Source organism: Jaculus jaculus, chromosome X (genome assembly GCF_020740685.1).
Source record: "Jaculus jaculus isolate mJacJac1 chromosome X, mJacJac1.mat.Y.cur, whole genome shotgun sequence".
Classification (NCBI taxonomy): domain Eukaryota; kingdom Metazoa; phylum Chordata; class Mammalia; order Rodentia; family Dipodidae; genus Jaculus; species Jaculus jaculus.
The window spans coordinates 74,949,093-75,021,181 of record NC_059125.1 but is presented as its reverse complement, the minus strand read 5'-3'; the positions used below and the strand labels follow the sequence as shown (position 1 = coordinate 75,021,181).

General features: G+C 35.7%; 2 pseudogenes; both read left to right on the top strand.

The window, feature by feature from the left end:
• The first annotated feature begins 13,566 nt into the window (after positions 1-13,566).
• Positions 13,567-38,513, top strand: LOC101608272 (annotated as a pseudogene).
• An 18,014-nt stretch (positions 38,514-56,527) lies between these two features.
• LOC101607981 lies at positions 56,528-66,470 on the top strand (annotated as a pseudogene).
• The last annotated feature ends 5,619 nt before the right edge of the window (positions 66,471-72,089 follow it).

Sequence of the window (72,089 nt, the reverse complement as noted above, 5' to 3'; positions counted from 1 at the left end):
TCACACCCTTGCACTAAAAAGAAGCAAAAGAAAAGGTATATCAAATACAAACCATTTTTTAACTCAGTACTGACATATAACATCAACAAATTTCATTCAAATAACCATATGTGTAAGGACAGAAAGTACAAAACTTGGATTGAAATATGTACATATATTTCCAACAAACATTTTTTTTTTCCAGAATGAATCAAAAGTGAAGTTTCAAAAGACAAAACTGGGCTTTACTTCTTAGGATCTGTCTTTTCAAAAAAAATGCTTTATTTATTTATTTATGAGAGAGAGAGAGAGAGAGAGATACAGAGATAAAATGGACACGCTAGGGTCTATAGCCACTGCAAAGGAACTCCAGACTCATGTGACACCTTGTGAATGTGGGTTTACGTGGGTACTAGGGAATGGAACCTTGATCCTTCGGCTTTTCAGGCAAGTTCCTTAACCGCTAAGCCATCTCTCCAGTCCAACTTCTAAGAATCTCTTATTCATGGGGTAGGCAAGATATAGACGAATGAGGTAGAATAAAAACACATTCTAAATAATGACTGATTTTAAAATATCACTTCATGGAAATTTCAGAACAGGTATAACAGCCTAAAAGAAAATAATCATCACCTAGATTCCTATCCACAAGGAGACAAGGTAACAAACTAAATATTAATTAATTTATCCTTACATATGTAATAAGCTATTTACTGTGGCTTTATTTCAAAATGCACTTTTTCCATATTGAACTTTTTTAGGTTTGATTTTTTTTGTTGTTGTTCTTTGGAAACAAAATTATTCATGGGAAGTGGCAGAGGGGAATAGCCCACAGAAAAGTGTGATAGTCATGGAAGCAGATCCCTGTCATATGCCTAAGGAGGAAGTAGATCTCCCTTCACATCCTGTTCTGGTGCCAGGCATGCACCTTCAGGGGTAGACTCCTGTGTTAATGTACCTCCAAAGTATCGTTCCTTTTTTTTTCTCTTTTCTTCTTTCTGTCTCTTTCTTTCTTTCTTTCTTTCTTTCTTTCTTTCTTTCTTTCTTTCTTTCTTTCTTTCTTTCTTTCTTCCTGTCTTTCTTTCTTTCTGCAACACAATTTTATGGTACAAGCTAAGCATGCCCATAGGCATTTTTCCCATTTTAATCTTTGATATATATGTACCATATATTTGAACTAAGTATACATAAATATGTGTCAACTGCTTTTTAGAAAAATAATATAACCTCAACTAAGCATGTTTGGAAATGGGATGCCCCATATGAATATGTATATAGGGCACCTAAATAAAATCCCCATGCTTCCTTTTTTTGGTGAGAGCACTTTTTCTTGGAAATGACTCTTGTGCTTCACTTGCCTGCTGTGGGTAGTAACTACTGCTCTGCTCTTATGCCTTGGCAGCATTTATTGTGGCCTTGTACTCCCTATGGTATGAATGAGTTGCATTAGTTACATTCTCTCCACTCCTAAAATGGTTTAGGGAGAGACAGGGACAAGGGAGCTGGTTTCCAGTCTATACTAAGAGCATTTAGGGTTAAGGGCTATGGAGAACTGAAAACAAGACAAAGGAAGTGGGAGAAAGGGGAAAAGGACCATTTTCCAGAAGCCATTGGTTTCGAATTCCAAAATGAATAATAATATTAATTTTTTTAAAAACTAAGCCACAACCAGCATTCATCCATTGTCTTCTACCATGGCTGTAGTAAGAGGAATGAGGAGAGCAAAGTCAACTACTTCACTCTTGGGCAAGAGAGCTAGGTAAGTACAGGGGCTCGCTAACAGTTTCAGAGGGTGAGGAAAAATTAAACATTACATAAATTATATAGGAAAAGTCAAACCAAGGGCTCAGTCAGAGCAGAGGCAGCCTGCAAGAGGAGTCTGTGCTGGGTCACTGAGGGTACCTCCACACTAGGAGTCAGTTATTTCGCCATGACCATAACTGCAATAGCTGCCCTCTTAGTCACAGCAGAGAATGCTATCAACAAGGTCTCTTCTCCATAGTAATACTATTGCTCAGTCTTCTTGCCAAGGTTTCCCTCTGGCCAGATCAAGGTCCTTTCACACTTTTCAACTGTTCTATAGTAATGATAGGTACCCATATTGGAGTTCAGTCATATGTCAGTCATTACTTTTGATGTTGGTAAAATTCCTATTGTGAAGTGATGGGCACATTTCTGCAATATTTCTTGCCAATAAAGATTTCAATACCATTCAGGGGGACCTTGGCATTGCCATGTTTTTTTCACATTTCACTGATTTTACCTGCCCAAGCCTTGGAAAGCTGGCTGAGGCCCTTCTATCTCCTATCTGTCTCACTGTCCAAATTATCTGTCATTTTAAAAGGCCTTAATATCAACTTACTCAATTGAACAGAATTGATGCTATCAAGTCGCAACAAACCCAGTTTGCCTCCAATCAGGCTACAACTTCTGTTGTATGAATTCCCCAACATACAACTTGCTTATGCAAGTACCATTTGACAGCATCACAAGCATTTATTTTGCTACTCTTCACTCCCACCCTGTGCAAACACAGGCCATTCCCACACCCTTAAAATGTATTTTTTGCAGAGATATTTGTATATATATGAATAAAAATTCAGGTTTAATACTATACCTTTTAAATATCTCCAAAATGAAATACAAACATAATATTTATATACTATAGTACACTATAATTGGATTTTATTTTTTTTGTGTGTGTATGCATTCTTCAGGCCTCATTCACCTTTTCTGATTCAAGAGTCAAAGACTCTAACCAGCCTGAAATTTGCCAATTAGACTATATTAGTTGGCCAAAAATTCTATCTTTCTGTTTCCACTTCTACAGTGCAATGATTACAAATATATGCCATACTTGGAAAAAAAATTATATGGGTTCTAGAGTTTAAACTCAGATCCTCCATACTTGAAAAGCAAGCATTTTACCAACTGAGCTATTTCTGGAGCCAGAACTGGATTGGATTTTAACATGTCTGTTAGGAAAATATTGTTGTTGTGGTTTGGATGGGAAATGCGTCCTGTAACCTCATGTGATTGACCACTTTGTCCCTAGCTGATGACTCTGTTTTAGAACATTGTGAAATCTTTAGGATGTGGAACCTTACTGGAGGAAATGAATGGGTCACTAGTTGTATTTATAAAAGAATGAATATCACTACCTTTTAAAAATATCTTGGGCTGGAGAGATGGCTTAGCGGTTAAGCGCTTGCCTGTGAAGCCTAAGGACCCCGGTTCGAGGCTCGGTTCCCCAGGTCCCACGTTAGACAGATGCACAAGGGGGCACACGCATCTGGAGTTCGTTTGCAGAGGCTGGAGGCCCTGGCACACCCATTCTCTCTCTCTCCCTCTATCTGTCTTTCTCTCTGTGTCTGTCACTCTCAAATAAATAAAAAATTAAAAAAAAATATCTTCATTCCAATGTTCATTGCATTGCTACTGAAAAAAGACAAGATATGGGAAAATACTCGTATCCTGTAGTGGAATGGAAAAGTGGAAAAGGGGTGTGTGTGTGTGTGTGTGTGTGTGAGAGAGAGAGAGAGAGAGAGAGAGAGAGAGAGAGAGAGAGAGAGAGAGAGAAAGAGAGAGAGAGAGAGAGAGAGAGAGAGAGAGAGAGAGAGAGAGAGAGAGAGAATACTACTCAGCCTGACAAAAGGAGAAGAAGACCTCAATTGCTAAAGCAGGGATGGATGTGGAAGATACTATACTAAATGAAATAAGCCATATGAGGGTACAGATTACATGATCTCACTTACATGTGGAATTAAAAAGGAGCTCAAATATATACAGAGAGTAAAACAATAGAGTTAATTATCGGTTGAAGGGCATGGGGAAGATGTAAGTCAAAGGATGCTAAAAAGGAAATGTGTAGGATGAACAAGTCAAAATATATAATGCATAACATAATAATTATAGCTAATAATAGTATATTAGCTGGGCATGGTGATACATGCCTTTAATCCCAGCACTTTGGAGGCAGAGGTAGGAGGATCACCGTGAGCTCCAGGCTATCCACAGATGACATAGTGAATTCCAGGTCAGCCTGGGCTAGAGTGAGACCCTACCTCGTAAAGCCAAAATAATAATAATAATAATAGTATATTATATTAAGATTTTTTTCTAAATGGATAATAACTTTTCTTGTCATAATGGAAGAAAAAGAGAGAAATCATTTAATATGATGTATTTGTTAATTTAGTCCATAGCAGTGATAATTTTGCCAGACATGTAACTTTTAGTATCATGTTGTATACAATAAATATGTATAATTGCTTTAATTAGATAAAATATAAAATACATATTAAGAAAAATTCATGTATGTCAAAATATTTGAAACAGTTTTAAAGTAATGATGTATTATTTTAATTTAAAAAGCATATACTTGTCATCTTATTTGTTTAGAAAATGTTAATTAGAGTTGAGAAATGTTCAAAATATAAACCACAGATGTAGTGTTCCTTCTAAGGTGTGGAAAAGATGAGTCCAACTGTACTATACTTCTATATCACTTGAAAAATTTCATAAAAGATATGTATTAATTTTGTTAACTGCTTGTGGTGAATTGAATAAAAAATGTCTTCCATAGCCTTAAGTGTTTGTAATTGAGCCTCCTACTTAATCCTCAACAGATTGAGCCCTTATTAAGTGAAACCTTGCTGAAGGATGTGTGTTACTAGGGGAGGACCTTGAGCAATGCTACAAAACAATGAGTTTGGGGCTGGAGTAATGGCTCAGCAATAAAAGGCGTTTGTGTGTAAAGCCAGTTCTTATGGGTTTAATCCCCCAGTACCCAAGTAAATCCAGACACAAAGTGGCACATGGGTATGGAGTTCAGGCGCAGCTGAAGCAGGTCCTAGTGTGCCCACTCTTATTCTCTCTTAAATAAAAAAAACAAATATGTAAATAATATTTTAAAAATAAGGGGTTAACTGTGATATTTCTAAAAGCATATAACATTAACCTATCATCCTTATTTAGCATACTTATTGTAAATTCATGCTTCTTTTCAAAAGGGTCATTTTATGATTCCATTACTTGACTGGATTGTTTTATCATTGGTGTTCAATTTTGTTGAGTCATTTATATATCTGTATATATTTTGAGTTCTTTTGTAAAAGATATTATTTTTTTGTGGGCATTCCAGGGCCTATTGCCATTACAAATGAACTCCTGATATATGTGAAACTTTTCACACCTTGCTTTCAGTGAGTACTGGAAATCCAATCCAGGTTGGTTGCCTTTGCAAGCAAATGCCTTTAATTGCTGAGCCATTTCCTCAGCCCTAAGATTTTTATTTATTTATTTGAGAGAGAAAGACAGAGAGAGAAAGAGGCAGATAGAGAGCGAAAGAGAGAATGGGCGCGCCAGGGTCTCCAGCCACTGCAAACGAACTCCAGACGCGAGCACCCCTTTGTGCATCTGGCTAATATGGGTCCTGGGGAATCGAGCCTCGAACCGGGGTCCTTAGGCTTCACAGGCAAGTGCTCAACAGCTACGCCATCTCTCCAGCCCATCCTCAGCCCAATTTTGAGTTCCTTATATACACTTACTCCTTTCCTTCTTCCACTGATTGTTTTCCTCTTCCCTACTAGTCTACTTTCATATCTTTTTTTTTCTAGTTTACATAAGAGTTACTTATTTTTTTTTCTGAGCCTGTCTCATTTTACTTAACATGATGATATTCAGTTCCATTTATTTTCATATAAGCATATAATATAAATAAATGAATAAAATTTCATCATGTATTTATACCACATTTTCTTTATTCATCAATCTGTTGGGTAACTAATCTGATTTTATGACCTGGTTATTGTGAACAGTGATTTGATATACAATGGGTGTACATGTATCTATGTTATATGATGATTCACAATTTTTCATGTGTACATCTAGGAGTATTGTAGCTGGATCATATGTTAGTTCTATATTTGATTTTTAGAGAAACCACACTAATTTCCATGGTGATCTAATAATATACATTCATACAGTAAATAAGGAGCCCCATCCATCCTGAAAAACTTTGTTCTTTGTTGTTTTCTTGATGATGGTAATTCTGATTGATGGAAGATGGAATCTCAATGTAAGTGGCTTTCTCTGGTTGCTAAAGATGTTGAATTTTTTCCATGTATTTATACTTTTTTCTTTTGAAAAGGGTTAATTCACTTGATTGGATTACTTGCTCTCTTGATATCTTCTCCCATCTTGAATATTGACTATTAACTCTTTTGATTGTTGCTTTTGCTGTGGTTTGATGTAATCCCATTTGTCAATTTTGTTCCTTTTTTCTGAAGTACAATGTCATTTTAAACTTCAGACTTAAAAACTAGATTATGTGTTTCTTCAAGACAAACTGTAAGTGAGGAAAATGAAATTTGTCTCAAGATTTCTTCCATCTGTCTCCTCTGTAACACTGTCAGATCTAGGTCCCAAGATACCCTATATATTCATGTCATCATTGGAGGTATTGAAAATTGTCCCATTTTCAAAATTTTCTTCACCTTTCAGCACTACATCAAGGTCTTGCAATTCTCAGGACTCATAAATGGTTTGAGTAACCATTAGTAATTCTTGCCTGGATCAAGACTTACATTTTGACAGCTACAATCACACAAAGAAGTAGTTGAAATAAGCATCACTCAGAGAAATAGCTTAGACACAAAAAATTGTTATCTGGAAGTTTCTTGGAAAATCTAACTTTTTAACATTGTTTGTATGCAGATATCAGTCAGATCTGAGCATTGTATATCTTATCTAGAAACTCAGGAGTATTTATAATAATGTTACAAAGTGAATCAGAATAATTTTTATGTGTAAGCTAAATATTTTACATTAAAGTACAGGTGGTAAAATAAGTGTTTTTCAAGCAAACACTTAGCAATCATTCAGATAACTAACATCTAGACGTTGGCTTTTTCTTGTAGGTACTCAGATAGGGCCTGGCCCCAAAAACATAGAGGTTACTCTGCTCTGATGGGACAAGAACTCCAAAGCAGCAGCAGCAGCAGATTCCTATTTGTTACTTTAGTTTTCCTGGGCTTAGAATTCCTCCCCGCTGTGGATAGTAGCCCCTTGCTGAATCAATATTCCTTGCACTTCATTCAATCTTCATCTTTCTTGCATAATTGAACTTGGCAATAAAGCTCATCCTACTTGGTTGTTTAATTTATAAAAGGATTTGATCCACACTTCTAAGTTAGATTGAGATTTTTTCCCAATTTCTTTTCCCCCTTACCAGCTGGGGGGGGGGGTGAATATCTTTTGATTTGGGCTCTTTCTTGTGTTTTTTACTCACTTTACTTTATCTTCAACTTCAAATAAATTTCATAAATTCCTCTTCTCTGAGGCCATGTTTTTTCAATTATTTGATACCTTAGACAAGAACCTGAGGCTTGGGGTTCATAAACCTGGGGTCTCCTGCATCATTATATAAATCTAAGCCCTCCCAGAGATTCAATACCACATGTGTCCTGTTATCCCAAAGCCTTTTCTAATATCCTACTCTAAAACTTTTCAGAATATTTTAGACAAAACTCTTGTCTGCCTCCTGTCTTTTGTCATACTCAAGTTTAGCAATCCGTGACAATATTAATCTCTTGTAAAGCTGCCTACTAGAAAACAAATGTAAAAATCATCTTAATTTTGATCCTCATGAGTTTACCAACTTGAAACAACTGACATAATTCTAATGTTTAAAGAAAACAATTTAGGAACTGGAGACTTGGCTTATCAGTTAAAGAGGCTTGCTGGCAAAGCCTAAGGACCCAGGTTCTATTCCCCAGGACTCTCATAAGCCAGATGCACTCGGTGGCACATTCATCTGGAATTTGTTTGCAGCAGCTGGAGGCCTGAGACACCTATTCTTTCTCTCTGCCTCTCTTTCTCTCTCTCTCTTTCCTTCAAATAAATAAATAAAAATAAAATATTATAAAAAGACAGTTTCATTACTATGGGGAATACATTGTAATATAGAAGGCCAGATAAACAATGATTTATTGAGTAAAACCTCGTTTCATTTGCTGAAATCAATATAGTTGAGGCAATAAATTTTCTCATAAATTTTTTCTTTCAATTTTTGTATTATGATGAAATTATATTGGTAAATATACAGAATATTTCTATAATTTAGGTTAATCAGAACCTCGTTTCATCCTTTTGAAGTACAACATATGGGATGTGTATAGCTCAGAGACAGAATGCTTGACTTCTATATGTGAGGCATGTATTAAATCTATAGTATCACTAAATGACTGACTAAATGAATTAGTGAATGAATGAATAACAAAAAGAAAAAAAATGCAACTTACTATGTAATTTTTCTTTTTAATTATCTGGCATGGGATTCCATAGACATATAGGAATGAGTGTTTACCCAGTTGCTTGCTAGCTTTTTGTAAAACTTCTACAACTCCTAGATCAATATAATGAAAATCAGAAATTAAGAATGATTGGATAAGAAGGTAGAATGTGGTAGCTTGAATGCTTGACCCCCCCCAATTGATTCATATGCTTTATTAAAGCTTATCAATAGCTTCCTGACTGGAAGAGGTATCACTTAGTACAGATCCTGGGGTCCAGCCCTAAGGTGTTACTGGGGGCAGATTTGATTTCTATATCAAAAGTATACAGATAGGTTTATGAGATCTGCCTGGACCCATGCTAATTATTGTTTTTGTTGTGTGCATGCTGCTGGTGGTTGATTTCTCTGTTTGGATCTGTGAAAGGGGGCCAGCCTTTTCTGCCATTAAGGCATTTTCCCTGGATCTGTAAGCACAAAATAAACCCTATTCCTCCCATAAACTGTGCCTGTTTGGAAGTTCATCCCAGCAATGTGAAGCTGACTACAACAGGGAACAATACAGAAATTAAGATGCTATGATGATCATTTCTCCAGACCCATAGCCATTTGAAAAGCGGTTTACATACCAAAGTGTCTTCACAAGAGCAAAGGAAGCCAGCTTAGAAACCACAGAATTTAGCTTTAGTATAATAAGAGAAAAGATGCAGAAGATAAAAGTTGTGCATGTTACCCCTTGCTCATTACAAGCAGCAGAAGAGGGAGATAATTAAGGTCAGGCCTCAGAATCAAAATTCACTACCAGCTTTGCAATGGTAACAATACCCATTAATGGAAAAAGTTCTACAACCCCCACCATAGGTCAGTACTGTCAGTCTGCATACTGAGCTGCTGGAACTTCTTAGAAAGTTGGTACAAAAATGCACTCTAGGGCTGGAGAGATGGATTAGCTGTTAATCACTTGCCTGTAAAGCCTAAGGACTCTGGTTCAAGGCTTGATTCCCCAGGACCCACGTTAGCCAGATGCACAAAGGGGCGTACGTGTCTGGAGTTCGTTTGCAGTGGCTTGAGGCCCTGTTGTGCCCACTCTCCTTTCTCTCTCTCTATGCCTCTTTCTCTCTGTGTCTGTTGCTCTCAAATAAATAAATAAAAACAAAAAAATAAATGCACTCTATTGCCACTCCCCCAAGCTCAGATATCAAAGCAACAAGTCTCCACCCAAGGAGAAGTAGGGAATGAAAACTATTACAGGACTTTGGATTGAATGTCTGTGACAGGTTTGACATAATGAGACCTGGAATGAGAAAAAAAGAAAAGAAAACCTAAGAAGCTATACTGACTCTAGAAGTCATAGATGGAATCTCTAGTTCTTATCAGCTTTAGTACATTGGAAATACAGACTGAAGTTTTGGCCTGTATCTTTGCCAGACTGAAGATGGCTAGAGGCACTTCAACCCTAGGAACATAAATGTCTCAAAAAGTATTAATGTATAGCCCAAATTATTGTTAGTGACCAAGGCACTATCTCGATCACCCATCCATCAACTCTGAATATCCAGGCAAGTGACTGGAGACATAAATCTAAACTTTTTCCAGCACAGGCAGAGAACTGCAACATAGTGGATGGACATATGTTCCACTTTTGTATCATGACCAGCTGTGTTGTGGGTTTGGTGTATTTATAACTGTGCAGTTCTTGAAGTTTTGAGAATCAGGCGTGGCCTAGTGAAGCATAAGTTTTAGTGGATAAGGGATAGACTTCATTAATACTACAACTCCAGCCTGGAACAGCTTTTTGTAAAAGAAGGTTCCATTTCTGGGGGACAGGACCAAGTAGTAAGTATAGAACTTTGCCTTATCAAGCTAGTTAAACCCAATATTGGGCAGATCCTAACGGATTCCAATTCCCACAGATGCCAAGAATAGACCTTGTGGAAGAGCTGTAGTGCCAGAAGACAATATTAATTCTATTTGGTTTGCAGACCATCAAGCATCACCCGTGACTAGTTGCAGAGGTTGTGTGCCATAGGTCTACCTCAGAACATTGTATCATATTGCAGTGTAGGTCTTGGTTCTTTTCAAGTGCAAAGCTGATCTTGGCAAGTCATGGGATCACAATTTGACAAAATTTAGAAACATTAGTAAACATATATATAACATATTAGCCCAAGATTTGTCTCTTCACGATGGCTAGTGACAACAGTTAGGCTGTCTGGGATGATTTAAACTATAGGTAGAAAAACTACCCTTTTTATGTACTCCCACAATCATGCTGAACATTTTAATGTAGTTTTGGGACACACCTGGCTGGGATCTCTCCCTAGTACTAAAACAATGACAATATACCATCACCAGACTCAGAAGAACAACACTTAGGGTACTGGACCAATGGAAGTGAACACAGTCCTAGTGAAAATAAGCAATCATTTTAGAATGTCTTACATGCTAAAGGCCATACCATGAAGTCTACAATTAATACATAAGCTTTCAATGTGCAAAAACATCTCCAATGTCCTGATGATACTAACTGAACTCAAGCCCTGCACATGCTAAGCAAGAATTCCAACATGAGCTGCTTCACCTTTCCTAAGAGATATATCTGTAAAGAAAACAAAGATTTATTTTTCTTTCACATTTATGTCCACCTATCTCATAATGCCGGAAAAAATTCAGAAGTATCTATTGGTAAGAAGCCACACCTATAAATGTAAGTACTGAGTAATGTGGCCAAACACACACTAAACTCTATGAATTAGGTTCTTTAATTTTTCTAGGAACAAACATATATTAAAAGCATGCATATTCTTGAAGGCAGTGAGCATTTCTATTATTTCCTATTTAATATGATGAGAAAGTGCTAAGAAGTCAGGTGTATCTGTTAAAGAGATTAGCATCATTAAAGACAAAAATCTCCTTCTCTTTACTAGGACAGTAAGAAAGGTTCCCTGGTGATAAGGATCTCCTCATTGAAGTTTTATCTTCTGAAAATGCAGTCATTTCAAAGAAGATAACATAAACCTAAAATGCCACGGAGGGACTTATCTGCTTGAAAGCAACCACCTTAGGAAGTATTTTCCTAGTGTTAGCACACAAATGATGATTCAAAGGATCCAGGCTACTTCTATAGTCATCATCAGCATGTGTTAAGATTGTTCACATAGTACTACTTTATGAGGCCTAGATATAGAATCACCTAGGGAAGCATCTTCTGAGCATGTCTGTACAGGAGTTTCTAATTTGGGTTAATTGAGATAGGACGACCTACCCTAAGTGTGAGTAATACCATTTCATGGGCTTGAGTACTGGACTGCATAAAGAAGAGAAAGCAAACTGAGCACCAGCATACATTTGTTTCTGCTTCCTGATTGCAGACACAGTGGGACTAGCTGTCACTATAACTGCCATGCCATATTAGATTATAACCTTGAGTTATGAACCAAAATAAATTTTTCTTTCTTAAGTTGATTTTATAGATATTTTGAAGGTGATCATGAAAAAAAAAATCTTAAGGAGAAATAAAGATAAGGTGTGTGTGTGTGTGTTTGTGTATGTGTGTGTGTGTGAGAGAGAGAGAGAGAGAGAGAGTAGTTCTTGGGCACAACAGTGTAAAAGGAAGAAAATATGTAATAAGTAAAGGATGCTTATTAAAGTATCATAAAAATATTTTTAAATATAATTCCTCACATTTAAGAATAGAGCTGGGCATAGAGACACACATCTTTAACCCTAGCACTTCGGAAGCAGAGGAAGTAGGATCGCCATGAGTTCAAGGCCACCCTGATATTACATAGTGAGTTCCAGGTTAGCCTGTGCTACAGTGAGACCCTACTTTAAAAAACAAAACAAAACCATAGAATGGATATAAATGTTCCATTCACCTATACATGGTTCACCTTTCCATTTGATAAAACACAAATGTAAAGAAATAAATGAAGTATTTTGTGCATTTTAAAATATTTTATTTGGGGCTGCAGAAATAGCTTAGTGGTTACAGAGACTGCCTGCAAAGCAAAGGATCAAGGGTTTGATTCCCAAGACCAACATAAGCCAGATGCACAAGGTGGCACATGTGTCTGGAGTTCATTTGCAATGACTGGAGGCCTTAGTGCTGCCCATTTTCTCTCTGTCTCTCTCTCTCCATCTTTATCTTTCTCAAACAATAAATAAAACTAAATGTTAAAACTATTTTTAATTAATTAAGGCCTCTAGCTACAGCAAATAAATACCAGACACACATGCCACATTTTGCAGCTGCTTTAAGTAGATCTTTAGGCTTCACTCCAAGCATCTTAACCACTAAGCCATCTATCAGGCCCTTACGTGTTTTAAGATATCATCTCAAACAGAAGGTCTCCTCTGAGTTTATAATGGGGAAATATAATAATGACTTATGTAAGATATATATTGTGGATAAATTTCATTTTAAACAATACTGTTGGGTGCTCCTAGTTCTGTATTAAAGTTGAATTCAATTTATATTTAATTAAATCAAATCCTTCAAGTACATTGTTGTGAAGAGGAAACCTGGCAAGTAGTCTATTTTCTCCTTCCCTTTTGTCCTTTAATTTCTTCTATGTTCTCATGATTCACTTCAACATGCACTTTGTAAAATGGGCCTGTAATCAATTTCCACAAAATCTACTACTGTTGTTTTCTTAAATAGACATGTTGTGCCCATCAAACTGCCTTCTAAATATTTATGTCTTTCCACATATATTATTGCTGTTTTAAGCTTCCTTTCTGCAGTGAGTAGCAGTTACTATATAAACACAAGTGGTCAATGCTCTGAGAATAGGTAACAGTTGGGTTCACACCCATAAATGAAACATCTATATCAGTCTCTACAAGGCTCACAGAACATAGTAAAGGAGGAATGGGAAGAATGAAATAGCTGGAGAATTGGGATGAGTATTGTGGAACATTGTCTTCCAGAAATGGCATGGCAGTTAACACTCACGAACTCACAGCAGCTATGGTTAGCTGCACAAGGCCTACACATGATTGAGCATTGCAACATTCCATCATTTAGATGGGAGCATCTCTGGAGGACCCATACCTCCCTGAGAAGCTGCGAGCAAATAATGGTTTCTGGGGGAGAAGGGGCCATTTTCTTCAGTGGTATATCCATTGGTATGTTGTTGATACCCCTATAAATAACCTCATACTCATGTTCATGTAAGCAACTATATTTAACTCAGCAGGCCATGCACAGAAAAATAAATCAAAGTAGAAAAAGGACTAGATAGATGGACAAAAAAAAATGGTTGTTTGATAATAGAAGGGGAATAAGAAAGATGGTGGAAGAAGGTAATGGAAGAAAAATATATTATATTCACAAATAAAATTATCAGTCTCAGTGAAGAATAATATTTGTTTTCTGCTGTGTTATGTTAAATCATGTTAATCTCTTTTTTTGAGGTATAATTTCAATTCAAATTCTGATTTTCTTGAGGCTTCCTAGAGTTCATTCTTGCATTTGTTCAAGTCTTTGTTAAGCTTAATCTACTCGTTGTTGAGGTATTCCATTTCTTGATTTACCTTCAATATATTCATTCTCTTTGGAGGGTTCTAACATTTTCTCCAATCAAGTTAAGCCTATTGTCAAAGACTGAACACTCTAGGAGATGAATCCATTCGATTTCATTGATATGATTGTTGGTTCTTTGATAGTTTGCTTGAAATTCAGCATTTTTTTTTTTTTGAGGTAGGATCTCACTCTAGCCCAGGCTGACCTTGAATTCACTATGTACTTTCAGGGTGGCCTTGAACTCCCAGCTATCCTCCTACTTCTGCCTCCCGAGTGCTGGGATTAAAGGTGTGTGCCTCCATGCCTAGCGAAATTTAGCATTTTTTAAAATCAGGGTCTCATTGGTGTGTGTTCATTTTGGGAATGAATTTCTGTTGATTTCTCTATGATATCATAGGAAGCTTCCATAGTAGAAGTAGAAATCCTTGGTGGAGATCTCTCAGTTTTCTGACTTTCTTTGGCATTTTTTGCATTGTTGTCTACCCATTTTAGGAAGACTCTTTATCATATTGAGGAGGAAGCAATTTGTGTCCTTTGTCTCATTTACCCTCTGACACAGGTGAACAGGAATGTTGGTACTTAGTGTCCAGTCAAGATACCACAGAAAAAGGCCTAATTCCACAGCTCACACAGGGACCAGACCTCCCTGAGCAAGGGAGAGTGGGTCCTACCAGAACCATGGGACTAGGAGAAACAAGGGAACAGAGATCTGGCCTACTTCGTGCTGTGCCCTCAAGGATAAAGACCAGTGCAAGCAACCTAGACTGGGGAGTTGGGAGGATCCCAGATACATGGGTCTGGCCTACTCACTCCAGATGGCCACACCTGCCCCCACACTGACCATGCAAGGAACTCAGACCAGGGCAGTGGGAGGAGTCCAGATATGGGTCCAGCCTACTCACTCCAGACCACTTCACCTGCCCATGCACTGACCAAGCAAGGAACTAGCACCATTCTTCACTGAGACTAAAAAAATTGATCTCAAAATTCATACAGAATGACAGAAGGCCCCAGATATCCAAACATACCCTCAGCAAAGAAATACCTGTGGTGGTATCACCATCAAGGTATATTGCAAAGCCATAGTGACCAAAGCAGCATGGAGTTGGAATAAAAACAGAAACATAGACCAATAGAACCCAATTGACGACCCAGACCCTAGGACAAGCAGCTACAGCTGCTTGATCTTTGACAAAGGTGTATATAATGTTGACTGGAGAAAAGACAGCATCTTCAACAAATGGTGCTGGACAAGTTGGATGACTACATGTAGAAAATGAAATTAGACTCTCTCATGTTGCCAAACACAAAATTCAAGTTCAAATGGATTAAAGACCTCAATATAAGACCTGAAATTCTTCAAATAATGGAAGAAAAAATAGGAAACACTCTCCATGATATAGGACTGGGAAAAGATTTCCTGAACAAAACCCTAGTAGCCAAGGAAATGAAAGAAGCACTAAACCAATGTGATCTCATGAACCAGAATGCTTTTTCACAAACAAACATACCATAAACAGAGCCAATAGATTACCCACTGAATTAAAGAAACTCTTTGCCACTGACAGAAGCCTAATATCTAGAATATACAAAGATATCTGCTGATATCTGGGTAATTGTATATGCTATGCTCATCAAACTGCCCAGTAAGTATTTCTCTTAATGTTAATACCCATATATTAATGCTACTCTTATTTTTCATTAGAGAACTTTCCCTTTCCAGATGGCAGTGGCCTTGGGATGACTCAGAAGGCATCACGGTGCTGAGAAGAAGTAAACAGAGGAGTGCTCAGCACTATAATATCCCTATCACACCTTCCAAGGCCTGGGGTCCATTGCAGAAGAGGTTGCAGAAATAATGTAAGAGCCAAAGGAAAGGTAGGACTCCTTACAATGTGCTTCTCCAGACACAAAATGGCCTAGATATCCATGACCTCACAATACCTAACACTACCTACATATGACCATCATAATAAGAGGAAAAGATGATTACATCAAAATAAAAAAGAGGGTTGGAGAGACGGCTTAGCGGTTAAGCGCTTGCCTGTGAAGCCTAAGGACCCCATTTCGAGGCTCGAGTCCCCAGGACCCATGTTAGCCAGATGCACAAGGGGTGCTCACGTCTGGAGTTCTTTAGCAGTGGCTGGAAGCCCTGGCACGCCCATTCTCCCCCCCCCCTCTGTCTCTTTCTCTCTCTGTCACACTCAAATAAATAAAATTAACAAAAAAAAATTAAAATAAATAAATAAATAAAAGACAGAATTATTGAGAGGGAGAGGGGATATGATGGAGAGTGGAGTTCCAAAGGGGAAAGTTGGGGGAGAGAGGGAATTACCATGGGAGAGTGTTTGCAATCATGGAAGTTGTTAATTATATAAAAGGAAAAAAAAAACTCAAAAAACTAAACAATAAAAATCAAGCATCTCACTCCAAAAGTGGGGCACAGAACTAAATAGGGAATTCTCAGAGAAAGAATGACAAATGGCTAATATACACTTAAGAAAATGTTCAACATCCCTAACCATTAAGGAAATGCAAATTAAAGCAACTGTGAGATTCCACCTTATTCCAGTAAGGGTAGCAAACATTAAAAAATCAAATGAGAACAAATATTGATGAGGCTGTGGAGAAATAGCAACCCTCTTTCACTGTTGGTGGGAATGTAAGCTGGTAAAACCTCAGTAGAAATCAATTTGGAGACTCCTGAAAAGGATGAATATAGAGGTACCAGCAGACCCTGTTATTCCCTTACTGGCGTTTACCCTAAAAGCTCCACATCTCCATTCAGAGATACTTACTCAAACATATTTATAGCTGCTCAATTCATAATAGATAAAAACTGGAATCAACCCAGTTGTCCATCATTGGCTGAATGGATAACAAAGATGTGTTATATCTACATGATAGAATTCAACTCAGCAGTAAGAAAAAAAAATGACATATTGAAATTTGTGCAAATATGGTCGAACAGATCATTCTATGTGAACTCACACAATCACAGAAAGACAACCATTGCATGATCTCCCTTATCTGCATTTCCTAACCTGGATCAGCCCAAGTTGCTAACATAACTGAATAGCATCTTGAGGCTTAGATAATAGTGAAGGTAGGGCTTGGGGGAAGGAAAAAATGAGGGGAGACACAAAATCTGAACCAAAATTGAACTGTACTATAGAATCCTATATCCTGGATATCAGACAAAAATGTGGAACCCTCATGCAAACCTTATAAGAAGCACCTAAATCAAAGGGACATGGAGAGAGTGAGATGAAACCTAACTTCAAATTTCTACTGTTTCTCTTTCTTCTCTGGCTTTTTTTTTTCTTTTCCCTTGGCACTGGCCTGTTATTCCCTGTACCAGGATGTGGTCTACATCCACAATGGCCTGTTGATTAGAGAGTCACACTACATTTCCCAAAACAAACATGATAGACTTCTGTCATAGCACTTGATTACCTACCAGAGGTTAATGGTAAGACCTGACTACTGAAGACACCAAACACTTTTGGCATAGACAATGGAGAGACCTGGTTGGAATACAGAGGAGAGCTAGTCCCCAGATAATTAGCCCATCTAGTGCTGGAAGGCACTACATGAGCTACCAGGGAAATGTGGCCAACATCTGTCCAAGCAACTCAAAGTCTAAGCTACTCAGAAGCAAACAACCTGATGTGATGCTCACACAGGTGAAATAGTGGCACACAACCATGGTGGGTAACCAACTGCTCTTGGATTGGCTAACAAATCTGCTCAGTGGAAAGGAAACCATATCTGGAACTGGGAAACAAGTCAGAATCATATCCAGATAATAATTCTGCTTTCCATTGTTAAGTTCCCACTAACCTTAGACTATAAGGGTGTCTAAACCCTTTTAATTCTCTCTAAATTAATAATGGTTATTCCATTTAACTGGCACTGACTTCACTCTCCACAGGAGAATCTGCTTCTCTTTTTCAGATGGGAACTGGACTTGAGGAGATAAATGACCCTTCACACTCCACGTTGGCCCCTATTGAATCCACAGAGGAATTGGGGAAATGAGCAAAAATGCTGCTCTTTTAGTTAAGGTGATATCAGCACAAAGGTGATGGAGAAAGATACTGAGGATACTCAACGCCTACCAAACCAGAGACGCAGATGCTCCTAATTGCCCATCACTGAAGTAGACTTAAAATGCTCCAAACATGGCTCAGGGAATTTTACAGAACAGGGGATGGAAAGATTGTTAGAGCCACAAGTTGGGACATTTTGCACAGAGACATTGTGTCTCCCCATAACTGACTGCTGCTCCCATAATGCATGACCCACAATCCCCATGGGATTGATCTGCTTCCACAATGAGGAAGGCCTCTTCAAAAAAGGGACAGGGAGGAGGGAGAGGGTGGTACCAACATGTGATGTTTACATACAAAATCTGTCCATATCTAATAATAAATAATTGAAAGAAAAAATATAAAAATTGTCACAAATAAAGTAATTAAATTTAAATGAGCCATGTGTGGTGCGCCTTTATTCCTAGTACTTGGGTGGCAGAGGTAGGAGGACTGCTGTTAAGTTCAAGGCCAGCCTGGGACTACTGTAGGGAGTTCCAGATCAGCCTGGGCTCAGAGACCCTGCCTCGAAAAAAAAAAATTAACACGCGAAACATGTTTTAAAACCTCCAAAAGTGTCTTTATATTCAAAGGTAAACATGAAAACATGATACATAACAGTTTTATACAACAGGGATTTTTCACTTAGGCAAGGAATAAGTCTTACAACCAAATTACTTGTGAAAATCAAAGTGGAAAAGAAAGTAATTTATAAGACACAGTGGTCATTTTTGTACTTTCTCTTATATAGAAATGAAATTGATATTAGATGATTTCTTTGACCTAAGATAATTACTAAGCATTGGTAAAAACCGTTGTTCCTAAGTCATTGATAGTTGCAAGTGTTTGATCCTCTTAAACTTCCTACAAATTTATACTAGTTTAATATACAGAGGAGTAAAGATAATTTTCTATTTTATTCAGCCACACAAGGAAATTGTTTATTGGGATAAGAATGTTTCAACTCAGAAATGTAAATGAAGAAGTTAGTTTTAGTTTCAGAATTTGCTAAGAAGACAATGTTCACATATGCTTATTGCAGTATCCTATATTCACTGTGCCCAGTTTTTTTCTCATATCATAGGATATATTATAAGAAACATTTAAGTAGTATGCAATAAAAGTATAAAACAAAATATAATTTAAATACTCTATACATAAATATTATAGGGTGTAGTAGAGGACATGGAGTTATATAGTACTATACTATGAAGAAGAAGTTTGTGTATAGGCAATATTAGTTTTAGAAAAAAAATCTTGGAAGCAACTTACCACATCTATTATATCAGATTCCATCTCTTGGCTAAGATCAGGCTATTAAAAAAAACAAAAAGTTAGTCTGCATTGCTGTTATAAAATCTATTATTTTAATGGAAATGAAACTAATAATGTAACTATTTCAAACATTATTTATTTTTATATTAAATATATGAATTGTTACCTGGGTGTTGTGGCACATGCCTTCAATCCCAGCACTCAGGAAACAGAGGTAGGAGGATTGCCATGAAATTGAGGCCACCCTGAGACTACACAGGGAATTTAAGGTAAGCTTGAACTAGAGTGAAACCTTAATTCCTAAAAACTATATATATATATATATATATATATATATATATATATATATACATAAAGTTTTTTGTGTGCCATGACTTTTCATGGACACCAACCCCACTTCCTTGCAATTCACTGAATCACATATTCCTTATTCTCTGTTCTCACGCTGATCAAGGCATTACATATTGTATTTATGAAACTTTAGAATAAAAGTTCAACATGCTTAGCAGACTTGATTAATCAGTACCTATGTTGTTTTCTAATCAGGACAATTAACTTAAAATTTTTATGCTCAAATTTCCATATTTACTTATTTAGTTTCATCATGGTCAAATATTTTTGTTCTATCTTCTCATCAATATCAACATCCACTGCAAAGCTTATAAATATTTTAATGATTATTTCTGTTTACCATAGTTATTTTGAAGAAATTAATCAATTTTATAGCAAATATCGTAAGTATACAAGTACCCAAACTTATCAGCATTTAACTTTATTGAAAGCATCCTTACTTTTGTTCTCAATTTGAAGGTTATTTCCACATATTACTTTTTGCCTTCAATTGTTTATGAACAGAATGCAAGTATCTTAATTGTTCTTTCCAAATTTTATACACACACACACACATATATATATATACACACATATACATATACATATATATATATATCACACAAAAATCCTTAGTAACCATTGCACTATTCTGGTTTTTGCCTTCAAAGATTTGCTTCTTAGACCTCCCTCCATTCATGGAAAATTATAATAGACAATGTTATCTTCTGTTGCTTTGAACAAAATGTCAGAAACAAGGACTTGGAGATGGTTCCATGGGTGAAACACTGCTACACAGGAATGAGGAACCTAGTTTCAATACCTAGGAAGCATGTGTACCTGTAATCCCAGCTTGGGACAAGTTGGCTAATTTGACTACATAAATCAGTAAGTTCTAGATTCAATAAGACTCAGTATTGATAAATAAGATGAATAGTAATAGAGGATGACACCCAACCTTTGGCCTCCACACAAGTATGCACACACACACACATGAAAATGCATAGATATGTACATATGCATATGTATTCATAAAAAACACACAGGTAAAATAAATTTAATAAATGCTAAAATCAGATTTCAGTTTTAGTTTAGCTTATTTCAAGATTGTCTTCTTGTTCTGGAAGATTGTAAGGAATGTTTCATTTAGGTTACAGCTAAGGATGTTCAAGAGCATGGTGCCAGCACGTAACACTAGTAGGGCAGACATAGCCAGTGACATCACAAGGGAAGAAACATATATGTCAGTGGTAATGATGCATGCAGAAGAGAAATTCAGAGATATTTCCGAGTTCCACTATCACAAACTACTCATGTGGGATGTAATCCAATCTCAGAAATAATCTATTCCAAGGGTAGTTCCTATAATTGAATTACCTTTTACAAGTGTCCTTTTCTCTTTTGAAGTTATTTTTTAAACTTTTTATTGTTTTATTTGTTTATTTCAGTTAGAGAGAGAGATTGAGAGAGAGAGAGAGAGAGAGAGAGAGAGAGAGAGAATGGTTGCGCCAGGGCTTCTAGCCACTGGAAACAAACTCCAGATGCATGTGTCACTATGAGCATCTGGCTTATATGGGACCTGGAGAATTGAAAGATTAAAATTAAAATTGTTCAGATTAATGTGGTGTTATGTGAAGCTTCAAAAAATATATATGCATGATATTTATTTCAGGTTGATTTTCTTTTTTTACTTTTCAATAATTCAAATTACTATACAATAATGTTTATAGATGAGGTTTGTATAATTATAACCTGCCTATTAACTTGTGGAACTTTTTGAATCTGTGGGTTCAAGCCTTTTGTCACATTTGATAATTTATTCTTGGATACCATTTTAAGGTGCCTGTCATATTTTTTCTCACTCTTTTGAATTAAAATTACATGTATGTTAGACCTTTTAAACACTTTGTTCTCATCTTTTCTCTCATTGCTTTGGTTTGACATTTTGTTGTTGTTGTTGTTGTTGTTGTTGTTTTGAGGTAGGGTTTCATTCTAGCTCAGGCTGACCTCGAATTCACAATGTAGTCTCAGGGTGGTCTCAAACTCATGGAGATCCTCCTATCTCTGCCTCTCATGTGCTGAGAGTAAAGGCGTGTGCCACCATGCCCAGCCTAGGTGTGACTATTTTTAATTAATTTGTGTATCTTTTCTGCATTTCTTTAAAATATAAATCACTACTATTTTAACCCTTCTGTGATACCACAGCAACAGTGGTATAACTTTTATTATTATGAATGTTGACTATTATTTATCTGGTTTACTAATTATTTTGCCTGTGTCAGTGCCATATCTCATAATTATGCTCAAGATATTATGGAAAATGGATTGCAAAGCCTGAATTACAATATCTACATCTAAAGTATGTTAAATTGCTTTGATGTAGGCAGTAACATTACCAGCATATCACATAAATCTTGTTGGGTTTTGGTTTCAGAATTAAGATGCTATGTTTAAGTATGTTTATTAACAATAGGTTAGTGTTTTTCTAAACTCTCAAATGAAGATGCTCAACAAACGTAATTATTGAGAATGCTCATACATGAATATATTGTAATTGGATCATATTCCTGTCATATTACTCTTTGTTCCCCTTCTCCCACATCTATTCTACTGAGTACCCTACTGTTTCCAAGTAGTTCTTCTTCTGTTTTGATGTATCATTCTTTTTGTCCTCCTCTGTCTTCTCTGTCAAAATGTTGATTGGCTCAGTTTTGTTCAGGTCTTTTTGAGGTACACTATGTTTTTTATAGTCTATTTTTTTCCTGTAATTTTTGTCTTACAAGGTTCCCTGAGCCTTGGAGGGTATGATAGAGATGCCTCATTTAGTGTTGTGCTTGCTACTGCTTCTTATTTTTTGGCTTTGATAAGTTTTGAGACTCCTCAGTACATACAGCCATCTTTACAGAGAAGCTTCTCTGGCTAGCAGTGAAAGCAGCACTAATATTCTTTTCGCCCCCTCCTCAGAAATGTTTCCTTAGTCCTGGTGAGTATTCATGAGATGACACATCCAGTGCCAAGCACTGGGCTTTCTCTTCTTCTCATAACCTTGATGAGTCTTAGGTCTCCTAGAATTTTCATTTTCATCTGTACAGATTCCTTTCTGATCAAAAGTGCCAAAACATTAATTAATGGGCATAAATATATCTATTTGGTAGGTAATTCAGTGGGTTCATAGTATTTGTTTAGTCAAAGAAAAGTGGTAGCTTTCCTCTAGGGCCTATGTTCTTTCAAGTCATAGGTTTTTGATTCAGAAAGAAATTCCCTACCACTGGGAAGGGCTGAAAATCACTCAGACAGCAATTGATCACCCTCACTTATTAATGGCCACTATTGCATCAGTGGGCACATCTTGCCTGGCTGATTTATCGTGTGTTTGCAGAATCCACTGCTTATTAAGACTATGGATGACTTTCCTCGCCCAGCAGTTTACACAACTTTTTCCAGCACTATTGCAGGTAGCCAGCAGGGAGGTGGCTTCCAGCTCAGTTCTAGCTTGATTTCTCAATGTTCTAACCACTAAGTATTATGGTGTCTTCAGCAATATTGTCTTACCATTTAGCTCTTGTAGGTAACAAAGGGCATTGGAAAGAAACTGAATTGTTTTGGGGGCCACATTGGTCCCCCTATTTAAGACCTCACTGGTGGGGGTGGCCCCATCACTGCAACTGGAAGTTACCTGCCACCAACTAAAGATTAAGGATAAATCTTTCTCCGTCTAGCAAGGGCCTTTTTCTCCAGTTCATCTCTTTCTCTTTCCTTCTCCTTCTCCATCTCTTTCTCCCTTTCTTCCCTCCCACCCTTTTTCTTTAAATGTATTTTAGTTAACTAGTGAAGAAGTGACTTTCTATATTTATTTATAATGTCTTTATGTTTATGTATCACTCCTCCACCATCTCCTCTCCTACCTCCCTTTCCCCTGTCCCTGTTTAGACCTTTCCACCTCCTATGCTCTGTCCCTGTATTTGCCTGCCTACTATCTTATACCTTAATCCCTCCCCATTTCTCCTCTCTCAATACATCATTCTACCTTCTTTTTGCATGTCTAAAAATACTGTACATTTTAAAAATGTTATTTTGGCCCTTTGTATTTCTTCTTTAGAGACCTCTCTATTAAGTTCCATGTCCATTTTTGACAGAATTGGTTGAGATTTTTTATTACTTAGTTATTTGAATTCTTTGTATACTATACATATTAATCCTCTATCATATGTATAGCTGGTAAATATTTTCAACCATTCTACTGGTCGTCTGTTGACTCAGTTTACAGTTTCATTGGCTAATTAACAGCCTTTTAGTTCTTAAAATCTACTTGCTGATTGTCTTATTCTCTTGGTTACTGAAGTCTTATTCAGAAAGTCCTTCCCATGCCTAATATCTTCAAGTATTTTCCATAATTTTACTCTTTTGTTTTCAGAACTGCAAATTTTACAATGATGTGTTTGATCCATATGAAGCCAATTTTTGCCCATGATGTGAGATAAGGTTTAGATTTGCTCTTCTCTATGTAGATATAGTTTTCCCAGGACCATTTGCTAAATTTTCAATGTGTGTTTTTAGCCTTTTCATCAAGAAATTGACTATAGTGACATGAATTTATTCCTAGAACTTCTTTTCTATTCGATTGATCTACATGTCTCTTTGTGCCAGTATCATGCTGTTTTTAGTACTATGGTTCTATAGCATATATTGAAATTGTATATGTAGTATTGTTTTGCTGAGAACACTTTTTGGAGGAATCTGTGCTTCTGTGTGAATTTTTTTTCCCCCTTTGGTAAAGACTGTAGCTGGAATTTCAATTTAAATTGCATTGGATCTGTAAATTGCTTTGTGTAGGATGTCCATTGAACGATATTAATTCTTCCAAGCCATGAGCATGGGAAGTCTTTCCATCTTTTTGTCTTTAATTTCATTAGTGTTTAAAATCATTGAGAGGTCTTTCACTTCTTTGGTAGGGGGATATTCTGAGGTATGTCATAAACAATTTCTCATTTGAAAAAATTATTTGTGAGGGGAGAGTTTGTGTCTGTGTGTGTATGGGTACAACAGTGCTACTTGCTGCTGCAAACTCCGGATCCATATAATAATTTTGGACATCTGGCTTTATTTGGGTACTGAGTAATCAACCCAAACTGGCAGGCTTTGCAAGCAAGCACCTTTAGCTGCTGAGTCATCTCCTCCACCCAGTATGTAATATTTGGGTGCTCTTGAGAATGGGACTCATTCCTTGATTTCTTCTGTAGTATGTTTTTCAATTGCATATATAAGGGCTACAGATTTTTATGGACTAATTTTGTATCTTGCTACTTTACTGAAATTGTTGATCCACTCTAGTTTTCAGATAGAATCTTTTTTACTCGCTCAGATACATAAACATCTGAAAGTAAGCACAGTTTGACTTTTTCCTTTCCAATTTATATCAAATTCATTTCTCTTGTCATCACTCTAGTAAAAAAATTGGTAAGTACTATGTGAAATAGTAATGGGGAGATTGAATGCCCTTTTCTCATTTCATATATTAGTGGGCATGCTTCATGGTTTACTCAATTTAGAATACTATTGGGTTTATGTTTGTCATATATAGCCTTGATTATGTTGAGAAATGATCCATCCACCCCCGAGTCTCTGCAAAGGTTTTATCAGGAAGGGATATTATATTTTGGCAAGTCTTTTCTGCACCTATTGAGATGATCACCTCATTTCTGTTGATATGTCTGTTTATGTGATGTTTTACTTCTGCATGCCCTGAGATTAAACCTAATTGATTGAGAGGAATGGTATTGTTAATATGTTCTTGAATTTGATTTTTGGGTATTTTATTGAAAATTTTTGTGCCTATGTTCATCAGGGATATTGGTTTAGAGATTTCATTTTTTATTGATGTTGAACCTCTGATTATGCTATTAATGTAATGCTGACAACAAAAAGGAGTTAAGGGTGTATTACCTCCTTTTAACTCTTATGAAGTAACTTAAAAAGCAATGGTTTTAGATGTTCTATAAAGGTAGGATGGAATTCTGCCTGGATATATTTACGTTGGAAGATTTTGATTAGTCTTAATCTCATTATTGGTTAAAACTCTATTTAAATTCTTTATTTACTCATTGATTAACTTTGGTGGATCATATGTGTCAAAAAATTTATCCATTTCTACTAAATTTTCCAGTTTTCATTTTATCAATTTCATTGTTATCTGTTATAGCTCCCTTTTCATCTCTAATTTAGGGTCCTCTTCTATTTCTTTTGTTAATTTGGCTAAACATTTATCAGTATTGGTCATCATTGTAAAGAATCAAATCTTTGATTCATAGATTCTTTTGTTTCCTCAATATTTTTTAAATATTGGGATCTTTAATATGTGGCAAAATTTTCTTATTGTTATGACATTATTCTCTTATGTTCCTTTCCCTGACCTCCATTCCACTGAGGGTCCTCCTTAATGTGGGTATAGTAGTTGCTGTGGGGTCATGGAGGCACCAGTTTCTATGACAAGGAAAATGCCTCTCATTATATCCTTCTACCCTATGGCTCTTACATTTTTTTTTATTTATCCTCTTCTGTAATATTCTTTAGGCCTTAGAGGCACACTAAAAGTCCACTTTACTGTTGAGTCTTCAGAAGTCTCTTATTTTCTGCATTGAGGTTTTCTTAACTTTTATTTAAATAATTTCTTCCCATATCTTACTTTTTGAATATGGACTTTTGGATTTGATTTGTTCTTGTTTGGCCAAAGTTTCAAGTGGAATATTAGGTTATTTATTTGGGGTTTCTTTTTTATCTGATGTAGCCATTTAGAACTATAAGCTTTCTTCTTACATTATCCTTTATAATGTCCCACAAATTTTTGGTACAGTGAGTATTCATTTTCATTTAGTTATAAGACTATTTTATTTCTTCTTGATTTCTTCAACAACCCATTAATTGTTCAATCTCCAGGAGGGTATTTTTTTTTGTATTTTCTGTAATTTTTCTTGCTATTGACTTCTAGCTTTTTTACATTATATTCAGATAAATATAAGGAGTTATTTCTAGTTTACTAAATTTGTTGAGAATTAGTCTATTTTAGAAAACATTTCATGGGCCAATAAGACTACTATGTGTTCTTCAGTGTTTGATGTAATGCTATGAAAATGTTTGTTAAGTCTAATTGATCTATGATGCCCTTTACCCCTCTTGTTTCTCTGTTTATCTTCTAGCGAAGTGACCTGTGGAGTATTGATGCCACCAATTATTGTGTTGTGATTTATCTCTGACTTTATATCTAGCATTTTATAATATCATTAGTGCATCTATATTTGGTGTTATGACTAATTATAATTTTAATGTCCTCTTGGTGAACTGTTCCCCTGATTAATATAATGTGACATTCTTCAACTCATCTCATTAATTTTGGTTTGAAATATATTTTGAAAGATATTAGAATATCCACACCTGCCTGTTTCCTAGTTCAATTTGCTTGTAATATTTTATCTATTCTGTGAAAGTACGACAGGGTGAACCTAGCAACTGTATATGACTGCAAAGTGACTTTCATGAAGGCAGCAAAAATATATAGATCCTGTTTTCTGATCAAGGCTATTAGTTTATGTCTTTTGAATGGGGATTGAGACCATTAATATTCAGTGTTAGAATATTAGTGACCGACATGTCCTTTTGTCATCTGTAGTTATAATTCTCCTCTAATTTCATCCATAGTCCCATGGAAATCTGTAATGTCTAAATGCCAATTCTTGAAGTTTGGGATTGAACTCTTCCTAAAGCTTCAGGGTTACCAGATACATGGTTAATGAGTAGGAATAGGTTGGCTCAAAATTTGGCTTAAGACTTTCATTTATTAAATCATGTTATTGTAAATATGGAGGAAGAGAAAATAATTTAGTATATTTTAAGCCACATAGGATTTTAAGAATGGTAAGTGAGCATTGACTTCAACTTAAAGTTCCTGGCTGACTCTTCCACTATACAGTTGTTTTCCTTCATTGAAAAGGTATTGCATATGACCCCTTTCCATCAATTACCCTATTAAAGTTTCCAGATAACTTGCTGTACCGTCTCCACCAGTAATTTCTTTTCACCTTACATTCTATGTTGTAGAAGTTAGAGGTTTGGAAAATAAATCGTATGAAACAATCTCTGCTAGTTTGAAAGTTTTCTTCAGTAGCTTCCTGATGCCTTCCCCTCAATGTAGAGCTGAACGTAGACCTTGAACAAGACTTTGGTTCCAGGCTTGACATTGGTTTAAGGGAATGTTATGGCTTACACATTTTTTTCTTCATACTATGAAAACTTTCACCATTTCATAACTTTCTTATCATTAAGTACACACTGAGGTAGCACAATAAACTTAGTTTGAGGACATTGTTTTTTAAATAACAACCTTGCTAAGTGTCTCATACTAGAGGCCAAGCTTTCAACTTACCTCATGTTTTGTCATGCCTTCATCACTAAGTTTAATTACTTGAAGCTTTGAATATGGAGTAGCAGATTACAAATCAGTATGTTTTATCTACTTTAAAACTTATTGTTTATATGTTTATTTTAACATACTGCATAATAATATTTTCATGGGATTATATTTCAAATCATTTGTTTAATCTTTCATTTTATTTGAAACTATATCTCATTAACAAGCCCAGGTTGTACTAAAGCTTGTTATGTAGTCTAGGTTGAAATCAAATTATTGATCCTCCTACCTCAGCTTCCTGAATTCAGGGATTACAGGCAGTCCTCATCATAACTCTATACACAGATAAGTTGTCATGTATTTATGCATAAAACACTAGATTTTTAATCTATAAATATGTAATATGCATTTAAATTATTATAGGAATACTTCTATTAAAACTGGTTAAAATTTTCAATTTAAAATAATATTTGGCTAGGTTTCAAATACCTCTTTTTTTTTTCTTTTGGTTTTTGAGGTAGGGTCTCACTCTAGCCCAGGCTGACCTGGAATTCATTATGGAGCCACAGGGTGGCCTCGAACTCACAGTGATCCTCCTACTTTTGCCTCCCAGAAGTGGGTTTAAAGGTGTGCACCACCAAGCCGGGCCCTCTCTATTTTTTATATCACTTTTTCCTTATCATATTTTGGTAACTTGGCTCCTCTTTTTAACAACTACATGATAATTCATTTATAATTACTTTGATCATTCTATTGTTTTAAACTGTGGTAATGATAGTTGTTGGCAAACAGTTATATACTTGTCTACTATTTTTACATTTCTTGTGGGCAGAGGTTCTGTTTCTCAGCATGGGATTTACAAGGATGCTAGTGTTGCAAACACCTTTAAAGACAAAGATAGTGGAGTGAAATCTGTGCTAACTATTCATCTGGCAGTTAATATCCAGAATATTTAATGAAATCAAAAGTAAAAAGTAAAATAGCCAAGTAATCAAAACAATAAATTAAAAATAAGCATTTTTAAAAAGGAAACATTGGAAAATAGTCAACATCATAAACAATAGGAAAAACACAAAACTATACCAATATTCTATCTTACCCCAGGAAGAATGAATATTATCAAGAAACTAAACAACAACAATTTCTGGTGACAATATTGTAGAAAATGAACACTCATGCATTTCTGGTAAGAAAGAAAATAAGTTCAGCTATTTAGGAAGTCAGTATGGAGGTTTCTCAGAAAACTAAAAGTACAGCAACCATATTATGTGGCCAATAACTGTTGAAGGCATTTACCCAGAACACACTAAAGCCACATATCCCAGAGATACTTGCACACCAATGTTAGTTTAGTGTAGCACTACTTACAAGAACTAAGAAATGGAATGCTTATACTTGAAAGTTCTTACAAAAATCATAGTGATATCAAATTCATGAAAGGCATATCTATAATTCATCCATATAATATATGGCTACTATAATATAGCAATAAATCCATTCTTTGTGGAACAAACCCATTGATGCTTTTTTATTTTGTATTAATTTTTAAATATCTTTGAATTTTTTATTAGCTAACAAAGAATTAGGTTTTATTATGGTATTTTCATACATTTTTGTTACCCTTTCTCCCTTCCCTTTAGGCCTTTTCCCCCAACTAAGCCTCCTTTGTGCTTTCATACGGCTTGTTTCCTTCTGTCCTTTCCCTGTTCTCCTCACCTCTTATTTCCCAAATTATGATCTTTTACAAAGAATAATACCCAATAAATAAGAGGATATCATCTATGATTTAAATGTTATTTATGAATGTTCCTATTATTATGTAAAATAGTTTAGCCTTGCACATTCTGGACAAATTTTACTTTTATAATCTTAAATTTTATCATATGATATGTCTGAAAATCAGTACCTATACAATTTACAATTATCTAAACACACATATATGTGTGTGTGTGTGTGTGTGTGCATGTTTGTGTGTGTGTGTGTGTATTGTTAATAACACATTTATTTTTTGGAAGCAGAATTACTTGACACATTGAATTAGCTTAGAATTCCCATCGTATATCCATCACTTTATGGTACCAGATGATGCATTTAGTAACAAAAGATGTAACAGTACATAAAATTTCTAAAAATAATGAATTAATTGCAAAAATTACATGGGGAAAGGGTAATGATGTTAATACTATAACACTGTTGCTTTACCAAAAGTTGGAACTGGATTTCAGATATTAGCATAACATGCTTTCAAGTACAAACCTTTTAACTGTGGTAATAAATAAAAAGCATTTATGACATTAGTAAATGCAAACATAAATTATTTCCCTTGGCATAAAATAATTTTTAAAGAGAAACAACATAAGCCAGATCTATATTTAATTTTTTCATGTGGCTAACAGAAAAGCCTTTATAGGAAGCTAAATTAGGAAATATTGAACCTGATAAGATATTGCAACATTTTTATTTTCAGGTTGATAGGTGTATTCCAACACCTTAAGAATTGCAAATGCGAAAGAGTGGAGATTCCCATTGCTTTTATAAAATAAATATGCAAATAGAACAAGAAAATTTTTTATTAAGTTGAACTTTGTATAGACACAGTATGTGTTGGTGCTATCATTTCCTTCCTCAATGCCCTCATTTTAATGAGAATCCTTCTCAGTGGGATTGCTGATATTCCCCATGGAGTTATGGGATATGAGATGTGAAAGCAGTAGTTAATCACTGTGTGGAGTGGAGAAAATGTCTCTGGAAATTCTCTGAGCCATGGTGGGGTGTGTTTTAAGTCTACTTTAGTGTTGCAATCTCAGTAGCTTCTGGATTTATGCTTTGATATGATATGTTTTGAGTATCCTCATAAGACACATATACAACAGATTTTACAACCAGAAACTCCACTTAAATCAATATGGAATTTTTACATAATCACACCTAGCTTAAAATGAGAGGAAGCAACTCTACTCAATAATAGCAAAAGTCGACCTTCAAAAGATTAGCATCGGGCTGGAGAGATGGCTTAGCGGTTAAGCGCTTGCCTGTGAAGCCTAAGGACCCTGGTTCAAGGCTCGGTTCCCCAGGTCCCACGTTAGCCAGATGCACAAGGGGGCACATGCATCTGGAGTTCGTTTGCAGAGGCTGGAAGCCCTGGCGCGCCCATTCTCTCTCTCTCCCTCTCTCTGTCTTTCTATCTGTGTCTGTCGCTCTCAAATAAAAAAAAAAATTAAAAAAATATTAGCATCATTCTTCATTCTAAATCATTACTAATTCTAACATTTAATGAACATTAAATAACTTGAGTATTTAATTTTGTAAGATTTTTCTTGTATGAAGTCATAATTATTTAGGAAATTTAAGCTATTTAAAAGAAGCCAGAGAGAATCTCTGAAGTAAAAGTTTCCTTATTGAGAAAAACAAGAAAGAGTTAACCTGGGATGAAAGAAACCATTTTATTAAAAAAGGTAATTATGGAAGATACTTTCTTTTCTGGAGCATTAGTTTACATTAGAGTTCAAAAAATAAAGACAACTCTTTAAAACAAATCTCAAGATTTGTAGTTATATTTTTGTAATCAGTGAAAGTGTAATTATGTGCATGTGCATAGCAAACAGTAAATATCAAGTCAATAGTTACTTTTCCATTGCCCAGCACTGAGGATACAAACAACTATACTCTTCTATAATACAAATACCATTCAAAATTCATCAAAGCAGAAATTCAAAGTTTACAGAAAAATCTACAGTAAAGAACACTTAAAACACACTCAGCAAAACTCAGGTAAAATTTCAGAAGAGAGGGGCAGAAAGATTTTAAGAGCCACAGGGTAGAAAGTTGTACTCAGGCACGGCTTCTACCACACAGGCTGACTGATGCACTTACAACCCCACAGGGCTTATTAATAACTCCACTGAAGAGTGTCCTCAAAGGAGTATGGTTGGGAGAAAGGGGATATAAGAGTATAACATGATGGGACTATGATCATCATGTGATATATACATACAATAAAGTTCATAATTTAAAATATACATCTTTAGTTGGTATATTGAGTCATACTCCAGTTCATGTCAAATAAATTATGTCTGTATAATAATGTGAACTAGAAAGCATAGTGTAACTCCCAAAATATAAAATGTTTCTGGATTGGTGCCTGATTTTAATAGTCTCTGTTGCTTTTTATCATTATCATTGCAAGAAATTATGATGATTGGTAAAGACCTGGGTTGAAGCTACAAATGATGGCACACCTCATAACAGTACTTCTTGGAAAATGTGAAGAATGTGGAATACTTTAAAAGAGCCTACCCATCAAATCTTTGACAAACAAGAAAGGGAAGAACTTCAGGTAAAAGGCATGGAAAATATCCCTTCAAAACCAAATATCAGTGAATAACCATAAGAAAATTAAAAGACCTCTGTAATAAAAACATTAAAACACAGAATAAAAAATGTGGAGGACACAAGATAGGATATCTCCCATGTTCATTGATTGGAAGAATTGATATCATGAAAATGGTCATCCTATCAAAAGCAATATGTACATCCAATGCAATTTCAATTTAAATTCATCACTATTATTCATAGATGTAAAAATAATCATCTTAAAATATATGGAAACACAAATGACCTCTGATAGACTAAAATGTCCTCAACAAAAAATACTACAGATAGCACCACCACTCCCGATTTTAAGTTATACTACAAAACCATAGTAATATAAATATCATAGTATTGGCACAAAACAAACTCATACTACAATAGAAAAGAAGATCCAGGTATATTTTCAGGTAACTAAAGCTAACTAAACTTTGATAAAGAACCTAAAAAATCACTGGAAAATAAAAGACAGTATTTTCTACAAGTGTAAAAATGAATCTAGACTCTTCCTCAGCCTGCACAAAAATCAACTCCAAATGGATCAAGAACTTCAATATAAGAATAGAAGATGACTTCTGGGATAAGACTCCAATAGCTTAGTTAATAAGAAAAACACTCAACCAATGGGATTTCATGAAACTAAAAAGTTAATGTGCAAGTAAGCAACCAATCAACTAGTTCAACAGACAATCTAGAGAATGGAAGTAAATATTTGACAGCTATATATTTAACAGAGGTATAATATCTAGAATACACAAAGAATGCAAAACACTAAGCAAAAAATAAATAAATAAACCCAGTCAAAAGCAGCACAGGGAACTGAACACAAAGGGGCAATAAAAATCCAAAAACTGTTCAACGTCTTTTAAAGAAATTATTTCAATCAGAGAGAGATACAGAGAAGGGATAAGTTAGAGAAAATGGTTGTACCAGGGCCTGCAGCCACTGCAGATGCACTCTAGATGCATGAAATACAATATACATATGGCTTTATGTGCATACCAGAAAATCAAACCCAGGTTGTTAGGCTTTGCAGGCAAGCATCTTAATCACTGAGTAATCTCTCTAGCCGTAGAATTACAAATTAAAATTTTATAAGATTATATCTCACTCTGGTTAAAATGACAATCATCAAAAAATCAAATGCTAGTGATGGTGTGGGGATAGAGGAACACTTATTCATTGTTTGTGGGAGTGTAAAGTGCTACAACGTCTCTGGGGAAATCAGTATGAAGGATTCTCAAAAATGTAAAAGTAGATGTACCGTTTGATGCATGTATTCCACTCATGGGTATGTATAGAGACACTTGCCCAGCCATGTTTGTTGCTGTTTTTCACAATAGCTACTAAATACAATTACCCCAGATGCATATAGACGAATGGATAATGAAGATCTAGTGTATATACACAATGGAATCCTACCACAGCATTAAGGAAAAATGAAATTAGAAATTTGCAGGAAGTGGATAGACCTGGATAAAATCATACTAAGTATGGTAGCTCATGCACAAAAAGAAAAATACTGCATGTCCTCTTTCCTTTGAGAATACTAGTTTGGAATAGATAGATTTGGCTGTACATTGTAGTAAGTTTCAGTACTAGTGGCCTAGAAGCTAGAATGAGGCTTGGAGGGAGGGATTATGGGACAATATGGCAATCAATTGTGGGACAGAGTCCAGGGAGTGAAAAGGTCTAAGGCAGGAAGGGCAAAGGGAAGGAGAGATGGTGAGGGGTACACAAAACTAAAGAAATTGTGAATAAAGTAGCACAGATACCTAATTTTTTAGCTATATTAAAAGAAAAACTTAAAATAAAGAGAGACGAGAGTGAGAGATAGCTTATAGAGCTTTACCCTTTCAGGGTGGAGAACATTTTATTCTAAAGACATGGGTTGTTGCAGGTGAGTCTTAGAGCCAGAGATGAGTCATTCCCCACACAATGAGTTATTGGTCAGGAAGGCCCATATGCCTCCCAAAGCATTAGAGAATACTGCCAATGTGTTGGTTACTGCTGCAGTTATCTTCTTGCTGTTGGAAAAATATCTAAGCAAAAGCAGATTATGGGAGGAAAATGTTTATTTCAAGCTTTCAGATTCCTGGGGAAATTCCATCTTAGTGGAAGAAGCTGGCTTACTTCCATAGATACATAGCAGAGAGAGAGCAAAAGCACAACTAGTAAGCATGAGTATCCAGAGCTAAAACATATTAGGGCTGGACTCTAAATCCATCCCCAGGAACTAAACTCCTCCAGCATGGCTCCTCTCACTAAAGACCAAGTAGGAAGCTTAATATTAACCAAAATTCCTATGTTGTTGGGTACATAATCCACATCCAAACCACCACATTCTTCCCTTGGCCCCAAAGACTCATGATCATCCTAAAATGCAAATTGCACTCTATCCAACTTCAAAGGTCCCAATAATTTTTACCAACTTTAACATCATTCAAATCCACACTTTCATTTGTGATTCAAGACTGCCTCTTAACTGTGAACCCTGTAAAATCAAAGCACAAGTTACATACCTCCAATACAACATGACAGAGAATAAATATTTCCATTGCAAAAATAGATAAAAACAAAGAGAGACTTGAACAATGTTAAATCAATAACTAGTAGGTATACATCAAACATCTGTAGTTCTAAGCCCAACACCCATAATCATAGATGAATGGGTTATGGGTTTTCATTCTTCTCCAGCTGTGGAATAGCAGGAATCCCACAACCCTGATGTATCCAAAACATCTTTGGGTCTATACTGCAAAAAACAGTTAATCTTCACAACTTCATATAATGACCTTACTTTGCCTCCCCTGAATAATTTTAACCCCCTTTCACAACACTGCATCTTTTTGGCTCCTAAAAGTAGTATATCTTCATACAGTGGACTTACTGGGTCTCTACATAGAGATTTCAACAGTGATTTACATGCCACCTGTCAGGGGCTCCAGGAACTGTATATGCTTCATGACTAACTTTACTGCAATTCTCATGCTTCCATAACCAGTAGCAGGTAAGCAGCATAGCCAAAATCATAAATCTGAGGTGGGGAGGGATTAAACTTGACTTTCAAGAGGATATTCTTCACCAGTCTTCCCTTAAGCCATCTTCTTTCAAAAGAATTTGTACCCTTACTACCTTGAGCCTTTCATGGCTCACCTTCAGAGTAACATTACTATTGCTTCAATGCAAAGCAGTTTGCTCACCATTAATGGTGGCAATCTTAACAATTTTAGCTTTAGTAAATTGTCTCTGTTCCATTAACTTCAAACTTGCTTCAAGTTTTCTTGTAATAAATCTTATATCTCTCATATTTTTCTGTTCTATATGTTACACCATATATTCCACCAAGAATACCACTTTAATCTAATTCTCATGAGACAGGTGCCACTCACCCAGACTTTTCACCAGTAGCCCAGTTCCAACAATGCTTTCTCCATCTCCTTCGAAATATTTTGTTTTTAATATTTTATATTTATTTATTTGACAGAGAGAAGGAGGGAGAGAGAGAGATATAGAATGGGTGCAAGAGGGCCTCCAACCACTGCAAACGAACTCCAAACACATGTGCCACCTTGTGTATCTGGCTAGCGTTGGTCCTGGGGAACTGTACCTGGGTCCTTTGGCTTTTCAAGAAAATGCCTTACCCATTAAGCAATCCCTCCATCCCTCTTGTGAAAGTTATTAAACTAAGTCCTTATAGTCTATAATTCTCTCTGCATGTATAATATACAAATGATCAACAGAAGTGTCCATAAAGCTCAGATTACAGTACTGCAAGTCTTCTTCAGTCCAAAGTAGCAAATTCTTTCACATTCCTCCTGCAAATACATTCCATTTAAAAGTACCAAACCCACCATTGGGTGTGGTGTTGAACTCCTTTAATCCCAAGACTCAGGATGCAGAGGTAGGAGGATAGTCCAGAATTTGAGGCTACTCTGAGACTACATAGTGAATTCCAGGTCAGCCTGGGCTAGAACAATACCTTACCTCAAACAACAACAACAACAAAAAAGTCCAAACCCATAGAAACAACCCTACTTCTTTGTACCAATTTGCTGTTGTAGTTACCATCACATTGTTGGGGAAAAACATACAAACAAAGTAGTTTATGAGAGGAAAGGGTTTATTTCAGGTTTACATATTATGGTAAGAACAAGCTGGTTCATGTCCATATATCCTTAGCAGAGAGAGGAAACAATATAACCAGCAAGCCCTGACAGCTAAAACTTGGCATGTCTAACTAGAGGATCGCTTTGACTGTTCTTTGGCTAAATGGAGACATTCTGCCTTTGAAGTCTATATGTTTAAGCCCTTTCATTCATGCAGTTCTCACTTTTGATTAGAGAACTTTCTCTCTCTTTCTTTTTTAATAGATGAAGGCAAATACTGAGGAGCCTAAAGACTCATGAAAAGGACAGAAGAAGAAAAAGTCCAAGAGCTAGATGAGTCATCTATTTCACACACACACTAGGTCTAAGGAAACATTGCAGAAGGAGTTGAGCACAAAGTTTGATGTTCTCCCTGATAGCCACATAATCATCTCTATGGAGATTGTGGTAGACACTGAGGACACTTAACACTCACCAACATAGATAATAGTAGACCTTAAAACTAAAGGATATTTCTACCATTCCCTCTAAGGTTCAAGGAACATTGGGGGGTGGGAAGAATGTAAGAGTCATAGGGTGTATAATTTTACCTGGGGGAAATATCCTTCTGAATGAACTACCTGGAATATCCATGCCCCTTTTGATACCCCATAGAAGCAACATGGGTCAATACTGCTGAGTGGAAGGCAGAGGAGTGGCAGCTTCCTGAGCTGCACACTGCTAGGCATCTTTTTTTTCCCCCTGCCCTCTCACTGGCTGCAGAAAATGGTGAAAAAAAATCACTTAAAATGATGTTTTGAGGGTCATACTCGATGCCACCCAGGAAGAATTGAAAAAGGATATAGGAAACTGGTATTGAAGTACCACCTTGATAAGAATCCAAATGAAGTGGAAAAGTTTAAGCAGATCTCTCAATCTTACAAAGTTCTCTCTGATTTGAAGACAGGGGGTTATATGACAAAGGAGGAGAACAGGAAATGAAGAAGGGTGGAGCAGGTGGTGATTTTGGCTCTCCCATGGACATTTTGATATGTTTTTTGGAGGAGGAAGGATGGAGAGAGAAAGGAGAGGTACAAATATTGTGCAACAGCTCCCCATAACCTTGGAAGACTTATATAATGGTGCAACAAGAAAACTGGTTCTGCAAAAGAACATGATTTGTGACAAATGTGAAGGCCAAAGTGGTAAGAAAGAAGCAGTAGAGTGCTGTTCCAACTGCCTAGGCACTGGAATGCAAATAAGGATTCATGAGATAGGACCAGGAATGCTTCATTAAATTCAATCTGTGTGCATGAAGTGCCAGTGCCATGGAGAACAGATCAGTCCTAAAGATAGATATAAAAGCTGCAATGGTTTTGTGTGTAAAATACTATAGAAGTGGACTTGAATAAATTTCTGCTTTAAAAAAAAAGGGGTAAAGTAGGGAGGAGAGAGGGAATTATCATGCGATATTGTTTACAGTCAGGGAAGTTGTTAATAAAAAAAATAAATAAATAAAAATAAAAAATATTTAAAATGGCAAAAAAAAAGCTGCAATGGAAGGAAGGTAGTTCAAGAAAAGAAAATTTTGTAAGTTCATATTGATAAAAGAATGGAAGATGGCCAGAAAAGAACATTCCATGGTGAAGGAGACCAAGAATCAGGACTGGAGCCACGATATATTATCATTGTGTTAGATCAGAAGGACCTTGTGATTTTTACTGACTGAAGAGAAGACCTTTTCATGTGAATGGATATACAGATTATAGAAGCATTGTGTGGATTCCAAAAGGCAGTATCTACTCTTGACAACTGAATCATAGTCATCACCTCTCATCCAGGTACGATTGTCAAGCACAGTGATATCAAAGGTGTGGTAAATGAAGGTATGCCAATTTATCACCAGCCATATGAAAAAGGATGTCTAGTCATTGAGTTTTAGGTAAATTTTCCTCAAAATGCCTTTCTCTCCCCTGTTAAACTCTTTTTGCTGGAAAAACTCCTTAATGAGATGAAGGAAGTAGAAGAGACTGATGAAATGGATCAGGTAGAACTAGTGGACTTTGATCCAAATCAGGAAATACAGCACTATTATTATGGAGAATCATATGAGGATGATGAGCATTATCCCAGAGGTGGTGTTTAGTGTCAGACCACTTAATGGAGCAATGGATATCAATCACTGTGGTACTTCATATGTAGTAGTGAATGAGAGAAGAACTATAATCATATTCTCACTACTTGCTATTATTTTGTGTTAATAGTCAAGTATTGTAGTGTTTCAAAAGTTAAATGAAGAATAAACACAAATATAAAAGCTCTGATGTTGCCCTACATGTATGATGACTTTGGTGTGCAAGATAAATTGCAGTATCTGTGAAAACTTCTTTTTAAAGTGCCCCTAGTATCAGATTATACATTGTAATTCATTTAGCAGAGTACATGACAAACATAGCCTGAAATGTTAGGTATATTTGTTAACCTCATTGTATGACCCTTTATTGTATTGAATTAAAACTATATTTAACTGGTAACCAGAAAAAAAATGTAACATGATTCTGAGCCCATTAAGAATTGATATCAAGTGTTGAGGAAGACAAAATTAAGGAGACAATAAAAATAGGAAGGATTACTGTGAAAGAGGAGGGTCCTCAAGGGATTTGGGGAAGGGGACAGTGGACTGCAAAAAAGGATAAAGGAATGGGAACATTATCAAATTACTATATGTTCATATATTAAAGTTCTCAATAAAAATAAATATGCTGCTCCTTGGGGTAGCATAAATTTAATATATTGCCTAAGTATATATAAAGTGTAGCCAATGCATCATTTGCTTGTTTGATGTTTAATTTTATAGTTTATTTGAGGGTACCATCTAAGTATTTGCTCCTCATACCTGAATATATATTATAATTATTAGAGCAGCTTCTAGAAAAAATGTTCAGTCTCAATTTCATGTCAACTAAATCTAAAATATCTGAGACTAATAACAGACATCAATATTTTTTAAAGATCTTCCAATAATTTCTATGTGAATTTAGAAATGACACAAACTCTGAGGTGAATTTTGGGATGAAAGTGATATTTGCCTTCTTGTGTGATACTTTCTTTCAGACTATCTAGTTTTAGGTCCACTCCTATTGAGGGTCCTGATTTTTTTCTAGGAAGAATGGTTGGCTCGTCAGAAATGATTCACTGATTGAACTATTATCCTGCTTTGAATTTTTCTTGCATGATCCAGATGCTGAGGATAGTTGGGAGTCCTTCAGTTGCAGATGAATATTTATAGAAATTCTTTTTGAAACTAATTTAAATGGAGCTTTCTTATATTTTAAAGCCAAAATGGCTGATTGATTAAAAGTCATGGTCTTTCATAAGCTTTATTCATTCTTACATGCTTATTTAAGAAATAACATTTCTTGGCTAGGACTGTGCTTACTTTTCTAGCTAGAAACATGTATCCATTGATATTTTAAAATGACATTTCTCTCTATTCTTTTTAGAACCTAGCAGATTCCAGACTATTTAAACCTTTGTGTGATAACTTATTTCCAGTGAGTTTTTATTTTTACCTTTGCATGGAAAAACACAAAACACCGATTAATTACTAGAAAGTAATATATGGCTATTTTCTAAACTACATTAATATATGTACAATTGTCTGGAAATATTTTCAAAAAAGAATGGTTATGGAAAAAGGAATTAAAACAGAATGGTTGGATATAGTGTCAACATTTTCTAATATAGAATGCAAAGTCATTGTTAGGAAGTAGGTCCAACAGATATTTTAAACATTTATTAAATGTTGTAAATAAAACAAAAATAATATCTTAAACTTTATTTATCAAAAACTTTATTTTTATTTATCTATTCTTTTGAGTCCTAAATTAAATCTCTTTCAATGTATAATACTAGTGAAATCACAAATGTAGAAAAGACCAAATATAATCTACAAATAATTTAGCAGATATTATAATTCTTATTTTTAGGGATGCACAGAAATGATATTTGTGATGATTAAATCTATTAATCAGATTAACTACAATAAGTACTTTCAGAACTGTTATTAAAATATTCATGAAAGTTAGGAGAAATGAATGATAGGAGATGAGAAAAATACTTGAGAGAGGTGGGAAAGGGGATGCAATGTATATGGTAGAGGATTTGTAACTTTTTCTTTTTTCCTTTTCAAAAATGTGGCACTCAGCCTTGGTGGATAACCAATGGCTTTCTAATTGGCTAAGAGATCCTTTCAGTGGGAAGGAACCCATAGCTGGAATTGGAGACCAGGTCAGTATCCTGTAGAGGCCAAGAGTATGGTCACCAACAAAATCCTTTTAGTTTTTGGCCACAAGAGGGGATACATCCAGCAAAATCTCTATAAATTAAAAATGCATATCCAATTTAACCTATGATGACATCATCCTTTATTGGAGAATCTGTTTTTCTTTTCCAGAAGTTGGCGAGAACCAGGGAGATAAACAATCCCTTGAACACCAGCCAAGTGAAACCACAGAGGAATTGGTAAGATGAGAAAGAGTACTGCTTCCATGGTAACTCTGGCAACCTACACCAGGGTGATGGAGACAGACACTGAGGACACTGAACACATACCAAAGCAGAAATCCAGAAGTTCTTGAAAGCTCAATAGTGAAGAAGACTTGAAACACACCCACCATGGCTCATGGGATTTTGCAGAAAAGAGGGCAGAAATATTGTAAGAGCCACAGGTTGTAAGGGTATATCCAGAGACATTGTCCTCTGACAAGGATTGACTGCTACACTAACAACTCATAACCCATATCTCCATGGTCTCAGCAGAATAGTGGCAAGGAAGAGGGAAATGATGGTACAAACACATGATGAGAACATACAAAGGATATACTTAATAAAAAAAAAGAAACAAAAATCAATGGATATCAGGCTAGAGACATGACTCAGCTGTTAAGGTGGTTGCCTGCAGAGCCTAACTACCCTGGTCCTATTCCTCAGTACCCAGGTAAAGTCAGATGTAAAAAGTGGCCCATGCATCTGGAGTTTATCTGCAGTGGCTGGAGGCCCTAGCACCCATATACTGTCTTTCTCTGTTTTTGTCTCTGTGACTGTCTCACTCTCTGTCTATATCTCCTGCAAATAAATCAATAAAATATTCTTAAAATATTTATTTTAGCACCTAAGGAGAGAAAGAATAAAAATACAAGTAATATGAAAGAGATAGAGAGAAGAGGGACAGAAACAGAAACAGAAGGAGATTAAGGTCAATCTTCATCATACCCTCTCCAAGGCCTTGTGATACAGGTGTTCCCTCTAAGGGCTAGGTGAAGGTTCAACCATTTGGTCTGTCATTTCGAATGTAGAATTTTATGGTACCACTGCTGTTTGGGTCCAGTATTGTGTCTCTCTCCCTTACCTTCCCCTCTCTCCTCACCCACTCTATTGTCCGGTCCTTGAAATGCTGGCTAGGAATGTCAGCATCTTGCATAGATTCAGGTTAGGTGCTATAGATGAGTGATACTATGCAGCGATAATCTTTTTGTGATTGGGTGAGTTCACTGAGAATGATGTGTTCCACATTTGAATATTTTTCTTCAAATTTCATTGTGTCCTTTTTCTTTACTGCTGTGTAGAATTCCATCATGTAGCTATACCACACCTTAGTTATTCATTTGTCTAATGATGGATTCTTGGTTGATTCCAGCTCTTAGCTATTACAAATTGAGCAGCTATAAACATGGTTGAGCAAATCTCTTTGAACTGAGGCATGACGTTTTTAGGGTACATGCCCAGTAAGGGAATAACTGGGTCTGTTGGTAACTCTATAGTCAACTTTTTTTTTTTTTTCGAGGTAAGGTTTCACTCTAGCTCAGGCTGACCTGGAATTCACTATGTAGTCTCAGGGTGACCTCAAACTCATGGCGACCCTCCTACCTCTGCCTCCCGAGTGCTGGGATTAAAGGTATGTGCCACCACGCCTGGTCATATAGTCAACTTTTTAGGAGTCTCCATATTGCTTTCCAAAGTGGTTGTCCATCTTACCTTCCCACCACCAGTGGATGAGAGTTCCCATTTCTCCACATCCTCACTGCATTTATTTTCATTTGATTTTTTTAATGTTTGTTATCCTTACTGGGGTAAAGTGGAGTATCATAGTTGTTTAAATTTGCATTTCCCCAATGATTAGAGATGATGAACATTTTCTTAAGTGTGTGCTTGCCATATGTATTTCTTCTTCTGAGAACTGCCTGTCCATTAATTTGCCCCATTTTGTTAATGGGTTGTTTGATTTTACTCCCAGTACTAGCATGTGGCTATCATCCACAATGAGCTCTTGATCAGAGACACCTATAAAGTTGAGCAAAAGAAGACAGATTTCTTTCAGAGTACTTGATGACCCACTAATGGTTAGTGATAAGACCCTATTACTGAAGACACCATATGCTGTTGGCATATAACATGGAGTGACATGGCTAGAAGCTGGAAGAGAGTCAGTCCCCAGAGCCAGAAGGTGCTACATGAGTGACTGGGGGAACATGACCCATATCTGTCCAGGCTTCTGGTCTAAGCTACTCAGCAGTAAATAACTTGACGTGATGCTCACAGAAGTGCATTGGTGGTGCACAGCCATGGTGGGAAAACAATTGCTCTTGATTTAGCTAATTATTCTTCTCATTGGAATGGAACCCATAGCTGAAGCTGGGAAATAAGTTAGAATTATATCCAAAAAGGAGCCCACACTCCATTATCAAGCTCTCACCAATCATAGGCTATAACAGGGCCTAAACATATTACAAGGTTATCCCATTTATCTGGTACTAACTTACTCTCCATCAGAGAATTTTCTTCTCTTTTTTAGATACATGCAGATTGTAAGGAGAGAACCACCCCATAATAACTCAGAAGTGCCCAATCTGAAACAGAATAGTTGGGAAAACAAGCAAGAGTGCTGCTTTCTTAGTGAACCTGGTACCAGTACAACAGTGAAGGAGATAGACATAGAGAACAATCAACTCCTACCAAACCAGATATCCAGAGACACAGAGTCTCCAAAGACTGAATCAGAGCTAAAATGAACCCAACAAGGCTCAAGGAAATTTGCGGAAGAAGGAGCAGAAAGAATGTTAGAGCTATAGGTTGGGTCATTATGCACTGAGAAATTGCCTCTTACCCATAACTGATGGCTAACCCCACAATGCACGACCCATATTCTCCAATAAGGAGGGTCCCTGCAGAGGAGGGAGGTCAGGGAGGAGGCTATGAATGGTACCAACTTGACTGTATTCACTGAGTACAATACTAATAAGAAAGCTTAATTTGTTCTTCTCTGACACTTTTGAAAAAAGAAATAAATTTGGTGAGTCAAAAAAGCAAGGAATATTTGACCTTTTGTATATTTTACTGGTGTGGAATGGAAGCAGGGTGGAAAGAACTAAATAAGAATATTCTGCTATGCATTATAAACAAAGTTATAGCTGAAATTAAGTAATATGAATTTTGAAGCATGGAGAGATTGAAAGAATTCTTAGATGTTCATGGAAACAATTTAATTCTCAATACTATCTGAACATATATAATAGACAGTATGCAAAACTTTTCTGTAAATCAAGTTATCCACTCACTAAATGGGCTTGAGAAAAGAATTAACAAAGAGAAACAAGGTTTAATGAATCCAAGTAATATTTACTTGTCAAAATATATGATCATTTATTTAGTAATTTGGCCTTCTTGAATTGTCATCCATGTAAAAAAAAATGAAATTTCATCTAGAGATGATAATGATTGAGAGTTTAGAGTCTCTATCTTAATGCTTCCCAATTCAAAGTAATTATGTTCCAAAAAGTATTTTGTGATATTTGGAGACATATCAATCATTGTACAATCCTAAATAGCCCCCACAAACAAAGCATTATCATGCCCAAAATTATCAATAGTGTTGAAATTAAAAAGCTCTGTCCAGGAAGAAAACATCTTGGTTTCATATTTTTGGCCTTGCTACCTAAGGATTTTGTCATTACCAAATATTTCAGAAATGATCTTAAATGGTCAGTTTCTTCCTACTATTGATTATAACTGAAGTAGCAGATATTGGGAATAATATTTTTAAATGTTCTGATACATATGACCTCAGGCAAATTGCTTAAATCATTTGTCTTTGTTTCCTCAGTAAAATGAGACCAATAAAACTATATTATGGAGATGTAATGGTGAGTGACTAAACAAATATACACAAAATATTTTGCATACAGTAAGTGCAATATAGTGATCATGTGATTACCAGTTGATTTGAGAACTAGACATATACACCACTGCTTAACTAGCAAAGATTAAAAAACAGACTGAAGGGAGTCTTCAAGCAGTTTTCATGACTGACATGCATCTCCAAATTTTAGTGTCTTTGGAGTAGGATTAGGGTATGTGAGATTCTAAATTACAGACACTGATTTTGCAAGTTTTGTGTAGGTAATCTGAAAGGACATGGCAATTTTATTATGAGTGTAATAGTTCCAAAGGAAAACTGAATTTCAGCATTATTTTCTGAATAACCACATAGCCATATATTAGCATTAGTATGGGAATTAGGCACCTTACACTTTCTAAATAGCTATTATGGAGTAGAAATCCTTACAAGGTGTTTTCCCTTCTGTAAGCTTCTGTTTTCTCATATGTTAAGTGAGGCTCATAGACTGGCCATTCTTTAGGATCATTTTCAGATATAATTTTATGGAACAGAAGATACAGAGTAAGGTTTCAGAACTCCAAAATCCATACTTAAACCTTCTTTCTAAAATTGTTCTCATGCTATAGAAGAGGCATACCTCTTTTCTGATCACATTTTATGGTAGAAACTTTAATGTTCACATCCCTAGTAAAAAACACAATGCATAATACATAGTTCTCTATGAGTTTTTCAGGTTCATTCTATAAACAAATGGAATTGATATTTGAGACTGTGGCTGTTTTAATATAATTATGCACATGTTGCAAGGATATCTTCAGTACCATTTCTGACAAATTCTACAAGCATGGGGTGGAGCAATGCTGGGAGATACTTATTTGGAAGCAATTTGTTATTTAATTAACAAATTTAACTCATTAATTTCTCACTAAGGTTTCAACTGTACATGTAGGCCAAATATGCATATTCTTTCTTTTGCTTTCAGGCTTCTTACTTTTCAATGGATTTATTTACAGACTGTGCATTTCCCAATTTTGATGAGGGCACCAATTCACATAGGAAATGCTAGGCTGAGGGTATAATTTAACAAAATGACAAAGTGGCAGGCTCAAAGAACACCCTTCATCCCAAATAGGAGGTATGAATGCAGCTTAAAATTTCCCTTAGGTTTCATTTCTAGCAGGCCCTAATTAGCATAACCATAGATTTTAATTTGAAAGCACTGGGAGGCCAATAATATAATTAAAGTTGTGCTTTAAGAAAATTAATCTCTGAGGATATGGTGGCTATATTGAAATAAAATGTATGCTGAAAATATGACTATCTTCTGTCCTTTTGTTATGCATGTTATGTGATACACAGTTACTGTGAATGTCATCAAAGAACAAAAAAGCTAATAGAACAGTGAAGTTCACTAATATTAACCATAAACATCAGAAAACCACATAAATAATATCCCTCAATCTTAACCAATGACAGAAGCACAGTCACAAAGCTGTGTGTCACAAAGTCACAAAATTTGTCATGTTTGGCCATTGAAACTTATTGCTAAACTTCTGATTAATGAGTTAATGAGTACACATTATAAAACTTTAAGAAAGAAAAGATAAAACCTTAGGAAAGAAAGGTAGATGTGGTGGTGCACACCTTTTAATCTCAGCACTTGGGAGGCAGAGCAAGGAAGATTGCCATGAGTTCAAGGCCACCCTGATATGACTTAGTGAATTCCAGAACAGCCTGGACTACAGCAATACCCTACCTTAAAAAGCCAAATAAAAAAAGAGGAAGAAGAAATGAGAAGTTTTTTGGTGTGTGCGTGTACATGCACTTTATATATACATATGTGTAGGTGCACTTGCAGACTTGCAGAAGTGAGAGGATAATGTCAGTCATCCTTCCTATATCACTTATCTGCATATTTCCTTGAGACTGGGGATCTTTTTGAATGTTTAAATGTAGTATTTTTCAAGCCCCAGAGATTCTCTCTTCGCTGGATCTTACAGTAATAGGGATACAGATATGAATGGCCACACCTGGCTATTTTGGCAGATTCCATATGTTCTAGGGAACCGAACTTGAACCACCTTCTTCTCTGTTAGTCCTTCATGTTTGCAGTAAGTGCTCTTACCTAAGAAACTATCTCCCAGCTCAAGGGACTATTTTTTTCCTTCAATTAACAATTTTAATTAATACTTCTTGGCATGTACATATGTTGTGTACATGTGTACATGCATATTAATATATGCGTGGGTACACATCTGTGTGAATTTACACATACATGTGTATGTGGGCCAAAGGAAAACTTCAAGTATCACTCCTTAGGTACACCATCTGCTTCTCCATTTTGTGTATGTGTGTATGTTTGTGTGTGTGCATGTGTGTGTGGTGCATGCATGTATGTTGCATGTGTTTTTTTGTTGTATTTATTTGGCTACATTTGTGTAGGTGCACATATACTTGTGCATGGATGTGAAGCCCAAGGTTAATGTCAGATGTCTTCCTTAATTGCTCTCCACCTTATTTTGGAGACATGGTCTTTCACTGACCCAGAGCTTATAGATTAAGCTTTAATAGCTACCCTGACATTCCTATTGACTCTGCCTCCCTAGCGATGAAATTACAAGTGGACACTACTGCATCCAGTTTTTACATAGGTGCTGAGGATTAAACTCAGATTCTTTTGTGTGTGTTAGACACTTTACCAAATGATCCATCTCCTCACTCCTTAAACTAATACTTTTCAGTGGATATAACATGAACAAAATAATATATCACAGAATTTTGAGGCCCACGTCAGCAGTGTTCATTATAGAAATGACTTAAAGTGAACTAGCAAGTATATTTCTCTAAATTTAAACATAATCAATTTGAGGAATTGCACATACACATGTATTTGTGTATATATTTCTTCATTAGGCTATCAAGGATGAGAATATATAATATATATTTATGATAGCATTATTTATTCTTATCACTACATGTACATAGTTGTCATCTCGGGTTTATTGAATCTCATTTAACAGAATATATTCCTAATATTTATAGTGCTTCTTAATGGTAGCATTTCTTGGCCAAATGTCCAATTCAATTTGGAAAATTTTATACTCATAAATGAAAACTTCTATGGCCAAATTGGATTTAAAAGGAACATGTAGATGGCTCAGGAGTTGAAGTGCTTGCTTACAAAACCTGACAGCCTGTGTTCAATTCCCCAGTACTCACATAACAGTGATGCACAAAGTGGCACATGCATTTGGAGTTCATATTGAGTGGCAGGAGGCCCTGGCATGCCCATACTCTCTCTTAATTTTTCTCTCTCTTCTTGCAAATAAATAAATAATATTTTAAAAATAAATAGAACCTTTAAACATATTTCAAGTTAATTAATAAGAACAGCTATTTTTCATGTACTTTTCTCTAGAAATGTACTCTGGAAATTTCATTATAGCAATATTGAAAATTCCATTATGTTTCAGAGTAGTAAGATACCATTGAAAATTTGTGAAAAAAACACATTCTTTTAGATTTCATGTTTCAAATGATTATATAAATATGCTACAGGAAAACTGACTACTTCCAGAATTGGAAGATGAAAAGAAGGCATTTTTAGATTGAGCACAAATTCTTTAAGGTATGTTCACTGGAGGAACACAACTGTGGCTGGAAGAAGCAGCTACACTCTAGGCTATTTTCATTCTAATTTTTCTCTATAACAATAAAAAGCCAGGATATATTGTACTTTATGTCAACACAAGGTTGAATTGTTATTCGTCTCCCCCTTGTCCTCTCAAGACTGCTTCAGGAGGGTCATGTTAATGTATGTGTACGAGGGAAAGTGGCTACATCAGTAAAATATAATTGCTAAAGCCAACAATTTCTGAGAAATTGAGGACATAGAGCAGGGTTAATGGATTTCTTCAGTGGTCCTACCTGTTAAGAAAGATATTTCATATTTAATCTCTAAAGAAAAAGTTTTAGCATAGATGCTTCATTTTGATGGATACTAAGTGAAGTCCTTAGTCCTTGAGAACAAGGTTACCTTTGCCTACAAACATTCTGGAAGCCATGAAAACAAACCTCTTGAAAGAGATTCTACTTTGGGTAGCATAAGTGATAATAAGCTACATTCTAAAATCCATTATCCTGGTAAAATTGAGGCCAGACATCATAACAATTTCTCCAAGCCAATGATTGGAAATAACAGGGAGAGTAATTTAAGTCCATTCGTAGAAGATGCAGGCCACTCTGACAGGTAAACATCTAGTTAACTCCCTACTGTCATTGCCAAAACTTTTAAAGGACTGCACTTAAATATAATACCAACTTTGCTTTTTCCTTCTCTGTGTTCCCACCCTCCCAACTTCCTTGCCTACCTTCCTCTCCCTTACTTTCTTATTTCAGTCCTCCATTTCTCTGCCCTTCACAAGGTCCCTCCCAGACTGACTTTTCATTTCCCTTCATAGGATTTTTCCCTAATACATTTCTTGCATGCTTAATCTTGTCTTGTCCTTTACTATTCAACAGACTCAGACTGAAATCCATTGTATTTCATAATTATCTCCTCAACTGACTTACATATCGACTATCCACTTCCCTTAAGCCTAACCTGCCCAAACAAATCATTACCCCTTTCTAGCCTTTTGTCCTCTACTGACTTTTATTCAAGTCACATGCAAATCTAAAATTCCAAAGTCAAGATCCATAATAGAATGATCACATAGTATTTATCTTTCCTTGTGTGAGTTACCTCACAGTATAATACTTTCCACATCCATCCATTTCCCCTCAATTAATTAATTTTATTTTTCTTTATAGCTGAATAAAACTTCATTATGCATATATAGTACATAGTCATTATTCATTCACCAGGTGATATGCATTTGGAACACAGCAGCAATAAACATAAATGGGCCATCATCTCTGCATCTTTGTAGTAGAGTGTGGTAATACAGTCTTTAACACAAACATACACACACACACACACACACACACACACACACACACACACACACAGAGGGGCAGACAGACAAGCACAGAGAGAGCGTATTTGCTGACATCTGTAAAAAGCAGATTCTATAACCAAGAGTGAGAGCAGCATTGATGAAAGGGGATAAGCATAGACATTTAGAAGTCATCTTGAAGTGCATAACCTCTCCTTCTAGGCAAAGAATAGTGGAACCTTCCTTTTATGTTCTATGACTTTTCACGTCATAGAATTCTGATTTGTTGCTCAGTACCAGTTATGAATTCTCTCCCACTGAGCTGGATTCATATCCAATCAGAGAGCAGTTGATTATCTCCATAGCCTGTGTGCCACTATTGCAACAGTGTTCACATCTTTCCTAGCTGATTGATTTTGTAGCTTGTAGGATCCACTGCTTGTTCTTGTTGTTGGTGTCCATTATCCCCAAGCAGTTCACATATCACTGCTCAACACTATGAAAGCTAGCCAATAGGAAGCTAACTTCCATTTTAGTTCCTGTATAATCTCTTAGTACCTTGCAACCACAGCCTGTGGTGTCTTTAGGAATTGGGTCCTATGTTTATTTCTGGTGTGTAATCAATTGCTCTTGCAATGGTCTGAATAGTTTGTACAAACTCATGACCCTCCATAACCAACAGCTCACTGCAGAGGCTAACCCCATTCTGGCACTGGGATTTACCATAAAATCCCATGCTTTTAGCATTTTTTATTTATTTGCAAGGAAAGATAGATAGAGATAGAGAGAGAGAGAGAGAGAGAGAGAGAGAGAGATATTGAGAGAGATTGATAGAATGGGCATGTCAGGGCCCCCAGCCACTGCAACCACAAATGAACCCCAGATGCATGTGCCACTTTGTATCTGGCTTTATGTGGGTACCAAGGAACTGAAACTGGGTCATTAGGCTTTGCAAGCAAGTGCTTTATCTGTTGAGCCATCTGTAATCTGTTTCTGTAATTGACTGTCAAATATACCCTACTCTCATGCCCCCATCCAAAATCACTCCAGTGTTTTAAGCATGAAGGGATGATCTATTCTATTGGAAAACTTTTCTGTATCTATTGGAATGATCATGTGATTTTTGCCCCTGAATTTATTTATGTAATGTATTATGGTTCTCTAATTCCATATGCTGGACCATCTCTGAGATGAAACTACTTGATTGAGGTGGATGGTATTCTTTATGTGTTCTTGAAATTGATTTGCAAGTTTTTTAATGAAAACTTTGGCATCAAGTTCATCAGAGATATCGGTGTATTTTTTTTTTTCTTGTTGTGTCTCTGTTGGTTTTGTTGTTACTGTAATGGAATTTCATAGAAGAGTAGGAGAATTCAAGGAGCATTACCTCCTCCTCAGTTTTGTGAAATAACTTGAAAATCAGTTTTATTTTCTTTATTTAGCTCTTACATAAAGCTTTGGCAGAAATCTGCAGTGAATTCTTTTTGGCCTATAATGTTTAACAATTTTTTCCAGATTTTCTAATTTAGTGGAATGTAAGTTATTTGCAATATATTGTGATAATTCTACCAATTTCATTGGCATAGGTTGTAAAATTTCCTCTTCCATCACATATCTTGTTGACTAGAGTCTTCTTTCTTTTTCTTTTGAGCAATAGGGTAAAGACTTTATCAATCTTGCTTAGTTTTTCAAAGAACCAACTAATTTTGTCAATTTTTAAATTATTTTCTTCACTTCCAATTTATTAATTTCTACCCTGATATTTATTATTTATTTCCATCTGGTATTGTTGGGTTTGGGTTGTTCTTGTCTTTCACAAACAGTTGGGCACACAATTAAATTGTTTATTAGTGATTTTTCTACTGTTGTAATGTAGATTAGAGCTATAAACTTCCCTTTTAGGACTGTCTTCATTTATGTCCCAAAAAGTTTTGTTATGGTGTTTGCTTTTCACTGTTATTCAGTACTAGAATTTTTTTAAAATTTCATTTTCTATTTATTCAATGCTACCAGCCTTATCTTCAATTCCAGCAAGTGAGGGCTAGAGTTGTGCCCCTGTGGTTGGTGAAAAGCAAATGTGGACAGGTGGGGGAGCACCTACTTGGGCCCTGGGTGTCCTACTTTGTGGACTGAGAACAGAGAGTGCTATCATCTGGTGAGTCCTTTTTCTGACAGGGAGGGGACAAGATATTTCTCTCTCTCTCAATCTCTCTCTCTCTCTGTATGTGTGTGTGTGTGGCCTGATAGTTTTGATGTTAGTACTTCTGAGTGGAGTGAGGTAGAATCTTACAGTACTTTTAATTTGCATTTCCTGATGGCTAAAGATGTTGAAAAATTTTTTTTAGATTGTAGATTCAAATGAGTTTCCATTTATTACATATAAAGTGGTCCTATAAGTACATGGTGGCATTTAGAAATATGTATACATACATACATACATACATACATACATACATATATACATATATATATGTGTGTGTGTGTGTGTGTGTGTGTGTGTGTGTTTGTGTGTTACATATATATGTGTGTAATTTAAGAAGTTGAGAACATTCCACAAATAATAAATATTACAGCTGTATGGTATAATATAAGTTGTTCCAATTCTTCCATAGGCTCTTATGTGGAAGGATTCATTTCCAGCTGAGACCATTCAGAGTTAATAAGACCATGAAGCCTCTGCCTCCATTAATGGAATAATCCATGGATGAAATTATAATTTTATGGTATTACTGTGAGGTGCTGTAAATGTACAGTGGTAGAGCTCAGTTGTGTGCACTAGGTTACTGGATGAATGCCTTTTAAGGATGTCTCTTGTCCCTTGTCCCTTCCTATTATGTTCTCTCTCTCTGATTCATAGCCACCATGAGTCCCAGATAATATGTATGGAAGGGTTTGGGAGGAGGGGAGAGAGGGAAAACAAACACAAAATTAAATCTAAAATGAGTTGATTCCATACAAACCTTTATCATTGGAGAAACCCTAAAAGGCATAACCCTCTAATAAGAGAAATAATATGAAGTTTCCTCAAAAGAACATCAAATAGAACTTCTTTATGATCAAGCAATCCTCATACTGGATATATATCAAAAATAAATAAAGTCCGTGTTTAGAAAAGATACCTAAACTCTCCATGTACATTAAAACACTATTCCCAATAGCAATTAATTATAAAGAAAGTTAAATATCAATTAACTAATGACTGCAGGAAAACATAGTGCATAGACATAATAGAATTCTATTTCAAGCAAAAATGAGATCTTGCCATTTTAAACAACACACATAAACTTAAATATTATTGTGTTAAGTAAAAGAAATCAAACACAGAAAGACTACCAAACCTTCATGGAAGAACTCAAACCAATCTTCCTCAAACTGTGTCACACAACTGGAGAACAGGGTAAGCTACCCAACTCCTTTTATGAAGCTAGTATCACTCTAATTCCAAAACCAGGCAGAGATGCCACAAGAAAACTACCGGCCTATTTCACTGATGAATTTAGATGCAAAGATCCTGAACAAAATGCTTGCAAACAGAATCCAACAACACATGAAAAGCATTATCTAACTTGACCAAGTGGGATTCATCCTAGGAACACAAGGGTGGTTCAACATACAGATATTTGCCAATGTAATACAAGACATAAACAAGGTTAAACACAAAAACCACATGATCATTTTGACAGATGCAGAAAAGGCCTTTGACAAGATACAACATCACTTCATGATCAAAAGAGAGAATTGGCATGGTTGGTTCATATCTTATCAAAACAAAGGCAATATACAAAGCTCCTAAGGCCCAAATAATACTTAATGGAGAAAGACTGGAGGAATTCCCATTAAGATTAGGAACAAGACAGGGTTGTCCACTCTCTTTTTTGTGTTTTGTTTTTTGTTTTTTAAATTTATTTATTTGAAAGTGACAGACAGAGAAAGAGGGAAAGAGAGAGAGAGAGAGAGAAAATGGGTGCACCAGGGCCTCCAGCCACTGCAAACGAATTCCAGATGCGTGCGCCCCCTTGTGCATCTGGCTAACGTGGGTCCTGGGGAATTGAGCCTTGAACCAGGGTCCTTAGGCTTCCCAGGCAAGCGCTTAACCACTAAGCCATCTCTCCAGCCCTTGTCCACTCTCACCTCTGCTCTTCAATATAGTACTGGAAGTCCTAGCTCAAGCAATAAGACAGGAGAAGGAAATAAAAGGGATACAATTTGTGAAGGAAGAAGTTAAGTGAGCTCTATTTGCAGATGACATGATTCTAAGTAAGAGACCCAAGAGACTCCATCCCAAAACTCTTTAATGTGATTAACTCCTTTAGCAAAGTAGCAGGAAAGAAAATCAATGCACAAAATTCAGTAGCTTTTCTATATGCAAATGACAAAGATGCAGAGAAAGAAATAAGGGACATGGTCCCATTTTCAATAGCAACAACAACAAAAAAATAAAATACCTTGGAATCACCTTAACTAAGGAAGTGAACGATCTATACAATGAAACAAAAACACTCAAAAAAAGAAATTGAGGAAGACTTGAGAAAACAGAAAGACCTCCCATGCTCCTGGATAGGCAGAATTAATATTGTGAAGATGGCAATTCTACCAAAGGCAATTTACAGATTTAATGCAATTCCAATTAAAGTCCCAACAGTGTTCTTAACAGAGAGAGAAAAAATGATCTCAAATTTCATATGGGAAGACAGAGGCTTCACATATCCAAACATATTCTCACAAAAGAAATACCTCTGGAGGCATCACCACACCTGATCTAAAGCTATATTACAAAGTCATAGTACTAAAAACAGCATGGTACTGGCATAAAAACAGGAGTATAGACCAATGGAATAGACTTGAAGACACACACTTTGGGTCAAGCAATTATAGCTACTTGATATTTGGCAAAAGCCCTAACAATATAGGCTGGAAAAAAAGACAGCATCTTCAACAAATGGTGCTAGAAAAGCAGGATAGCCATATGCAGGAAATTGAAACTTGATCCACACATTTCACCATGCACTACACTCAAGTTCAAATGGATCAAAGACCTCAATATAAGACCAGAAACTCGGGCTGGAGAGATGGCTTAGTGGTTAAGCGCTTGCCTGTGAAGCCTAAGGACCCTGGATTGTGGCTCGATTCCCCAGGACCCATGTTAGCCAGATGCACAAGGGGGTGCACACATCTCGAGTTCGTTTGCAGTGGCTGGAGTCCCTGGCATGCCCATTCTCTCTCTCTCTCTCCCTCTTTCTCTCTGTCTGTCTGTTGCTCTCAAACAAACAAACAAACAAACAAAAAAGACCAGAAACTCAACTACTACTGGAAGAAAATATAGGAAGTACCTTCCATGATATAGGAATGAAAAAAGACTTCCTGAATAAAACCCCAGTAGCTCATGATTTTAGTCACTCGACCAATGGGATCACATGAAGCTGAAGAGTTTCTTTACAGACAAGTACACAATAAGCAAAGCCAATAGATTACCCACAGAATGGGAGAAACAAAATGATCTTACTGAAAGGTAGCACCAAAAAATAATTACCAGTGGATATTTAAAGCTAAGAAGAATAGAGGTAAGGGATATAAGGAAAAAAATGATTGAACAATGGGTACCAAAATACAATGAGACAGAAACAAGAAGCTCTGTGATACTGTGGCACACTATGGTAGCTATAGATAACAGTAAAGCAGTATACATTTAGAAATCTTTCACTATAAAGACATGATAAGTATTTAAGGCAATAAAAAGTCAACCTGATTTAATAATGTAATATACACATATACTGAACATTGCATGGCATCCCATTAATATGATCAGCTTTTATGTTTTTATGCATCAGTTAACAAAATAAATAAGAAAGTAGTGAACTATATGAGATGTAGATCATATTTCAATAATTATTTTATTTTTAAAGTATGCCATGTTAAAATATTAGGCAAGTGCCTTAACCACTAAGCAACCTCTCCAGCCCTAATGTTAAAATATTAGGAAACATTTAAAATATGTTTTTGGGTATGAGAACCTGTTTCTACACTATGTAGGCAGTCATGAATAATGTTATGCATTATCACACTGACGTAACAAAGCTGGAAAAATGACTTAAAATCATTGAATATATGGAATGAGGATTGTTGTTTAAGCCATTAAGATTTGGTTAACTGGAACATCAATGGATACTAATGTGCCTATGTAGTAGGATTCCTACATTAAAATATTTATAACATTTCATTTGACCCCAGTACAATGGAAATTCATTCTACTTATTTTAATTGAATAATGAGATAAAAGTCACAGTAGAATGTAATGTGATTCATTAAGTATAAACAAATTTTGCCACACAGAATAAATTTATCATATCAAAAGTTATTTAGTGAAATGATAGGCTGAAGAGATTGCTTGGCAGTTAAGGTGTTTGTTTATGAAGTATAAGGCACAAGTTCAATTCCCTAGTACTCACAAAAAGCCAGATGCATAAAGTGGTGCACGTGTCTCTAATTTGTTTTTCATGGCTAGAGGTCCTGGCATGCTCATTCTCTCCCCTCCTCTATCTGTCTCTCTTAAATGAATAAATGAATATATGAATAAATAAATATTTAAAGTTATTCAGTGAAATTAATATGCCCTGCCTCCTTACCTTAATTTAATGTAAAATGTGAGTTGAAATCACAAAAAAATTATCATGGTACAAATATTTAAAAATGTAGGTAAATTGAAGGCTTATGGGAAAAGTAATATTTTCTACAAATTCTCTGAATAATGAACAATTTTGTCTGGAAATCTACCACCAACTAAATTAGTTACTTAATGTCATTAATCAGTATTACAAAAAAGTATAAAAATAAATTCAGAATATTTAAAGAGGAAATTACTATGTGTTTTTTGTGGACCTGAATGTTACTTAAAAAATCGGACTTAACTATGAAAAAGACATTCCCTTTTGTATATGTTCTAAGTGAAAATCAACCATAAGTTATATTAAAAATAACATTAGTAGAATAACTTTACATAATCACTGAAATTTTATAAATATCAAAATAAAGAATATACACCATATGAAATCAATTCACCTCTATATGCTGTGGAAGGAGGATGATAATTGGGGAAAAGATACAGCTTGTCTGGAGAGATGGCTTAGTGCTTAAGTGCTTGCCTGTGAAGCCTAAGGACCCCGGTTTGAGGCTCGATTCTCCAGGACCCATGTGAGCCAGATGCACAAAGGGGCGCACACATCTCAAGTTCGTTTGCAGTGGCCAAAGGCCCTGGCGCACCCATTCTCTCTCTCTCTCTCTGCCTCTTTCTCTCTCTCTCTGCCCATCGTTTTAAAAAATAAATAAATAAAAATAAACAAAAAAATTATAAAAAAGAAAAGATACAGCTGAGGAAGCTCCAAGGTGTAGTATGGATGAAATCAGTTACCAAGCAAAAGTTCTGATCCTCAGAAATGATTTAGAAAGAATGGTGGAAGAGCATGTCAATATCCTGGTTGATTTTGTGAAGAAAAAGAAATAAGTGGGCATCATTGGGTCATTCAACAAAGAAATTGTTGCTGAAGTAGAAAGACTAAATGTAAAAGCCTTGGGCCCTCTTATGCTGATGGAAGTTCTCTTTAATAAGATTAGAGAGGAAATTAGGAAACACAGATGCCATTTTCTAAGATTTTGTCAAAATAACAACGACAACAACAACAACAACAACAACAACAACAACAACAAAACTCAGGGACACCTTCTTCATGATTTGGAGCATGTGGTAGCAATGCATCAAGCTCTGGTCATCTCCAAGGTTCCACATATCTTGAAGATGTATAACCTTTAGGACAGGTCATTATCAGCTGGTCCAAAAATGACTCTAAAAGATATGTCTCAAAAGAACTTGCTGAAGAGAATCATATCAAAGCAGAACCATTTATAAAATGGTTGAAGAAATCAGAGGAAGAATCTTCTGGTGGTGAGGAAGAAAATGCAGGTTAAAATATTTAGGTGGTGTATTCAAAGACTGCCAGTGTCCAATAAGTTGAAATAGAGGTCTAACAACCAAGCTTAATAGTGTAATGCAACTACTATGAGTGGTCTGTAATTAAGCCCAATGAAATAGCTAGGGAGTCCACACGTTTAAGTGAGCAGATGTAGTTTCTTTATTGATAGCATGTTTCTTTTGGAAAAACTAGTGATGGACACATTTGGATCACATTAATAAAGTTACAGAAATAAAGTTTTGATTATAGTCATCAAATTTTGGGCTCTGAATGCCTTAAACTAAAATAGTTGGCTCCTTAAAAAATGTGCCATCATTTAAGCTGGTAAAGTACTTTGATTGGAGCCTGTGAGATTTTGTTAGTGTTAAGGATACACAGAGGTCTTCAGGAAAATGGAAACACAAACTTAATTCTAATGACCTTTTTCAGCCATTAAGAAATTATCATATTTTCAGCTGGGCATGGTCATGCATGCATTTAACCCCAGCACTCAGGGGGTAGAGTTAGGAGGATCACTGTGAGTTAGATGCCAGCCTAAGACTACATAGTGAATTCCAAGTCAGCCTGGGCTAAAGCAAGACCATATCACAAAATAACTTTAAAAAAACAAAAGAAATTATAGTACTTTCAACATCTTTTTCTAGTTTCTTGAAGTTGATAAATGGTAATTTTTTTTGTCCTACCAAGTTAGACTGATGATCAATGTCAATGCAACATCTTCTTGAGAAGTAAAGACATGAGTGTCCTATAATTTTAAGAGCAAGTTTTGAAACTTGGAATTGTGGTTTCTCAGTTTGTGTAGATATGCCTCAAATTTTAGTCTTTGGAGTCATTTCAATTGCATATTGGATGAGCCAGGGAAAATATTACATTAACAAGTAAGTATTTTATGTGTATGTAATAGTTGCTTTGTACCTAGAGCAAAGCTTTGAGGTGTAAATAATGAACTATGGTTTTACTTGGGATAAATATATATAGTTAAACTATATCTAAAACAGAGAAAAGTTTTACAGCTTTTACTTCTCAATTATAATTTTAAATTGTTTGGACATACTGTATCTTGTGCTTGTTGTTTTCTTGCTCATTCCTTAATATTATGGGTTATTCCTGAATGCCTTTTACATCTGGACGTAGCTTATGCTTTATATTTCAGTTACTATCTTACCAAAACAAGTGTTACTGTGTTTTGAGCTTGATTTCCTCTTTTTCATTTTCTTATTTAAAGAGAAATTTAAAATCATACTTCTGAGTCAGAACCTGCATTTTGGTGTAAGACTTGGGGCATTTTTTACTTCACATTGAATTCAGCAGGGCCCCTGAGAAGTCTGGATGATGGTGATAGGTGCACTAACTAGGTCCTGACCAGCCCATCCAGGGCATAGGATTTTAGACATACACAAGTGAACTCTTTACTCATTAGCTGATGTAAACTCACTTAATCTGGGAACTTCACTATATTTGAGTAATTTTCTTCAACATGGACCTGAATTCCTTTCCACAAAATTGCATTCTAGAGAGTCCATGTGGTTGTGTGGAACACTATCTCATGTCATTCATATCTTAACCTATGTCATTTATCTCACAGATTATAAAATTTCATAACAAATGAATGCAAAAATATTTCACATTGAAATTATACAAATGTTTGCTAAAAATAAAACTTTGAGTAGGCCTGGCCTTTCAGTTCCCAAGGCTCCTGGTTCCCCTGCTGCTGGTATGGCATGCTGTGGATCCTGTGTGTGTGTGTCATGGAGGAAAATCCAGGTGAAAACAAGATTGTATCATTACATAAAGAAGAGAGAGCCAACTGCCTACTAGATGGGTCACTTCTACCTCATCTGCCCTGGCCCAGAAATCATTACAGGGGAAGCATTGACATGAAACTTGCTCTCATGGTGACCCTTTATTATTTTTTCTAGTTTTTTTTTTTTTTTTTTTGGTGGTTTGTTCTTTTGAAAAGGGACTCTAGCTCAGGGTGACCTGGAATTCATTTGTAGTCTCAGGGTGGCCTCAAACTCACAGTAATCCTCCTATCTCTGCCTCCTGAGTGCTGGGATTAAAGGTGTGCACCACCACGTCCAGCATGGCTAGCCTTTAAATAAGTTTCAAGCAAATAGTGACAGACTTTGTGCTCAAACTTCAATAAAAAAATAGAGTTACAGAGGCTACAGATATCTATCTTGCCCACCAATGTTCACAGAATATCAGGGAAGAAGGAGCAGAAAGATTGTAAGAGCACCAGGGTGGCTAGGAATAGCCTGAGACACCATGTTCCCCTCCCACCCCAATCCATGCAGAGACTGATTGAGGCCTCTTGGTTCCCACAGTGAATAGCAATAGTCTCACAAAAGACTCTCAGTAGAGTTGGGGCAGGGGAGAGTGGAGTCTTTGTGTCAAATCTTTTTTGTATGAAATATCAATAAATTAAAAAAAATAAGGCTGGTGAGATGGCTCAGCAGTTAATGTACTCTCCCGAAAAGCCTAAGGACCCAAGTTCAGTTTCCCAGTATGCACGTAAAGCCAGATGCACTAAGTGGTGTATGCATCTGGAGTTTGTTTGCAGTTTCCAGAGGCCCTTGTGTGCCCATACACACTCACTTTGTGTCTGACTCTCTCTGTCTCTCAAATAAATAAAATTTTAAAAAATAAATCCTTCAGGAATGGGAATGCATCTCAGTGGTAGCATACTTGTTTAACTCCTGAGTGATTCCCAGCAGTAAGAAATGTAAATAAATTTTTCCTTCCTAACTCCATTTCCATCACAATATATGTATGTGTGTGTGTGTGTGTGTGTGTAAATGAAGGAGAAATAGGAGGAAGGAGGAAGATAGCCTTTTGTTTTTCAAGGAAGGTTCTCACTCTAGCCCAGGCTGACCTGGAATTCACTATGTAGTCTTAGGCTGTCAGAAGATATCTTTTAATAAGCAATAAAACAGGGAAAAATCTCACAGCGAACATGAACACCACCTTGCCTGCTCTGGCAAGACTAGAAAACAGATTGGATACAGCATCATACAAGATGGCTGCCAGGAACACCCCTCTGGCAACTTTATTCGTCTTCTTTAGCACAGTACACTCAGGTGGGCTGGCCCCTCCTGAATCATCAACCAAATAGGTCTTTCCTTTGCACACTGGAGTCTGATGACAAGGCTATTCCTAATTTGATGCTTGATCCTTATGCCTAACCACTTGTGTAATCTCTCTCTTCTTCCACTTGGCCTTCTCTGTCCTGTGATTTTTTTCTGAACACCAGGATGTAAGTCTTTCTCTCTTCCCATTCCCAACCTGGCTTCCTAATGCTTAGGTATTGGATAATTTGAATAAATGCCCCCCAACATATTCAGTGTTTTGTTTGTAGTTTGCATCTGCAGTCACCTGGCTGGACTGAATTTTGAGGCTTGGATTATGAGCTTTCTAAGGGGAAGGAAAGACTACAGAGGACTTTGTTGGAACTGGGCTACTGGTACAAGGGCTGGCTGTGTCCTGCTGCCCAGGCCCAGAGAGTTTGATCAAGGTTAAATTTTTAATGGACTAATGTGCTTGCCTAAAGATATTGGACTGAGAGACTTAAGATTTTAGGTTGGAAAACCCCAAGCAAGTTAAATTTACAGGCACTGAGACTGGTTTTAGCTTACTGAAGCTGCTATTGTCAACCCATTAGCAATCTTAAGGGAGATGACCCAACTGCTTTACATTAAAACAATGGAAAGGATGCCTGAGGAAAGGCTATCATAGAAATGCAAACTCTTTTGGAAAGAGTTAACTGGAGAAGGAACCTGCTTTTCAAGGTTATGATTTATTTCTTCCCTGAATTAAGAATATGGCTTTGTCCTGCATACCTGATATTGGTTTCAGAAGCATGAAAAATGTGAAGAGTGGTTGTGAATTGCACATGGTTCCAGGATCCACTGTTGACATGCAGTATGAGGCAGGGCATGCTGCCCTGATTGGCTGAAAGACCCTTTGGAAGATGGATCGTGATTTGCAAGAAGACCTGAAGATGTTTTGGATATACCAGGAATATGCAAGAGCTACCATAGAGTGCACTGTTGACATGGAATGGAAGTATTCCCTGGCTACTCTGTCCATCTGGAGGGGTGGAACTGGAAAATCTGGAGACTGTCACTCTGGTTATATTGAACTTGAACTGCAAAAGTTTGATGTATGTTTGATGGTAGTTGAGTTTGCTTTGTTCTAGTCTCTCCTTGTTATGTCTTATACCAGTTGAAAAATGTTTACTCTGTACCTTTATATGTTGGAAGTATTTAACTTGTTTGATTTTACAGGACTCATTATCTCATCTTGTTCAAGACTATAGGGGCCTTTGAAATTGGACTGAGTATAATGTACAATGTGTGATGGTTATGAATCTATTATGGGCCAGGGGCCAAATGTGGTAGTTTGAATAGACAGCCCCAATAAATTCAGTGTTTTATTTGTTTGTAGTTTGCATCTGTAGTCACCTGGCTGGAGGCAGTGTCACTGGGAGGATTAAGGTGTGGAGGTGCATTTTTTGAGATGTCAATCTAAAGAAAAATCAAAGTGTGCCCAGCTGGAGTTCCTGAAGTGTGCTGTGCTGTGTGGCTTTTGGCTTTTAGGATTGTGTTTCTTTGTGTTTGGTCTTGTAAAAGCAGGACAGCTTCTGCTATTATAAAACTTCTCCTGGATCTGTAAGCTTCAATAAATCCCTTCCTCCATAACTGTACCTGGTCTAGAAGTTCATCTCAGTGAACTTGAAGCTCTCTGCTATAGGCATTTCCCTGTTTGCATTGTACATTTTTGTTGTTGTTGTTGTTTATGGATGCTTTGCCACCATGTTAGATGTATGATCTCTCTTTTAACTCTAGTCCCTTCACTATCTTATCTCAGAGACTTTTCAGTCAGTTATGTGAAGGTAAAGGGCCTGGGTTGACATGTTTTGCCTTTTAAATACATGTGTATATGTGCCTCCCCTACTGACTTCTTTCTTGGAGATTTCCCTCTCTTTCCTTTCTCCCCTCTCCTTTAATAGCCCAGATAAAAGGAGAAATCCAATGTGGCTTGAATCATTCTGCTAGCTTTCCCCTGGACACCAATTTTCTTAAAGTAAAACTCATAATTCATAATTTACCCTTTTCAGAGTCCATTTTATTCAGTTCTTTGGGAAACTGAATAAAGTCCCCAAAATTGGTGTTCACAGGCCTAGGATCTCCTTCATAATCATTCCCTGAACTCCAAAATTCTTCATCATAAGGGCATACCACAACATTTTGCTGCCAAAAATGAATGTCCATCTGACTCTTTTGTGGGTGACTAGGGAACTGAACCCAAGCAAACAGGCTTTGAAAGCATGCACCTTTAGCTGATGATTCATCCCTCAAGTCACTAAAGCAATTTTTAAATAAACCTTCCACTGTGTTAATAATAAATCAAGGAAAATCAAGCATCCAGAATACTTAGGAGAAATAAGTCATCCATTAATCAACTATGAAGTAATATTTTAATCCAGCAAGTGAACACGTATATTGGGATTTCATATATTATTACAAGCTAGCATCAAATGCATTTTTAATTTGATTATCTAATAGGTATGGATTCATGGAGTACTTTGAGGAAAGGCTAGACATACAAACAAATATTAATGTTTAATAAAAGTATAGGCTACATGAAGGAAAGTACTCACAACTAAATTGTACTGAAAATATTACAAACTAAGCAAGCTAATATAAACTACTACTCAGGTCATGAAGTAGAAAATTATTTTCACTACAGAAACTCCCTCATTTCTTTCCCAGCCACTATCTTCCTTCTTCAATGGTAAGTACTATTCTTATTTTATAGCATAGACTATATATTTTCTTTTGAATTTTAGAAAAAAAAAAGTACAGTATCAATTCAGTATGTTTATCTTCTTCACTGAAAAAATTTTAAGATTCATAATTTGGTAATTTTATAGCATCAATTAGATGTTAATTGTGACTATATCATGTAGTTTTTCTAATCCATGTAATGTCAGGCATGTTTATTTGCAATATAATAAACAATTTGTCAAGAATAGTGGTTTTGGAACACAAATTTATGGAAACATTATGATTATATTCATAGTAATGAAATTCTGGCTCACATATGTGTATATTTTCATTTAATAAATACTGTGATACAGTTCCTTTAAGAGGTTATGACAAATTTGACTTTTTCAGTGTATATGAGAACTATAGTAGCTCCACATCATGAAAAACAGTTGGAACTGGTGGAATCCAATTTCACTGTCTATCATGAAAGTCTGGCAGTTTCTGGGTGAATTTGATTGGCCTTTATCCAATGATGAGTGATTCTGTTTCACATAGTTGAATATATTAACTTCTAAAAATACTTTTCAGGTCTTTCCCATTTCATATTTAGTTATCTTTTTTTATTTGTAACAGTTTTTGTAAATTATAACTTCACATCCTTCTTGTATGTACCTATAACAAATCTCAACTCATCTGGGCAGCCAGTGATTTTTCTTTCTCAAAATCTTTGCTGAAAAGGCGCTCTTTTTATCCATATACATATAGGTCTGAAATGTAAATATTTGACTTTATGGTTACTTCCTTTTTGCTATTATTTAAGAAGTGTATCTACTATTAGATTTTATGTTTAACATTTAGATTTCCAATGAATCTTATAGTTTTTTTTTTTACTACTGAATGTGATAAAGATCAACAAACAATTCTTGACCTACTGAATTTCAATGTTAATGATAAATCAAGTATTCAAATTTGTGTCTGATGTTCTTCTGACATATCCTTGGCTTCACTAATCTACATGCCTGATCTCTGTTAATACAACAATGTCTTAATGGTAATTCTTTTTGAAACATCACCTTACCATGTAGCTCAGGGTGACCTTGAATTCTTAATCCTCCTATATAGGTTTTCTGAGTGCTATGATAACAGGCGTTTACTAGCATACACAGGTTTTTAATGTAGATTTATAATGTCTTGATATCATATAGTATAAATTCATCAACTTTTCCTCCTCAGATCAACAGATTATTCTTAGTTTTATGACTTTCCACAACTTTCACAATTAGCTTGTCAATTTCCATAGAGAAACCTGTTATGTGTGTATGAATTTATATCTTATTTATTTATTTGAGAGACTGAGGAAAAGAGAGAAAGAGAGAGAATGGGCACAGCAGGGTCTATAGCCACTGTAAAAGAACTCCAGACACATGTGCCACATTGTACATCTGGCTTATATGGGTACTGAAGAATCAAGCCTGGGTCCTTAGGCTTCACAGGCAAGTGCCTTAACTACTAAGCCATCACTGCAGCCTAGAGTATATGATTTTAATTGCATTAAATCTGTGTGCTAATTTGAGTGAAACCAATATTTTAAAACACTGGCCTTATTAAATTATTCATTTACATGTGTACTGTGTGTACTACATTCTTAGTGAATCTGACATCAGCAAAAAGGTGAAGTAGATAGGCACTGAGGAAACTCAACACCTATAAAACCAGAGATTCAGAGGCTCTTAAGTGCCCATCACAGAAGTAGACTTAAAATGCTCTCAGAATCGATCAGGGAATTTTGCAGAAGATGGGGTAGAAAGATTGTAAGAGCCACAGTTGGGACATTTTGAGCAGAGATATTGCCTCTCCCTCCACCATAATGCATGACCCACAATCCTCAATGGGTTAACCTGCATCCCCAATGAGGAAGGCCTCTTCAGAAAAGGGTCAGGAAGGAGGGAAAAGCTGGTACCAACATGTATTGTTTACATATTAAATATGTCCATATGTAAATAAAAAATAATTATAAATTCTAAAAGTTAATTTGTAAAATTAATTATTAATTATTAATTTGGAGATTCAATGTACAAAAATTTTGCCACTGAAAACAATAGAAAAAAATATTTTTATCCTTGTTTGTCTTAGCTTTCTTACCTTTTTCTAGTTTAAATGCACATTTTAGAACTTGAAAGCAATGAGAAAGGCAAACAAATGATAGTGGGATATTTTGTGTCACTAATTTCAGGAGATATTTCCATTATTATTATTTTTTTTGAGAAATAAGAAGAGAGAAACAGAGAAACAGAGAGAGACAGAGAGAAAGGGAGGATTGGCACACTAGGGCCTCAGCCACTATAATTGAACTCCAGATTCTTGTGCCACCCAGTGGGCATGTGAAACCTTGCACTTGCCTCACCTTTGCGTGTCTGGCTAACATAGGATTTGGAGAGTAGAACATGGGTCCTTAGGCTTTGCAGGCAAGCACCTTAACCACTAAGCAATCTCTCCAGCCCAATTGTTTTTAGAGAGAGTAGGAGAGAGAGTGGCAGAGAGAGAAGAAACCTTTCCAATATTTTACCATGAAGAATAATATTGGTATACTTTAATTGTAAACAGATTTTGGGCTGGAGAGATGGCTTAGCAGTTAAGCGCTTACCTGTGAAGCCTAAGGACCCGGTTCGAGGCTCCATTCCCCAGGTCCCACGTTAGCCAGATGCACAAAGGGGCTCATGCATCTGGAATTCGTCTGCAGTGGCTGGAGGCCCTGGCACGCCCATTCTCTCTCTCTCTCTCTCTCTCTCTGCCTCTTTCTCTGTCTGTTGCTCTCAAATAAGTAAATAAAAATAAACCAAAAAAAATTTAATTGTAAACAAATTTTATCAAATAAAGAAAAGGTCTACCTATTATTAGTTTTGTAAATAACTTTTTATCACAAGTGGATAATTTTTGCTGAACATTTTTTTTTCATCTTCCTGTATGGCTATCTAATACTTTGCCTTTATTCTATTTGGTGGGGAGTGTGCTGAGACACCGCTTTGCGATGCAGGTCTGTCTTGTCTTAAACTTGTGACAAACCTTCTGCTTATGCTTCTTGAGTGCTAGGAATATAGAAATGTGCCACCTTGTCCAGATCTTTATTTTTTTTCAATTCTTGTGATTTCTTCTTTCTGCCTCATAAAGTTTTATTGCTTTAAAATGTATTTCATAGACAAGCCAAAAGAAACACCTAGAGATAGACAGTCAGACAATAAAGATACAGATGAAAGACAAATAGATAGATGACAGAGTCTGATTATTTACCCTCACTTTGCTTGAAAATTTTCTTTTGCCTCATATTTAAGCTATGTGGCTTGCAAATAGAGATACTTATTGAAACATATATTTTTCTTCTGAGAAATATTTTAGTGTATTTAAAGAGTGCCATTATTAAAATATAACAGATTATTTTATTACTATTTACATTGTGTTGCCCTACATATTGCATATTGTTTCTTCTCTTTTACTCCTTCTTTTCCATTCATAATTTTGTTTGGCTGTCAATATGACTCAGCATTTAAAGGCACTTGATTGCAAAGCCTATCAGTTAGGTTTGATTTCCCAGTTCCCACATAAAGCCAGATAAACAGAATGGTATGTGAATCTGAAATGCCTTTGCAGTGGCAAGAGGCTTTGGTACAACCACTTTTTCTCCCCTCTCCTTCTCTCTCTCTCTCTCTCTCAGAAATAAATGAGTAAAAAGAATTATTGCATTCTATTTTCTTACTCTTTGTCTTTTAAGTTATAAATTTTTGTTATTCTTTTAGTAGTCTTACAGTAGACATTATATGCAACTTACTTCCAATAACTACAAGGAGATGGCTGCAGCTTTCCTATTTTCCTTTCTTCTCTTTTTATTAGGTACTGTGTCATGCACTTTATCTATATCTATATCTTTATATGAAGTTTTACAATATTATTTTTTCATATAGTCCATATTCATTCAGATTTTAAATGCATATCACTACTATCCCTACTAATTATTTCATCCATCTCTGTGATTACATCAGAGACCAATATTCTTCTGCATGATAAATTATATTTATTATTTCCCTTTGTCTGGTCAGCTGTAATTCCTTTTTTGTTTGTTTCCTTGTTTGTTCGTTTCTGATGTAGTATCTTACTCTAGACTAGGCTGATCTAAAATTCACTATTTAGTCCCAGGCTAGCCATGAACTAATGGCAATCTTCCTATCTCTGCCTCCTATATGTTGGGATTAAGAGTGTGCACCACTCTGCCTGGCAACTTTCTTTCTTTCTTTTTTCTTTCTTTTTTCCTTCTTTTTGTTTTTAGGAGAAAGGAGTGTCTGCTGTAAATCTTTTGCTAGACCAAAAATTTAAAATATTTTTATTAATTTATTTTCAAGCAGAAAGGGATAGAATAGAGACAGATAGAATGGGCATTCAAGTGCCTCCAGTTACTGAAAAGGAACTCTAGATACATACACTACATTTTGCATCTGGCTTTATATGGGTACTGGAGTATCAATCTTGCATAATTAGGCTTTCCAGGGAAGCACCTTAACTGCTGAGCAATCTCTCCAGCAACCCCCCCCCCACCTGCCAATATTTTTTATAATACCTTCACTCATGAAAAATACATTTGTTGGGTACAGAATTATAAATGGATGATGTTCTGTAAGTGCCTTGGGATATTTTTCTGTTTCCTAATTTGTTCACAATGTAGCCTCAGACGACTCCAACAGTGATTCTCCACTTCATATTTTGTTATTCTTTGTTCTAAATATCTGGTCTCTACACTATCTACTTTTCTGGGACTTATTATAAAAACTTCTATAATATTCTATGTAGACCTTATGGTCTTTTCAATATTTTTAAGCAATTCCTTGTAGTAATTTAGTCTCCTTTTATCTGATCTCTTTCCCTCTTTAGTTGTGTCTTCTGTGTGCTTAGCAACTATATACAGATTTATTCATCTAACTCAATTTGTATTTATAGCTCCATTTGATTATTTAGTACTTTCTAGAGCTCTGTTAATTTTCCCATTGAATTTCTTTATTGCATTAATTGCAGGTATTTAAAGGCAATTATTTATAATGGTAATATTCAAACCTTTTTGGTGCTTATGTTTCTGTGTTTCTTTAGGTTTTTGATTTTCAATTAATATGCTTTTAGTAATATTGTGGCTATACTGCTCTTGTAAAAATTTTAATTTTTATGACTTAAGTAAATAATTCACAGGCATACTGTTTTAAATGTCATCACTACTGTCCATTCTCAATTTTTTTCATTACTGCAAATATAAGCTCTCTATAACCATTTTTCACCCCTTCTATTTCTGATCAGTTCAAATTTATATCTTCATAAATTGGCCTATTCTACATACTTTTAGAGTAATAGTAAAATGTTTTCCCTTTGTATCTCATGTATTTCAGTCAGTGTACTTTTCAGTATATATTCATGATACAGCATATATCCAGAACTTCACTCATTTTCATGGCTGAATAAGTTTCCATTGTGTGTATATAGATCCACTTATTGATGGGTATGTGGTGGTTTCACACTTGTAATCTTGTTAATAATGTACTCAATATTTGCAAACAAGAATCTGATTGAGTCATTGCTTTCAGTTCTTTTGAGTCAAAACTTAGAAGCACAAAATTTGGCGTGTATGGTAATTCCATGGTTAAATTTTCTGTAACTTTATAAGCTATTTTTAACAGTTGTTATAACCTTTTACACCCCACCAGGAATTTAAAAGTGATACAATTTCTCTATATCCATCACAACACTTTTAATCCTTTACAGTTATAGCTAATATTATAAGAATTGGCATCTAAATGCAGCTTTGATTTTTAATTCCCTCATTGTTAAAGTATGTAGAATATTTTGACATGTTTATTGTTCACTTATATATATTTCTTAAGAAATGTCTACTGAAGTACTGTGTCCAAATAAAACTGGTCAACATTTTCTTTTTTCTCAATTGGTTATAAAAATTATTCATGCATTCAAGTTATGCCATCCTTTTCAGAGATACAATACCCAAATATTTTCTTCTGTCCTAATAATACCTTTATTGTTTCATATCCTTCTTTCTTCCCTCCCTTTCTTATTGACACAGGGTCTTTCTGGAACCTGAATGAATCTGGAATTCACTATGTAACCTAGGCTTGCCTCATTCTCCCAAGTGCTGTGTGATTAGAGGAATTAGCCACCATACTCAACTTCATTTCTTATAATTGTCCTTTAATGAAGAAAAACTTTTTAAATACAAGTTTAGTTGTGTTTTTTACTCAGTATATTATTCTTGTAGATGCTACTGTAAATGGAAATGGTAATTTAATTTTCAGATTGTTCGTTTATGGTATGTTAGAAACTCTAATGATATCTGTGTGCTTATATTTTACACAACTTAATGTATTAATTTATTATCTAATAATATGCATATATATATATATATATATATATATATATATATATATATATATATATTGGCAATTTCGACATTCAGCATTTTTTCATGTTAATATAGTTTTACTTCTTCCTTTCCATGCTCTTTTATTTGTATCTTTTATTTCATTGCCCTGGATATAATGCACAGAACAGTATTTAATAGTATTGGTTAACAGCAGGATGCCATCTTTTTATTGACTTTAGGAAGGTTACATCATTCACCACTGACTATAACATTGAATGGAATTCTTTTTTTAATTTTTAGTTTTTATTTATTAGAGAGAGTGAGAGAAAGAGAGAGAAAGAATGGTCATGCCAGGACCTCCAGCCACTGCAAACGAACTCCAGGTGCATGTGCCACCTTGTACATCTGGCTTGGGTGGGTCATGGGAAATTGAACCAAGGTTCTTGGCTTTGCAGGCAAGTGCCTTAACCCCTAAATCATTTCTCCAGCCCCTCACTGGAATTCTTTAAGACACAAAAAAAAGTTGATGAAGTTCCCTTACATTCCTATTTTCTTAATATTTGTTTATACCATGATGTGCTGTTGGACATTTTCACATCTTTTATTTATCCTTGAGATGCATTTTCCTACTTCATTGTATAAATACACATCATATTGATCAATTATATTTTTATTTTTTTGTATGGTGGTAGGGCCCTGCTAAATATCCACAAGTGGTCTTGAACTTTTATTTCTCCTGTGTAATCTTCCTGAATTCTGGGGATTCTTTATGTGTATCAACACACCTAGCTGATTGATTTTCTTATATTGACTAACCTTGTATTCTACTTTGCCATGTCATAGTATCCTTATGATATTCTGCTAAATTGGGTTTGCTACTATGTTGTTGATGACTTTTCCATTTATAATTATAAGGAATATTGGTCTACATTTTTATTATTTCTGAAGGAATCTCTTGGTATTGGTATCAGAATAATGATAGCTTCATAAAACAAGCTAGTTAGTTTACTTCTCTTACATTTTTTTTAAATGAGAAGGATTGTATTGCAGTTAACTTTGTGTTGCTGGCCAGAAAGACCAGACCAAAAGCAGCTTGTGGGAGGAAAAGGTTTATTTTGGCTTAGAGACTAAAGGGGAGATTCCATGATGGCAGGGGAACTATGGCAAGAGCAGTAGTGGACATCACCTCCTGGCCAAGATCAAGTGGAATGTGCTCCAAATATTGGCAAGGGAAAGCTAGCTATAAAGTCCATAAGCCCATCTCCAACAACAAACTTCCCCAGAAGTATCCAATTCCCAAATTCCTGTAATCTGTGGTTCAAGCCTCCAGAACACCTAACTTTATGGGATATACCTGAATCAAACCACCACAGATTGGTTGTTATTAATGTTTATATATTCAGAAAATGTTTAAATAAACTATTTTGTCCTGGACTTCTCTGTTAAGTCAATTTTCCTTACAGTTACAATACCATTTGGTCTCTTGAGATTCCATGTTGCTCCTTTAGTCAGTTTACATTTATTAACTTGTCTGTAGGAAAATGTTAATTTCATTTAAGTTTTATAACTTGGTAGTAAACTTTTAAGATTTTTTGCCTTCTCTATTTCATTTATTTGTTGTATTTGTATGTGTGCCTGTATTGGAACATGTTTGGAGGTCAGAGGAGTTTTCAGTGCTCCATCTTCTTGGAGATGGGGTCTCCTGCCACTGTAAATAAGTCTGGTCCACACGTAGCTTTTGAGGATATTGATGAATTGAATCCAGCATTTAACCATGGAGCCAACTTCCCAGCCTATCTTTTTGCCTTTTCTCTTCCACTTTTTTCCATGATCATATCTGCCTCAGATTTCTCTTACATGTTGTTTGTCCATTGAAATCTGCCCATGTGTTTGCCAAAACTTAGCTTCACACTTATTAATGGCTACCATCTGTCTTTTGATCAGCAATGGCAATGCTTCCTGCATATTCTATCAGCTACTTCCCAACATAATAGACATACGATTTAGTTAATTCTACTTTCAAATGGGAAGATGAGGTGAAAAGATGTTAAGATGAGTTTCCAAAAGTCACATATCTAGGGACAATACAGGCCAGGATTCTGATCTGAAAACTAAAGCTCTCATGATAAAGGCAGGGAGTAGTCTACAGTAGCATAATATTTAGAATGCATTATGTACATAAAACTTTAAAAATATTTACCCTCTGTTTTTCTTTGTCTATATCCTTAAACTTTGTCTATCTTAATTATTGCTGTTTTTCATTTTATTTTTATTAAATGCTAGTCATTATATATAAAATATATAAATAAATTGAGGCTCAGTTGATACTATTTCCCTTTATAGATTATCTTTGATTTTATCAATCAGAGTAGATGAAGATCAATTCAATATAATGAATGATTATGCCAATTTAAACCTGAACTTTGATTACAAGGACCAGTAGTTCCTATATGATTTATTCTTAAAACAAGCATGTCCATTTG